This window comes from Gopherus evgoodei, chromosome 4 (assembly GCF_007399415.2).
Source record: "Gopherus evgoodei ecotype Sinaloan lineage chromosome 4, rGopEvg1_v1.p, whole genome shotgun sequence".
NCBI lineage: Eukaryota > Metazoa > Chordata > Testudines > Testudinidae > Gopherus > Gopherus evgoodei.
Genome location: NC_044325.1, coordinates 122978576 through 123050664, shown reverse-complemented (window position 1 = coordinate 123050664; position 72089 = coordinate 122978576). Strand labels below are relative to the sequence as shown.

Here is a 72089-nt window from a genome sequence, read left to right as displayed (position 1 = left end):
AAGTTGGAGAAAAGGGAAGAGATGTGTACTTGATAACTAGAATTGAGCAATTAAGAGCATAGATCATGAACCAGGCAGCAACTCAAACCTACGCCCAGGGCAAGTTGCAGGCCTTGAGACAGGACTTCCAGGTAGAAAAGGAAGCCCTGGCTAAGCAAGTACCAGTCCTTCAGGGACTTGTCAAAATTTAACCATTTGTGCTCAGCATACGCCATAACAGCAACGTGCTTGCCACAAGAGGAAATTGAATAGTTAAACGCCAATGGACCATGCATTTTTGCCCAGTGGCAAGCCTCACGAGGGAGAACTCAGTTAGTCTTGTGAGCAAGAATGTTTAAGGGAAGAGACCAGGAAGGGTGGGGGCTAGTTGAGAAGCCCATCCTCCTAGCTAAACTGGTAGTGGAACAAGTTGGTGCCCATGGAAGGGGCGGTTCAGTGAGAAAAGCAGGATCAGGCCCAAGTGGGCAGGCAACAGACAGAGAGATTGGAAAACAGGTTGGAGAATTTTGAGGGCATAGTGGAAGGAAGGAGTAAGTGAGTATAAGCATGGGGATTTCAAATACCCAGGACAATACTTGGAATGGTGATTTGAGTTGATAAAAGTGGCTGTTGGGAGACAAGCAAGTGATTTAAGGAAGAGTGAGAAGTTAACTCTGTAGTTGCTGGAGGGAACAGCAGTTGAACCTTGTAAAAATGCTAAAGAGGAAAGTTCTTGATGTCTTTAAAATGTTTGTAAATAAATTCAGGCAAAGAAATTATTAGATTGCAATTATTTGGCTATGAACAATTTAGTCGAATTAGCTAGAGAATGTATACAGTGCTAGGTAATTGAAATCCTACTAGGCTCTAAGGGGCACTATAAGAAGCACTTTTTCTTTCAGTGTTTGAAAGCAGGAGTTAGTAGTAAAAAGCCATCATAATTCTGGTAAAGTTAATTATGTCCCTTTTAAGGTAAGAATATTTAAGGTGTGAATAGCTTTGGATCCAGAAGCAAGCCAGAAAGCATCTCTATTAATGCAAATTATCTAACTGATAAGGTAGAAGCCACTGAAACCTGGGCTGCCTATGAAACAAATACAAGAAAATATGAGGAAGTGGGTATTCACCCACGAAAGCTCATGCTCCAAAACGTCTGTTAGTCTATAAGGTGCCACAGGATTCTTTGCTGCTTTTACAGATCCAGACTAACACGGCTACCCTCTGATAGATAAGAAAATATGGGGTAATTCTTCTGTTTTACCTGAAATCAACAAGGGTATTTGTATATTTTAAGTGATGATTGACTGCCCAGAAGGGGTAGATCTCTGTTTTTTTTGTCTTTCAGATAATCAGAGAAAACTGATGCCAGCTGAACAGCATTCAACGTACCATGCATTTACTGGCACAATAGGAATTATGTTTTGTGTTCTATGTCCTGTCTTGTGGTGTTTGTCTCGTGGCCAAAATTGTTCTGTTCTATATTTTCATAGGATAGTCTAGTTAAAATCAAACAGAAGGGTTAAATGCAAATACTAGTTTTATTCAACTTTGGAATACGAAGTCTTTGGATAAATCAGGACAATACTAAAGTCTAACATATTTGCTTAAGTAAAAAAAAGAAACTTAATTGGCCAGATTGTTAATTAAAAAAATTGTTGTTAAAATTTGCCTACAAACAGTCTTTGGAAGCAAGGACATGAAAAGTTAACCCACTCCCCGTATTGTACATGGGATCCTTCTGGCTACCTCAGATTTCTAGCCAGAGGGCTGGGGATGGTGGGAAGCTATTGGACACCAGAGGTTGTACTGAGTGAACTCCTCGAAATGGGTGTGCTTGTCCTGGCTTGTTGCTCCAAAGCTCTGTAAAAAGTTATTTTAATGGAAGGGTATATGTGGCATACATTGAATAATAAGACTAATGTACAGTATAATGGCAATGTTTATGTGTTCATGGTTGGGAAAAAGGTGTATGAGTGAAGAGTGGAAGTTTCCTTTGTAGGTTAAAAGAAGCCAAGAAGGAGAGAAGGAAAAATAACAGAATGAGTTAACTGGAAAAAAAATAGCTAGTATGCTCAAGCTAAAGATAAGACACTGACTCCATTCAAGGACACTGTTCACAGCTAAGACTTGGCTGACAGTCAAGAAAAGGGGGGACTTGAATGTGCCCAAGCAGCTATGAGATCTGCAAAACACTGCCAGGCATTAATGAAATGTGTTAGGTTTCTTTTCTCACAGGTAAAGAAGCGCTACCCAAAGACCCTAGCAGCCCTGCCACTCCTTGGAACCAGGAGACTGGATCTATGTAAAGGTCCACCAATGAAAGACTGCTTTGGCTCCATGCTGGAAAGGCCCTTATTAAGTCCTGCTGACTACCAACACCGCTGTGAAGTTGTCATAAACAGATAGTTAAGGGTTAATGTCTCTTTTACCTGTAAAGGGTTAACAAACAGGGAACCAAACACCTGACCAGGGGACCAATCAGCAGACAAAATACTTTCAAATCTCGGTGGAGGGAAGCCTTTGTTTGTGTTTTTTGGGTTTGGCTTTGTTCTCTCTGGGTCCTGGAAGGGACTAGACGTGCAACCAGGTTTCTTGCCAATCTCCCTGCTTACCGTCTCTTATATATTCAGAATAGTGAGTATGTAGTAAGAAAGGCGGTTATAGTCTTTTGATTGTTTTCTGTATTTCTATATGGTGATTTGAGTTGATAAAAGTGGCTGTTGGGAGACAAGCAAGTGATTTAAGGAAGAGTGAGAAGTTAACTCTGTAGTTGCTGGAGGGAACAGCAGTTGAACCTTGTAAAAATGCTAAAGAGGAAAGTTCTTGGTGTCTTTAAAATGTTTGTAAATAAATTCAGGCAAAGAAATTATTAGATTGCAATTATTTGGCTATGAACAATATAGTCGAATTAGCAAATGTGTAGTTTGCTGAAAGTATTTTAAATTGTATTTCTGCTGGAGAAGGCTTTTTCTCCAGTTTCTATAAGCTGACAGACCCTGTAACTTTTACCATCTAAATTACAGAGATAACTTTTACCTTTTTCTTTCTTTTTTTATTAAAAGTTTTGTGTTTAAGACCTGTTTGATTTTTTCCCCTTGTTGAGGCTCAAGGGAATTGAGTCTGTACTTAACAGGAAAGGGGAAGGGAGGAGAGAAGGGGGAATCCCTTTGTTTTCGATTCACGGAGCTTGAATCTGTATTGCCTCTGGGTGAGGGAGAAAGGGGAGGTGGAGGAAGGGACATTCCTCCCTGTTCTAAGATTCAAGGAGTTTGAATAACGGTAATCTTCCAGAGTAACCCAGGGAGGGAAATCCTAGGAGAGGCACGGGTGAGGGAAAGAGTTTACTTTCCTTGTGTTAAGATCCAGGGTGTCTGGGTCCTGGGGGTCCCCAGGGAAGGTTTTGGGGGGACCAGAGTGTATCAGGCACTGGAATTCCTGGTTGGTGGCAGCTTATCAGATCTAAGCAGGTAATTAAGCTTAGAGGAATTCATGCTGGTACCCCAGCTTTTGGAGTCTAAGGTTCAGATTGGGAAAAGATACTATGACATGGTAGGCAGTGGTGGGATAAGAATCCAAAAGCCAGTGAGATAAAAACAAAAGCCAGTAGGATTATTATTTTTCTTTCCCTCTGCTAGCTGTTTGTAGGCAGAGGAGAGGGTTTAAAACTACAGCCAGAAATTTTTTTTTCTTTTCTCCTTTCTGATTTTGCAGAGAGATTGCCTAAGGCAAGGCCATTAAGTTTAACAAGGGTCTTTTGTTAAACAAAAGGGACTCCAACTGTGAGTCAACAGGGACTCCAGCAAAGCACATCTGCAAATGAAAGGGTTTTTATTTCTTTTTACTTACCGAGAAAGGCATTGTTGCTAGGCAACCCTAAGCAGGCAACAAATAGGCAGCAGAGGAACAGCATTTCAGGCAGTAAACAGAAGAGGAGCACCAGCACAAGAAAGCAAAAACAATGAGCACCAGTGCAGCAACAAGCAAACTAAAAATAGCTAAACTAAAAGCAATAAACAAACACAACAAACATAAAAGACGAATGGAACTAATTCAGGCAGAAATGGCCAGGGAAGTGGCTGCCCACAGGAGAGACATGGAGAAGAAACAAAAAGAGATGGAGCTCCAAAGGGAGGCCCACCAGCAGGGCATGGAATTAGCAAAAACTAAACAGAATGACACAGCCAATCCTACCAACCCTTCGCCAGTTATTGTTCCACATCCCAAGAAATTTCCCACCTACAAGGCAGGTGATGACACTGAGGCCTCCTTAGAAAATTTTAAAAGAGCCTGCCTTGGGTACAACATCTCTGAAGACCAGTACATGATAGAGCTGAGGCCACTGCTCAGTGGACCTTTAGCAGAGGTGGCAGCTGAAATACCTAAGGAGAACATGAACGATTATAAACTTTTTCAAACCAAGGCCAGATACAGAATGGGGATAACACCTGAGCATGCCCGTCGGCGGTTCAGAGCCCTAAAATGGAAACCAGATGTGTCATTTCCCCGACACGCCTACCACATTGCAAAGAATTATGAGGCCTGGATATCAGGAACAAAGGTTAACAATATGGATGAGCTGCACCTCCTGATACAAATGGAGCAGTTCTTAGGTGGTGTTCCTAAGGAAATAGAGAGGTACATCCTAGATGGGAAACCCAAAACGGTAACCAAGGCGGGGGAGATTGGAGCCAAATGTATGGAAGTGGCAGACAAGAAAAAAGCTACTGTCAAGGGGAGCGAATACCCCAGGGGGCACACCGACAATAAACCCTATAACCGAGGGCAGCCCAAGACCCCACCTACAACCCAAGGAAAGCCACAGACGCCCTATTCTCCCACCTCACCAGTCTCCAGTAACCCACCTCAGCCCAGTGACCAGTCAACTGGACGATGCTTTAAGTGTAATGAACTGGGACATATAAAGGCCAACTGCCCCAAGAACCCCAACCGAGTGCAGTTTATTACACCACCATCACACCAACGATCCCCAGGCCTAGATGCCTCTCAAATACCCTTGGAGTAAAGGGAAATTTTGAGAGTGGGCAGAAAGAAGGTTACCGCGTGGAGAGACACGAGGGCACAAGTGTCAGCTATCCACCAATCCTTCGTCGACCCCAAATTCATCAACCCAAAGGCCCAAGTGACAATTTACCCCTTCATGTCACAAGCTGTAGACTTGCCTACAGCTAAACTACCTGTCCAGTACAAAGGCTGGTCAGGAATGCGGACTTTTGCAGTCTATGACAATTATCCCATCCCCATGCTGCTGGGGGAAGACTTGGCCAACCAGGTAAAGCATGCCAAGAGGGTGGGAATGGTTACACGCAGCCAAACCAGGCAAGCTTGCAGACCCATTCCTGTTCCTGAGCCGTCCACCGAGGACCCGTCTGTGTTACCAGAGACCCAGACAGAGGTAGTGGACCCGGATCCCGTGCCAATGACTGAAACAGTCACAGTGACTCCAGTTCCAGACCCGGAACTGGAAAAGCAACCAGCACCAGCGCTAGCAATTGCAAACCAATCTTCAACCCCAAAGCCAGAGGGCGCCAGCGAGCCTGAACTGGTAAAAGCAGCAGACAACCATACCCAAGAGGCTCAGCCGGAGCCTGAAATACCACCTAGTGCACCAGCGGAGAGTGGTTCACCAGCAACGAAAACAACCCCATCACCTACATCGCTTCCAGAGGGACCAAGCCCAAGTCCACAGTCTAAGGAAGAACTGGTATCTCCAGCTTCAAGGGAACAGTTCCAGACTGAACAGGAAGCAGATGACAGCCTTCAGAAAGCTTGGGCGGCGGCATGGAGCACCCCACCGCCTCTCAGCTATTCTAATCGATCCCAGTTTGTTGTAAAACAAGGACTTTTATACAAGGAGACTCTTTCTGGTGGACACCAGGAAGACTGGCATCTGCAAAAAGAGTTGGTGGTTCCAACTAAGTACCGGGAAAAGCTCTTAAGCTTAGCCCATGATCATCCCAGTGGCCATGCTGGGTTGAACAGAACCAAAGACCAGTTGGGGAAGTCCTTCCACTGGGAGGGGATGGGCAAGGATGTTGCCAAGTATGTCCAGTCTTGTGAGGTGTGCCAAAGAGTGGGGAAGACCCAAGACCAGGTCAAGGCCCCTCTCCAGCCAATCCCCATAATTGAGGTCCCATTTCAGCGAGTGCCTGTGGATATTCTGGGTCCTTTCCCAAAAAAGACACCCAGAGGAAAGCAGTAAATACTGACTTTCGTGGACTTTGCTACCCGATGGCCGGAAGCAGTAGCTCTAGGCAACACCAGGGCTAAAGCTGTGTGCCAGGCCCTAACTGACATTTTTGCCAGGGTAGGTTGGCTCTCCGACATCCTTACAGATTCAGGATCTAATTTCCTGGCAGGAACCATGAAAGAACTGTGGGAAACTCATGGGGTGAATCACTTTGTTGCCACCCCTTACCACCATCAAACCAATGGCCTGGTCGAAAAGTTTAATGGAACTTTGGGGGCCATGATACGTAAATTCGTCAATGAACACTCCAATAACTGGGACCTAGTGTTGCAGCAGTTGCTTTTTGCCTACAGGGCTGTACCACATCCCAGTTTAGGGTTTTCACCATTTGAACTTGTGTATGGCCATGAGGTTAAGGGGCCATTACAGTTGGTGAAGCAGCAATGGGAGGGGTTTATGCCTTTCCAGGAACTAACATTCTGGACTTTGTAAGCAACCTACAAAACACCCTCCGACACTCTTTAGCCCTTGCTAAAGAAAACCTAAAGGATGCTCAAAAAGAACAAAAGGCCTGGTATGATAAACATACCAGGGACCGTTCCTTCAAGGTAGGAGACCAGGTTATGGTCTTGAAGGCACAACAGGCCCATAAGATGGAAGCATCATGAGAAGGGCCATTCACAGTCCAAGAGCGCCTTGGAGCTGTTAACTACCTCATAGCATTTCCCAATTCCTCCCTAAAGCCCAGAGTGTACCATGTTAATTCTCTCAAGCCCTTTTATTCCAGAGACTTACAGGTTTGTCAGTTTACAGCCCAGGAAGGAGATGACGCTGAGTGGCCTGAAGGTGTCTACTATGAAGGAAAAAGTGATAGTGGAGTGGAAGCGGTGAACCTCTCCACCACCCTGGAACGTCTGCAGCAGCAAGAAATCAAGGAGCTGTGCACTAGCTTTGCCCCATTGTTCTCAGCCACCCCAGGATGGACTGAACAGGCATACCACCACATTGACACAGGTAATGCTCACCCAATTAGAACCCCACCCTACCAAGTGTCTCCTCATGCCCAAGCTGCTATAGAACGGGAGATCCAGAACATGCTACAGATGGGTATAATATGCTCATCTACCAGTGCATGGGCATCTCCAGTGGTTCTGGTACCCAAACCAGATGGGGAAATATGCTTTTGCGTGGACTACCATAAACTAAATTTGGTAACTCGTCCAGACAACTATCCAATGCCACACACATTTTCAGGAGCTTCTAACAAAGTAGCTGATGCACTCTCTCGTCAAAGTTTCCCAGAATCCACTGGTTAAAATTGGTCCTTCAAATGTAGAAAGTCTTGTAGTTTACATACTTAGTAGTGTATGTAAAGGTGCATGTGTTGTATTAATCTGTTTATTCTAAAGTTCTAGAAAGAAATCACCGCCAGTGAGGTTCCTCACTGTCTGCGATTTGGGGGGCATGTCATAAACAGATAGTTAAGGGTTAATGTCTCTTTTACCTGTAAAGGGTTAACAAACAGGGAACCAAACACCTGACCAGGAGACCAATCAGAAGACAAAATACTTTCAAATCTCAGTGGAGGGAAGCCTTTGTTTGTGTTTTTTGGATTTGGCTTTGTTCTCTCTGGGTCCTGGAAGGGACTAGACGTGCAACCAGGTCTCTTGCCAATCTCCCTGCTACAGTCTCTTATATATTCAGAATAGTGAGTATTTAGTAAGAAAAGCAGTTATAGTCTTTTGATTGTTTTCTGTATTTGCAAATGTGTAGTTTGCTGGAAGTATTTTAAATTGTATTTCTGCTGGAGAAGGCTTTTTCTCCAGTTTCTGTAAGCTGACAGACCCTGTAACTTTTACCATCTAAATTACAGAGATAACTTTTACCTTTTTCTTTCTTTTTTTATTAAAAGTTTTGTGTTTAAGACTTGCTTGATTTTTTCTCCTTGTTTAGGCTCAAGGGAATTGAATCTGTACTTAACAGGGAAGGAAAAGGGAGGGGAGAAGGGGGAATCCCTTTGTTTTCGATTCACGGAGCTTGAATCTGTATTGCCTCTGGGTGAGGGAGAAAGGGGAGGTGGGGGAAGGGACATTCCTCCCTGTTTTAAGTTTCAAGGAGTTTGAATCACGGTAATCTTCCAGGGTAACCCAGGGAGGGAAATCCTAGGAGAGGCACAGGTAAGGGAAAGAGTTTACTTTCCTTGTGTTAAGATCCAGGGGGTCTGGGTCTTGGGGGTCCCTAGGGAAGGTTTTGGGGGGACCAGAGTGTATTAGGTACTGGAATTCCTGATTGGTGACAGCTTATCAGATCTAAGCAGGTAATTAAGCTTAGAGGAATTCATGCTGGTACCCCAACTTTTGGAGTCTAAGGTTCAGATTGGGAAAAGATACTATGACAGAAGTGCCAAAGACTGACTGCCTGGATCCATGATTCTCACTGCAAAAAGACCTCTCCACCTCGGGAGAATTCTCCTACTGATGATTAGCCTATTTCTCCTTCTGTGCCTTCTGGACAGCAGGGAAAAAGGACAAGGTGAAGTGCTAGTAACCTCTCCCTTGTCCACTGACAGACCTACTGTGCCTTTGGATTTTTTTAGAAGAATCAAAACCATTACAGGGTGATGTGCTGGTAACCTCTCCCCTGTAGGATGCTGAACCACGACTGTTTCGGGAAAGAAGGAACACTCATTCCACTGAAATTGCCAAAGTCCAGGAATTCCTGACTAGAAGGGACATTAAGAACTGATCCTGGTGAGGAAACAAAGAATTATACACTGGCAGGAAGACATTTGTGGGACCCTGCTTGGGAATGTGGTATTGATTGGATTTTGGGGTTTATTCAACAAGCTGTCCCCTGTGTTTTGGATAAATACTTCAGCATGTATTGCTCTCTCTAATTGGATTTTAAATGACAAGTACCAAAGGCACTTTGTTGCCACTGCCTCTGCCATCTCCTCCATTACACTATTACCCCTGTAATACATCCAAATACAGACAATGTCATATATTTGATAAAACCAATGGCCAAGGCCTTCACACTTTAGTGATTTATTTAAAGATTGTTTGGGAAAAAAAATGTTTAAAGTTCAGGATATCCCATATAAGTGAACAATTGAGTGAAGAATAAATGGATCAGTGGAAATAGAAATCTACGATATCACTACAAATAAACCCCAGAATCTGTAATTGAAATTGATGGGATCCATAGTGAAGTAGATACGAAGGCTATTCCTGGAATTTGTACTGTGTTACATGAAAGAAGCCCTTATTGTTATTTGGTTACCCAATTAGTGAATAATCAAATGAATGCCCAAAGAGTTTGTTCTGCCACAGGAAATTTTACTTGTATTGAAACCATTCCAGTGACGAATAATGTAACCTGTATGTTATTGCAATACACCCCCTCCTATGCTATTAATGTCAATGCCTCTTGAAAGTACCTGAGATTAGTTAAAGGTATACAACCAACAGATGTAATATAGTACTACACCAAAGAGATATGTATTAGAATATCAATGGACTGTGATTAATACAACACTAGGGGCTGCCATTAGATTAGCATAACAGAGGGCCTGGGTTATTTCCTCTGGAAGAAGAGGGACTTGACCGGATCCCTATGGGATGGATCCAATAGCGCAGCAGCCATTTGGAATATTATTAAAAGCCAAGAACATGATAAGAAATCGGGCCAACTAGAAAAAGCCACTAGCCTTATTTCTGGAGCTCAGCTAACCCAAGTACAGTCTAGAGTTGGTGAGTTACATGTTATTTCCACCCTTAGTTCTATGACCCAGAAGTTACTAACAGAGATGGTATTGAATATCACTGAGGCTGGGAAGGCATTGCAGTGGGATCTAGTATATTTAGAAATTCAGAATTTCCTGAATGACCAGCTGATGGCCATTCGGAGTGATCTTGAGCACCAGACTTCGCCCACTGCCCTTTCAGACACCTAAGGAGTACCATCTGATCTGTGGTCATGGAGACATACTGGAAACTTTCTGGGTGAAAGTGTGGACATTCACAGTGCTCCTTCCAAGCATTTGGACTGGTTGGGGGGTGTGGGTTCCCACATACCGAACCCTGATGGGTCCATGGGGAGGATGCATATGGGACTGGATTATTCACCGAGACATCTGGGAAATTAGACCACCTGGTATACCTAACTGATTTATAGTCAGTGCCTCTAAAATAACATCTGATATTTTGAATAGGAATAGGGAGTCAATGGACATTTGGCTGTTAAAACCCCTACAGCTTCAGTGCATCCATAAACTGAAGCCAGCGGAAGTTGTCATTGTTCATGATAACGTTTGCTGGGAAGGTAGAGGACAAGAAACTATCCTGACAGGACACCTACTTTTTCAAGCTAATGATCTCTGTGTGTATGTTAAAACTACCACATTGCAAGATATACATTTTAATCTCATTACCACTGCAGACAAACATATTGTTTATTGGCCTGCAGATAGAATTTTGCAAGTAGCCCTTAGTTTCCAGATACCCTTTAATTGGACCAGCTTAGTACCTGATCAATTTCAAAATTTGCTTTCATTGTTACCAGAGGTTCAAAGAGTCTCTGAATTGGAAGGGCAAATTCACATGCTTCAGAATATATATCAAGCTGAAAAGAATGCCTTTCATACAGCTTGTGGAGTGTCTACTTTGTGTACTAAGTATGATATATTATGCTTTGTAACCAAAACTGTACAACAACCTCATCATATTATTGCTATGGGGATATTGTTGCTTGCATTGTTGTTAGTTAGTTTAGGATTATGTTATTGCTGTTGTAAAAGACATAATAATAGTAATACATTTCATGTCCATGCTAATCATGTATTGTCATTACATCCAGTGAAAATCCCTAAGGTTGAAACATCTGATGTAGAATTAGAAATCCATGGCTTAATGCAAATAGAGATTTGAGAATATCTGTTGTACTAGAAGTACAAAAGGGGGGAGTGTGGAACAAGGGAAAGAATTGACAAGGATTTGTAGGGGATCTTAATGCATGTCAGTCTGTTAGCAAGAGTTAGGCCAGCTGTAACCCTAATGACGTGAGATTTGTAGAAGCGAGGATAGTGTGAGGCGAGTAGGGAAGAACTGTGTGAGAAGTTATCACGACCTTGCACTGATAATTAAATACGTAGACTGGCGCCCAGAAGTGAGGAAAATAAGATCGCAGGATAGCCTATGTATAAGCAAAATGCAGCTGTTGCTCATTATTGTCTGTATTATTGCTTGTTATTGTCTGTAACAAAGGTATAAATGCTTGCTGTAATTGTTTACCTGTTGAGAGACCTGTCCGAGACTGGGGCGACCCAGTGTCCTAAGGCATTCCCTCCCTCTATTACAATTGCTGGAGAAATAATAAAGTATTTGATTTGCTGCACCCAAGCAAAAAGTGAGAACTGAGTTTTTCTCCGACAATGGTATCCCTCCCTAATCTCCCTCAACTTGCACTCCGCTCCCCAAGGGCCTTTCAGGGTCTTCTATGGACTTCAGGTTTCATTTGATATCCAAGGTTTATGGTCCCATTAATTAGCCATCTCCTAATGCAGGGATCCTACATGTCAGACCAAAGATCGATTTCCCAAAAGAGCTAAGAGACTGAACTAAAGCTGAGCACTAAGTGTTACATCTACATAAGCGTCCAGAATCTGACTGTGCCCTGGCAAGTTCAATGCTGCCGAAAGAAATCAGATAATAAGGAGCCCGTCAGGTCCCCCTGCTAGCACCCAAATCTGGTGTCTAGTCCATCTGCTGGGAAATAAGGAAAAGGAAATGAATAAAGAAGTCAGTAAATAACAAGGAAATGAAGAGGTTTGTCAAACAAGTTCTGTCCGATTTACCATCTTCCCAGCTACTAGTCAATGTTAAAGACCTAAAGTCAACCTATAGGCATAAGTACAGATTGTTAGATGGAAATTAAAAGGAGCTGCTGTCACGAGTGTTAAAAAAAAAGGGGAGGGAATAGAGAATATGACTGGGAATATATTATTGCCCTTATATAAACCAATGGTACACTCACATCTCAAACACTGCGGACAGTTGGCATGAACTGGCAGTGCACTGAATGGTGCCAATGGAGCTACACTGGTTTACAGATGCTGAGGATCTGGCCCTAATACTTCAGCAAAATGATGGACATCATGCCTGTAGGTCCTTTCAGGATGTTATTACAGACTGTTTGGGAAAATATAAGACAGGTGTAGTTCACATCAGCCCACAGACACCATGTAAATTACATTAGAAGCAGCAAGTCAGATCCGCAGATGCAGTGAAGCAGTGGGGAGGAACATAAGTAAATTTCTATCACCTTTCTGCATTGTGCAATCCTGGAGGCAGGATTTCACTACTCCAGAATCACCACAGCACAAATACACTCTATCCACATCCCTTCCTTGGCTGGTCCAGGATTGAGTGGTGTGCAGTTGACTATGCTACCTTTATTCCACCTGGAGATTCCCCATCACCCTCATGAATGCACACACCCACAGAATGCAAAAGCTGGAGACACACTGACATGAAATAAATGAAGGACTTAATGTTTGCTGAATGACATCACTATAGAGCAGAGTACAGGTTGTTTGGGTGTTGTAAATGAGCATAAGAACGATTATACTGGATCAGACCAAGGTCCATCCAGCCCTGAATCCTGTCCGCCGACAGTGGCCAATGCCAAGTGCCCCAGAGAGAGTGCATTTCTTACCTTAATGTGTTTGGTTTCCTTTTAAGTATAACCTTAACTCTGAATTCCCTGGATTTGTAATGCTTGGTTTGGGGATAATTACAACATCTCTGTAGTGTTTTTTGTCCTTATGTTACTGATCTATATGCTCAAACTTAACTCCACCTTAATCTAGTTTTTGTCAAAGAATACTATTATACTTGTGGGCAGTCTATTTTCTTTGACATAGAGCTAAATAGAACAGGCTGGTGTAAATCAGGAACATCTCCAGAAAGTCAGTGGAGTTACACCAAGACAAATCACCCCAATGTGTATAAAATCAATGCAGCATTGCAGTGGCTGCTTCAGGGGGATATTGAATTAATTCAGGATAAGCCATATGCCATTGCTTTCCTAAACAAGAAACTACTTACCACAAAAAACAGAGTCCATTGTTTGTCTTTTTGACCCAAGTGGTGCCCAACCTTGTTACCATTGAAGTTACATGGAATTTTGCCATAAACACCAATGAGAGCAGGAGTGGGCTCGTGTTGGGAGCCAAAGACATATTTGGGCCTGATAGAAGCCTGCTGTGAATTTTAAACATCTGTTCTGATCACATTTAACAGTGTAAGCATAAGTAGAACCACACGTGTAAGAAACTGCAGAGTAATCATGTTTGTAAAGAAAAGAAAAGATCAGTTTGAACCAACACCAAACCTACACTGATGGGAGGAGAGTTAATGCGGAAATGAGAGCGTTAATGTGGAAAAAGGCTACTGTAGTAGGAAAAAGGCTACTGTAGTGCCCATCTTTAAAAAAGGGAAGAAGGAGGATCCGGGGAACTACAGGCCAGTCAGCCTCACCTCAGTTCCTGGAAAAATCATGGAGCAGGTCCTCAAGTAATCAATTCTGAAGCACTTAGAGGAGAGGAAAGTGATCAGGAACAGACAGCATGGATTCACCAAGGGCAAGTCATGCCTGACTAACTTAATTGCCTTCTATGCGGAGATAACTGAGTATGTGCATGAAGGGAAAGCAGTAGGTGTGTTATTTCCTTGACTTTAGCAAAATTTTTGATATAGTCTCCCACAGTATTCTTGCCAGCAAGTTAAAGAAGTATGGGCTGGATGATTGGACTATAAGGTGGATAGAAAGCTGGCTAGATAGTCGGGCTCAACGGATAGTGATCAATGGCTCCATGTCTAGTTGGCAGCCGGTATCAAGTGGAGTGCCCCAAGGGTTGGTCCTGGAGCCAGTTTTGTTCAATATCTTCATTAATGATCCGGAGGATGGCGTGGACTTCACTCTCAGCAAGTTTGCAGATGACACTGAACTTGGAGGAGAGGCAGATATGCTGGAGGGTAGGGATAGGATACAGAGGGACCTAGACAAATTAGAGGACTGGGCCAAAAGAAACCTGATGAGATTCAACAAGGACAAGTGCAGAGTCCTGCATTTAGGACGGAAGAATCCCATTCACTGTTACAGACTAGGGACCGAATGGCTAGGAAGCAGTTCTGAAGAAAAGGACCTAGGGCTTACAGTGGATGAGAAGCTGGATGAGTCAACAGTGAGCCCTTGTTGCCAAGAAGGCTAACCGCATTTTGGGCTGTATAAGTAGGGGCATTGCCAGCAGATTGAAGGATGTGATCATTCCCCTCTATTCGACATTGGTGAGGCCTCATCTGGAGTACTGTGTCCAGTTTTGGGCCCCACACTACAAGAAGGATGTGGAAAAATTGGAAAGAGTCCAGTGGAGGGCAACAAAAATGATTAGGGGGCTGGAGCACATGACTTATGAGGAGAGGCTGAGGGAACTGGGATTGTTTAGTCTGCAGAAGAGAAGAATGAGGGGGGATTTGATAGCTGCTTTCAACTACCTGAAAGATGGTTCCAAAGAGGATGGATCTAGACTGTTCTCAGTGGTACCTGATGACAGAACAAGGAGTAATGGTTTCAAGTTGCAGTGGGGGAGGTTTAGGTTGGATATTAGGAAAAACTTTTTCACTCAGAGAGTGGTGAAGCACTGGAATGGGTTCCCTAGGGAGGTGGTGGAATCTCCTTCCTTAGAGGTTTTTAAGGTCAGGCTTGACAAAACCCTGGCTGGGATGATTTAGTTGGGAATTGGTCCTGCTTTGAGCAGGGGGGGTGGACTAGATGACCTCCTGAGGTCCCTTCCAACCCTGATATTCTATGATTCTATGATTCTACATGTACATACATATAAGAAAAGATAACAAAAAGTTACAAATAAGTTTGTGTGACAAAGGGAAGTTGAAGCTTTATTGTCCAGTGCTGGAGGTGATTGTGGTGAGATGGTCCTGATGAATGTCCCACTTATAAGTAACTGATCACCACTTGCTGAGTGTTTTGCCTTAATAAAGATTTGTTAGGTCCATCTGCTTAGTAAGTGAATCTCAGTCCAACAGTTCATAAAGAGTAGATGCATCTGACAATGGACCTGCTGCAGTTTTCCTCCAGGAGTGTTGACTGCTGTTGGACACATCAAAATTATCCATGCCAAGCAAGGATTATTATGCCTAGATAGAAAAGGGGGGAGGGATAGCTCAGTGGTTTGAGCATTGGCCTGCTTAAACCCAAGGTTGTGAATTCAATGCTTGAGGGCACCATTTGGGGATTGATCCTGCTTTGAGCAGGGGGTTGGACTAGATGATCTCCTTAGGTCCCTTCCAACCCTAATAATCTATGATTCTGTGAAAATGAACTAAAGCCAACTGTATTTGGCTGCAGGCACTTTTATCAGTATTGTTATGCTACACTTGAATGAGACTATAAACCACTTGAATCAATTATTGAGAAACCATTCTTCGCATCACCATTCAGATTACAGAGCTTGATTCTCTACTTGCAGAAATACAAAATACACATTCTTTAGTGCCAGGAAGAGAGATCCTAGAGCATGATGCTTAGGCAAGAATTGCATTGGCTGGTAGCAGTTGTAGGGAATGGCATGCGGGTACATGTAATTCTGAAATATACCTACAAGCAGACTGAAAATGACCAGTATTAAAGAGGCAACTGAACAAAGTGGCACAAGTAAGTCTGAGTGGCTTGTTACACACTAGGAGCATAGCAGAGTATTGGAACCATACTCATTCTTGGATGGCATCAGGGCTGTGAGGGGTTTGAGATCACCTAGGGCATCAAATTTCATGTGTTGTTACTCCTACACAGCAATACAGCAGCAGCAGGGCTAGGAGCCACCACTGCCACACAGCTCCTGCATAGTCACCACGCCTGCCAGGACAGCTTTCAAAGAGGATGAGTGTGATCATTTAAGTGTGTCTACCCAACCCAGCAGAAGTGGAAGGCAGCTGTTTTGCCAATGTAACTTTGGCCTAACTGTTCTTCCAGCCGCCAAATTTGGGAAAAGCCTTGGTGGCAGCTGGGAGTCCGTCCAGGACTGTAAGCCATCCCATTTATGTGGCTTTGGCCTGGCCACTACCCACCAAGTTAAACAACTTTTGGGGGAAGGGTCTGCTTTTTTAAGGACTTCCCTCCCTCCACCAGCAACTGGGTCCAGACTAATGGGGCTCTGTCCTAGCTGCAGCCTTTCACCATCCAGGACAGTTTTCCAGGGTGAGAGGGGCTGCCTAAACTGTGAGAAAATCTAGCACTGGCCCTGGGAGGCACAATCAGTCAAGTTATTCCACATGCACTTAGGGCAGTTATGCCACCACAAACATACACTAGGCAAAGCAGCATGGGAAATACAACCAAAGAGCACAAGGTACAGGTCTTGCCAGTTTTGCCTGTGCCAGGAAACTGATCAGCTTGTCTCAGAGTGTCCAGTTTATCCTGAAAGGGGAAGATTGGGCATATTGGCAGAGCTGTGCAGAGGACATACAGGTGGACTAGCAAGAGGGGACAGGATTAATATTCATCGGCAGAGCTATGGAGGCATGGGACCCAGGATTGGAATAATCACAGGGGCTGCAGGACAGGATTGAGCAATGCTGGCAGAGCAATGCAGACACCCAAGGATGGTATATGAAGGGGCTGCATTGGCAGTCAGTGAGTTACTTTGAAATAGTTGTTTGGGGGGCAGAAACAAAAGAGAGGATTCATAGATTCCAAGGACAGAAGGGATAATTATGATCATCTAGTCTAACCAACCACCTACGTAACACATGCTATAGAACTTTCCCCAAAGCAATTTTTTTGAACTACAGCATATCATTAAGAAAATACAGTCTTGATTTTAAAATTGTCAATGACAGAGAATCCCCACAATCCTGGTAAATTGTTCCAATGGTTAATTACCCTCACTGTTGAAAATATACACCGTATTTCCAATCTCAGTATGTCTAGCTTCAACTTTCAGTCACTGAATTTTGTTATACCTATGTCTGCTAAAATGAAAAGCCTATTACAAAATATTTGTTCCCCATGTAGGTTCTTACAGACTGGAAACAAGCCACTCCTTGACCTCCTCTTTGTACCTTGAAATCCTTGAGTCATGCTGCTGCAGTTCAGGGTTGAGATGTATGGTAGCTCTATGGGGAAGTGGAGTGGAATATCTGCGATGTAACAGGTGCACTTGGAGCCGTGTGAAGGGCCTGGGTTTAAAATGACTTGAATGTTGCAGATCAGGCTTAAGGTGAATTGACAAATCTGGGGTAAGAGGGGATTTATAAGAGTGCCATGATATGCCTGCAGCAGGTGAACCATGAGATGTATTGGCAGAGCCATGCAGGTCAGGAGAAGAAGGGGGTGCCATGGGTCAGGATTGGATTGCCCTGGAAAGTTGTTATAAATGTCCCTCCACACCTGAAGGAAGGTAGTGTCACTGCTGTGCCATTCTTTTTGCCTTTCAGCTGCAAAGCCTTGGCAACTAAGAATGGGGATCGTTTTATTATGAAGTGCCCTGGGGGCTAAAGAAGCAGGGAATTCTCCTACCCGCTAATGATATTGACACCAAGCACTGCCCCAAGCAAAGAACTGCCCTAAAAAGAGATGAACCGCCTGGGCTGTGGAAGAAACCGCAGTGCATGATAGCGATCTTGGCCATAATTCAGTATGATCAAAGGGACCAAATCATGCTAATTTCGGTCACAGTCTAAATGTCTCCTTCCTAAAACCGGCACTAATTACCAATGAGATGACAGCCCTGAACCAGCTTTCTAAAACCCAAGCCAAAATACAAATGCAAACAAAAATTACACCTCCCCCCCCATCCCTTTGCGAGGTACCCTCTTTCTGCTGCCTCTCTTGAGGGAGCTGGCCCCATCCCAGTGGGATACAATGGCAAGGCTTCTTCAGGTTTATGCTGGAATTCAGCCCGCTTTCCCCTTTGCAAGATCAACCCCAGCCAATGGCTGGCTCCGGCTCTGCTGGGAGGCGAGCTGGGATTGGTGCAGGAGCTCTGCTGATCACTGTGGAACACGAGCCCCCCCAACACCCCCCCCAGTGATGAATGGAGGGGGATGCTGCTGGGGGGGGGGCTACCTGAGGTTCCCATAGAGCAGGGTTATTAGCGGAGAGGAGGAAGCCTATCAGTGCAGAGAAGTGTAGCCTAGGGGGCACTTCAAAGCAGGCAACGGGGCGGGGTGACTGTAAAGGGGCTGGCAGCGGAGAGGGAAGGGAAGACAAAGAGAAGCCAAGAGCGAACATGAGAGGCGGGAAGAGGGGAGAACAGGGGATCAGCTGAATTCATCCCGGGGGAAACGCTCTTTCCTTCCAGCCGCTCCAGGAGGCGCAGGCAGGCCGGGGGGCAGCGGGCTGTTCGGGCCGGGGGAGCGCGGAGCCAGGGGCGCCCATGGGGAAAGGCGGGGAGAAAGGCGAGGAGGTAGGGGAGCGCGAGGCGCAGAGCCGGCTCTACAGCTGGGAGGAGATCCGGCGGCACAACCTGCGGACCGACAAGTGGCTGGTGATCGAGCGCAAGGTTTACAACATCACCAAGTGGGCAGCCAGGCACCCGGGCGGCTCCCGGGTGATCAGCCACTACGCCGGCGAAGATGCTACGGTAAGGCACAGCCGCCTCCCGGGGGCTCTGACAGCTGCCCGCGGCTCGGGGGGAAGGGGCGCTAGCGCCGGGCTGGCTGCAGGGTAGCGCCGCTGAAGTCAGCCGGGCGCACGGGCTGAGGAGCGGGTTGGTGGGGAATCGCGAGGCGTCTCCCCCCAGTGTTTGCCTTTGGTCTGGTGCAGCCTCGGCCCTTTGAGTCCGGGATCAAGCGATCCCCAGTTCTCTCCTTACCTGGCAGGTGGCGCTCGCGTGGGGAGCCCCGCTAGCCAGCCCCCAAAACAGGGGTAAGCGGGGGGCAGCGCAGGCTCCGAAGGGGCTGAGCGGGGGGGTTGAGAGGGCAGATCAGGGAGCCGCTTTGCTCTCTCCCCCAGGAGGCAGGGGGCTCTGCCGCCGCTGTGTAAGGAAAGAATCGGATCCGTTTGCCACAGCTGCTGCTGCACTGAGCTTTGCCTCCCGTTTCCATGGCTTCCACCCCCAAGAGAGCGGAGGGAGCAGCTGCAGGATTGGCCCATGGCTCGCTGGCGGCGGTTCCCAAACCACCTGGCCCAGGAGCGCAGCCACCGAGTCTGTGCTCCCATCAGCCCGCCGCTCGCTGCCTTGTGGCTCTCCACACTATGTGTGCCCCAGAGACGTCAGGGGGCCGGAGAGAACAAGCAGCTGGATGAACTAACCACTTGTGTACTGGGGCTCCTCACCAGACGGGAGAGGTGGGTCTGACATCGTGCACTGCAGCTGGCTTTCTCCAGGTGTGCGTTTGCTGCAGATCACTGGCGGTGAGGTTATTTCCAGTCACTCTCCTTAAAGTACAATGATTTCCTTTGCTTACTCTGTGCCCTTGGAGCAAAGCCTCTGAATGAATGGGCTTTGCAAATGGGCCATATTCTCCTTTCAGCTGCATTAGCACAAACCCATTGAAACCAAAAGGGTTGCAGCAGCAGTACAAATGAGAGACCGCTTTGGCTCAGATGTCTCCAGTTTGTCACTCAAAGGGTGTTTGGTCTTGCTCTCGGATTCAGCTTGTCTTTGCGAGGATTGTCCCACAGGTTTGTGGTTCTATCAGTGTTGTGTAGCTTCCCCAACCATATCCCACTCCACAGTCTTCAGTGCAGCCCTGTCCAGTAGGAGGCAGAATGATCTCAATGTAGGTTCAGATTCAAGCACCCGCTGCCAAGCTCTGTCAGTGAAAGGGACTCGATCTGCATCAGGCTCACAACTTTTCTGTATATCTACAATCATCAGCCACAAAATGCCCCTCTCATGCAGCTGTAAAAGGATATCAAGACTAAACTGACATAGTTAACTGAGGGCTTCAGGAAATTAGGAACTGGGAGTGCTCAGGGGAAGGTAGTAATGACAAAAACACAACTCTGCAATGTAATTCACATTCTTGAGTCTTATAAGGTCCCCAGCCTTAAGGATGCTCACATCATCAGCGCCTGACCATCCATCCCAGCCTGCCCAATGGGAACGTACACCGACAGTGCCTGTACCTCCATCATGGGTTACACCTAAGGATCCACACCAGTTTGTTCGGTTGTCATGAACCAACTCTCAAGGGCATTGACACCAGCAGCTCCTGTTCGTGTCACAAACACCACCCACTAAGGCAGCGCATATCATTCTTCTTGTCCACCTTTGAACACCCACGTCGATGGGGTATGATTGCATGTGTTGACTCACCACAGGATGTCCCTAAAGCTGCTGATATTGATGGTTCCCATGACAACCCATTCATTCATCATGAGCCTACCTCTAAAGATCTTTGTACCAAGAGTGCCCGTGCCAGCCTGGTTATCTGTCACAGGTTGCCCATGCTCAGAGTTCGTCCTACACAGGCCACACCCCACTGTGTTCTCACAGTTGGCACCTGTGGCATTCTGTTTATGCCTCATCTCATGGACAGCTGTCATACTGCCTTAGACCTTGAGAAAATGGACTAGATTTGCAGTGTCTTCCATGGTGCCTTTTAAACTGTTGACTGTCCCAAGGGCTTCACAAAGCAAGAGCCTGGATACTATAATGCTGTGATTGGGATGGCAAATAGGGCACCAATTTTGGTGCTCAGCTACAACTCACGCATCTCTAGAGGTCAAAAACTGTTTTACAGGGAGAAGCCAGGACAGCTCCTCTCACTGACATGTTAGCAACACCAAGGAACCTTCAACTCATCTGGACAATGTCCAGTGGGGGACAGGCAGAAGAGATCTGAATGTAACATATCCGATTATTTCATAGCACATCTCCCACTGGAGCACTGAGGGTTATCCCAAATCCCTATTTGGGACTTGAACCCATGACTTGCTGGCCTGGGAGAAATTGGAAATACAATGCAAGAGATGTATCTGATGACACAAGAACTTGTCTGTCATTGTCGCTCTCTTTTTTCTGGTGATGAGAGATGAACTCAGTATTAAATATTCAGGAGCTAGTGTTCTCTAGGCTGCTGTGGGAGTATGTTGAAACATTCCCCTCTCTGCATAAGTCTGTGACAGACTTAATGAATCTCAGCCATGCTCAGATGGAGGATTCCATCTATGACCGCACTGCCCCCGGGATCTCCCTTGAGAATGGGAGTAAGGTGTGAGAGCAACAGGGGACTCAAGGGCAACCCTGGCATTTTGTATGTTGCAGGTTTCCGTCTTTTCCCATAGAGAAGTGAATGTGACGGTGCACCCCATAAGGCTTTATGGAAATATGCTTATAAATGTATATATGACATAACTGGAATATGTTTTATGCTACATATGTCATGTAACATATCTCTGTAAAGGTTATGATTTACTGAATACATTCCTCTTGTTTGTATGAATGTATCATTTTTGTACTTGAAGTTAGGAATATTGGCTGTATACTTGCTTGATTTCAGCTCCCAGCGCTGCAAGCTACACCCGTAGAGGATGTGGAGTACGTGCAGCGCTGGGAGAGCTCTCTCCCAGCGCTGGCGCTGCGACCACACTCGAAACTTCAAAGAGCTGCCGCGGCATAAGAAGTCTACTTGAGGACCTTCAAGGTGGCATGTGAACCATGGCTGCTACATGTAAGTTGTGAGTCATGCATGGACTTGTGACTTGCCCATGTGACTCCAAAACTCCATCTTGGAGCTGGAATTCTACACAGGCAGTGGGAGGGGTATCCACCCACAAATGGAAGTCTATTTAAGCCCCTGGGAGACCCCTCCATTTGGTCTTCAGCTGGCTCAACAGATAGCCTCTCCACCCCCAAGGATACCTGAGAGAAACTGGAACAAAGGACAGTCACTACAGGGGGCGTGAGTGATTGCTGGACCCACACTAGAAGGAGACTAGCCTGTAAAAGGAAGGTTACTGGAACAGTTCTGAGGGTGAGGTTTTATCTGTGTTCAGTTTTCTTACTGTATTAGGCTCAGACTTGTGTGTTTTATTTTATTTTACTTGGTAATTCACTTTGTTCTTTCTGTTACTACTTGGAACCACTTAAATTCTATTTTCTGTATTTAATAAAATGACTTTTACTTATTAATTAACCCAGAGTATATGTTAGTACCTGTGGGGCGGGGAGGGCAAATAGCTGTGCATCTCTCTCTCTCTGTGTTATAGAGGGCGAACAATTTATGAGTATTAAACTTATAAATTTATAAACTTTATACAGGGTAAAACAGATTTATTTGGGGTTTGAACCCCATTGGGAGTTGAGCATCTGAGTGTTAAAACAGGAACACTTCTTAAGCTGCTTTCAATTAAGCCTACAGCTGTTAGGGGACGTGGTTCAGACCTGAGTCTGGGTTTGCAGCAGGCTAGCTAGTCTGGCTCAAGCCAGGCAGTGCACTGAAGTCCCAAGCTGCCAGGGCAAGAAAGCAGGGGCAGAAGTAGTCTTGGCAAATCAGGTGGCAGCCCCCAGGGGTTTCTGTGATGCAACCCATCACAGTGAGACTTTTAAGGCCCCTCAAAATAAATGGATTGAAGAAAGGATCCAGGGCAGGCTCTCTCCCTGGAAGCATTATGAAATTCATGTCGTGTATTTGGGGAATACATTATGAGGAAAAGTGGGAGGGGATATTGGTAGGGTAACCCTGGAGGTGGGGTGGGAGGACAGCTGAGTAGCAAGCAGAAGATACTTCTTTGAGCTGCTCTCCACTAACACCACATGAATCAGAAAGAGATCATGATGAGAGTGAGCCAGCTCCTAGAACAGTGGTTCCCAAACTTTAACAACCCCTTTCACTAAAATGTCGTCTCATGAACCCCCTCCTAAAAATGAATATTTCCAGGGATTTTCTCACTTATTGCAGCATAAATTATAAAAGCAGTGATATTGGAAATATAAAATGTGTTTTATTACATGTTTATTACACACTATTTATTAATTATTATTTATCATTACAGTATGTTAATTATATTATGAAAATGGAAACATTCTTCCAAGATCTCCCTTTTGTAGCTTACATCAGTTTTGATTAAGCCTGTTATAAGACAAGGCTCCTATCAGAGGCGCCAGTAGAAAAAATGAGTGTGGAGGCAAAGCCTGCTGCACCTGGGGTCTGGGGGGCACACCGGAAAAGTGGTGGGGGCCAGCCGCGGCCAGAAAAAAAGGGGAGGGATCCGCGGGGTGGTTCATGCCGATGCGGGGGCAGCACTTGACCCTCATCACCCCCCGTACTGGTGCCTCTGGCTCCTATGTTTCATCAAGGAGTATCAGATATGAAAGAGCATGAAGGTATTTAAGAAGCCAACTCAAAGAGTTCCTCCTACGCAAGCATTCAGGTCTTGAGCAGTCCAGGCAAACAGTGCACGTTACAACAAAGCTTGAACTTTTCTTCACAATAATTTAAAAACAACACTAGCAGCCTATTTAATTTTAAAAAAAAGCAAAAAATATCCACCTCCCTTTCTATTTTGTATAAGGAGTCTTGAAGTTTAAATCTCCTCAGTGTGATAGATATGCTTGCTTTGATCTGCTTAGCTCTTGGAAGTCCCCAAGGCCCCGTGCTGCCTGGAATCCCTATGGACAGGTCTGTCCACCATTAGGGAATTTTTTCCCAAGAACCCCCTATAATATTTCGTGAACTCCCCAGGGGTTCACGAACCCCAGTTTGGGAACCGCTGCCCTAGAAGATTCATTTTTTCAATGAACTAAATAATGCTAATCAGATATTCTCTATAATTTCCTTTGTGATTCAAGTGCTCCTTCTTTTTTCTCAGAACCTTTGCTCTGAGTGGCTGATTCTCCATGACCTGGCAGCAAGAGTCCTTGGATATTCACCCCCAAACATTAATTCTGGTTACCATCATCCTCCCTTACTTCCCTTTTGGGTCATCTTCTGGAGATGATGTCAGTCCCACAACAGGAGTGAGGAGGAAGGAGTCTAGTGACTTGCATTAACATTTTGAGGGAATACCCATGGAGGCTTGTTGTCAGATCAGGGGAAGGATGGACCAGTGGTTAGGGCATTAGCTCAGGGCTGGAAGAGCTGGTTTTAAGTCCCTGTTCTGCCACAGACTTCCTGTGTGACCTTGGGCAGGTCACTTGGCTCCCTGTATCTCAAGCTCCCATATGTAAAATAGAAATAATAGCATTTCCCTACTTCACAGGGATGTTGTGAGTATAAATACAGCAGAGATTGTGAGGTGCTCAGATACTACAGCAATGGAGGCTATATACATATACAGACGCTCCCCGACTTATACAAGCATTCCATTCCGGAATGCTTTGCTTAACTCGAATTTTGGATAATTCAGAAACGTATACCCAACACTTACGCAAAAAAACCCCAATTCCTCCCCCCCATTTCTAGCTTTGGAACTTTTTCCATAAGTGTGGATTTGTGTAAGTCATGTTTGCGTAACCTAGGGGGCGTCTGTATGGGGTACATAGATAGAACTAATGACTCAGGACAAAGTTTGCTTGGACTAGGTCAGAGGACTAAACAGAAAGAGTTCCAAACTGTACCCAGTGGAAGCTTGTGCTGAAAGCCTTGTTGACACTGGGGATTTATCCCAGTTTCAGCTATTGGTGTAGCTGTATCGGTGCTAACCCTTAGTGTCCACAAGGCAAACAACGATGATGGGAACCAATGGGTCTCACCCCTGCTTGAAATGTGCCTGTGCAAATCATGGCTTTCTTTGCCCATACTGGGGGTTTGCACTGGTGCAGCCAGTGACTGAAATCAGGGCCAATCTTTCAATATAGTAAAGGCACAAACTGAATCTGACTGCAGATCATCCCTTATGGTAACAGGCTTTCACTTTGATCCTCTCTTGCTTATAAAGAGGGATTGTTTAGACACTTTGATACACACTAACCCAATAAGAGAAAGGTTTCTCTCTCCCTGGTTGAGGTGGAAAGGGATCAAATTGCTCCCAGAACTAATGGGAAAGTCCTGACTCCCTGAAAAATGGACATTATGTAAATCAGATGTTTTTTGGTTTTTTTTCACTTACTTTATTCGTGTTATTAGGCAACATATTCTGCCTCTTCCACCCTGCTGAGACTCTGCTATTTTACAGCTTTCCTAATCACTTCATTATTCCCATGGACTTTCTTTTTCTTTCTCTCCCTCCCCCTGCTGGTTCTCCACCTTCTCCCTGCTCCAGCCCTTGCTTCTCATACAGTGATGCTAATAGCCTCCTCTCTGTGTTTCTTTAGCCCCAACTTAAATGACTCAGATTGACATTCCCTCTTCTTCCTCCTTGCTTTTCCACTTCCTCCAGCAAAATTGAGGTGGACAGAGCAGTTTTAGGGCCTGATCCAAAGCCTTTTGGGGTAAACTGAAAGACTCTCTGACTCCAACGGGCTTTGGATCAAGCTCTTAGCCCAGTATTTTCAGAAGGGTTCAGCTCCCACAATTTAGGACAGATTTTGAAAAGAGGTCATCTCGTTGTGACATTACACCCCATGAGGTTTTATGAAAATATGCGTATGAATGTATATATGACATAACTGGAATATGTTTTATGCTACATATGTCATGTAACAACATATTTTTGTAAAGGTTATCACCTACTGAATACATTCCTCCTAATTGTATACATGTATCATTTTTGTACTTGAAGTTAGGAATATTGGCTGTATACTTGCTTGATTTCTAAGTAGCCTTAGGATATGGCTACACTCGAAACTTCAAAGCGCTGCCGCGGGAGCACTGCCACGGCAGTGCTTTGAAGTTTGAGTGTAGTCGCAGTGCCAGCGCTGGGAGAGAGCTCTCCCAGCGCTGCACGTAAACCACATCCTCATGGGGTTTAGCTTGCAGCGCTGGGAGCCACGTTCCCAGCGCTGTTGCACTGTTTACACTGACGCTTTACAGCGCTGTATCTTGCAGTGCTCGGGGGTGTTTTTTTCACACCCCGAGCGAGAAAGTTGCAGAGCTGTAAAGCACCAGTGTAGCCATCGCGTTAGTTAAACATTTGGTCAGCTTATTGAGAAAGGAATATGCAAGTTAAGTGTCCAGTCAAGAAGCACTTAACGGACAATGGATCTTGGAAGGCTGCAATCCACATAAGAAATCTACTTGAAGACCTTCCAGGTGGCATGTGAACCATGGCCGCTACCTGTAAGTTCTGAGTCATGCATGGACATGTGACTTGCCCATGTGACTCCAAAACTCCATCTTGGAGCTGAGATTCTACACAGGGGGTGGGAGAGGTGTCCATCCACAAGAGAAAGTCTATTTAAGCCCCTGGGAGACCCTTCCATTTGGTCTTCAGCTAGCTCAAGAGAGAGCCTCTCCACCCCGCAAGGGTACCTGAGAGAAACTGGAACGAAGGACAGTCACTACAGGGGGTGTGAGTGATCTCTGGACCCACACTAGAAGGAGACTAGTCTGTTAAAGGAAGGCTACTGGAACAGTTCTGAGGGTGAGGTTTTATCTGTATTCAGTTTTCTTACTGTGTTAGGCTCAGACTTGTGTGTTTTATTTTATTTTACTTGGTAATTCACTTTGTTCTGTCTGTTACTACTTGGAACCACTTAAATCCTACTTTCTTTATTTAATAAAATCTCTTTTTACTTATTAATAAACCCAGAGTATGTATTAATACCGGAGGGGAGGGGTGGCGGCAAACAGCTGTGCATCTCTCTCTATCAGTGTTATAGAGGGTGAACAATTTATGAGTTTACCCTGTATAAGTTTTATACAGGGTAAAACAGATTTATTTGGGGTTTGGATCCCATTGGGGAGTTGCGCATCTGAGTGTTAAAGACAGGAACACTTCTTAAGATGCTTTCAGTTAAGCCTACAGCTGTTAGGGGTCATAGTTGAGACCTTAGTCTGGGTTTGCAGCAGCCTAGCACATCTGGCTCAAACCAGGCAGGGCCCTGAAGTCCCAAGCTGTCAGGGCAGGAAAGCAGGGGCAGAAGTAGTCTTGGCACATCAGCTGGCAGTTCCCAAGGGAGTTTCTGTGATCTAACGCATCACGCTCCTATACAGGTCAGTTGTGGATAATGAAGCACTTGAAAATCTGGCCCTTAGTGTTTAGACCAATAGGAACATAGGACTGAAAGGGGCCAGCTCTAAATTACAGACCCCAGTCCCATGCTATCATAGGCAACCCCATCATATAATTCCATTCATTAACATAATAGCTCCAGATTAAAACTAGTTAGGTTGTTGGCCCCCACTACTCCTCTAGGAAGTCTGGTCCCAAACCTCACTCTGGTGATAAAAAACCTAATTTCCAGCTCTTCTCTGCATTTGTTCCAATTTGAATTCATCTTTCTTGAACACAGCTGTTCATATTTATACACAGCATTCTTACCAGTGCCTTGTACAATGGCATTAATGCTTTCCTGTCTCTACTAGAAATTTTTTATCTGATACATCTTAGGATGGTATTTGCTTTTTTCAGAGCAACATCACATTGGTGGCTTATAACCATCTTGTGATCAACTGATACTTCCAGGTCTTTTCCCTCCTCTGTCATTTCCAATTGATGAGGCCCCAGTCTATAGCAGAAATTCCTTATCAGTCCCTAAGTGCATGACCTTACACTTCTATGCTATTAAATTTCATCCCATTCCTCTTTCTCCAGTCCTCAAGATCATCCATTTCCCTCATATGATATTCCAATCCTCCTCTTCATTGACAATGACTCCCAATTTTGTCTTTTTTATCGAGAACTGAGGCAAAGTATTAATTTACTGGGGATATAGCTAGATAATCTTTAATTTCTATCCCATTCTCACTGCACAGCAGCCCCACTTATTTTCTTGTCCTCTTTTTAGTTATAATGAACCTTTTAGTGTTTGTTTTAATTTCTTTGACAAGGTCCAACTCAGCTTGACTTTTGACAATTCTTGCCTTCTCCTCACACTTTCTGACCTCCACGATGCAGCTTTTTTAGATGATTAATCGCTTCTTCTATTCCTTGTAGGTTCTTTGTTTACTCATCTCCTTTATGAGGTGATTGTTCATCCAGCTAAATCTGGAGCACTTCCCTACAAGTTTTTTCCCCTTGCTTGGGATGCAAATTCCAGACAGTTTTTGCACTGTTGAATTAAAGAAATTCCAAGCCCTCTCCACATTCAAGTCCCTGAGCTGTTTGGTCCATCTGACTTCACTAATTAGTTCCCTTAATTTCTCAAAGACTGCCCTTTTGAAGTAAAAAAAACATAGCAGCCAACCTGTTTGGATTATCCTTCCATTGAATTTAAACCGAGTCAACTTGTGATCACTCGATCCAAGGTTTTTTCCTATGACCAGCTCTTCTATAATGTCCCCACTACTTACCAAAACCAAGTCTAAAATAGCATCAACTCTTGTGGGCTCAGTGACCGTTTGGTGAAATCTTGTCAGCTACCACATCCAGGAGTAACTGGGCCTTACCATTATTGGTAGCATTTTTCTCCAATCTATGTCTGGGAAGTTAAAGTCTCCCAAAATGGCACAATTTCCGGTAGTATCGAAATCCAACCCTGGGGGTCTGTATCTAACCCCTGACAGTACCCCACTAGAACCTCTTTTGCAATCCTTCGTAACAAACTGTGTTATCACTTCTTGTGTCTTTACAGTCCTCTCTTCTTTTCTCTCTCATGTCTTCAAATCCCCATCTGAACTCCACCATCATCTCAAGGTGGAGCTCTAGCACTCGGATCTTTTCTGCCATGAGCTCTATCAGGTGGCATGTCATATGTAAATAGCTTTCATCAGGTACCCATTCAAAGATATTATACAACCCGCAGGTTCTGCATCCAGTCTTTGTCTCCACTTCTCCTCAGGACACCTCTAGGGCCGCTTCCATAGCCATCATTGTCTTTTCTTTCAAGTCTCTTACCTTAAAGAAGAAAGAATGAAAATCCCCTGAACTCCCTCCTACAGACTCCCAAGTTTTCTGTGCTCTGTTTGCTAGGCCCTTCTCAATAGATGGACTTAACACTCCTGCATTCTATTCCAGGCTCAGAGACCTTGGCCAATACCTTGTCTCCTTTGAAAATCTTACCCTTAGTTCCTTGGGTGACACAGTGACCACATAGCCAGTCTCATTGTGTGAATAGTGAAAATCCACATGCTGGCAATGAGCTATATCACTAGGTAATGGACAATGTCAGGCAAAAGAAAACAAAGGCTGAGTCCCCTTGTGATCTGTCAAGCAAAGGGAAATACCATAGACAAGGAATTTGGCAATTTAAACAAATAAGCGGGTTTCTGGTGATGGCTCGTGTGACAGTAGATCTCAGTACCATTCGGCCTGTTGAAATTCACTGGGTGGAAGTTCTGTGAAGATTCTGGAGTGAATCCCAGAATTTTGCCGTATCAGAAATGACTCAGCTAGAGGGAAGGATCCTTGCTTTTGAGAAACTCCCCACCCCACTGCCACTTTCGGCCACATTTCGGCCAGATCCAGTGATTGGAGGGGTGTGTAAAACTAAAGGGTCGGTCAGAATCCCATCAGGAGTATAGTCCCTTTTCCTTGCCAGCACCTGTGGGAGCTGGGTACCTAAACTGAGCAGGAAAGGGTTGGATGGAGGAAGAATCAAGGTTTTGCCTCTAATGGAACTGGCAAAGCACAGAGAGGAACATTTGTTACACACATGCAGTATTCACTGATGGGGGAGCCCCATGCAGAATTCTGGCTAACTCAGCAACTTGGCCTCTGCATCCCATCCAGTGTCTCAAGGTAGCAGAGCCAGAACCTTGCACATTATAAGGAGGGAACTATCCAACACCTTGAAAACACTGAAGAAAACCTCTCTGACAAATGGATTTATCGTTTTCCCCTCCACTGTGTGGGAGCTGGCATGTTCTGGGTGCATAAGTGGGGGTCAATTTTATGAATTTGCTGGGGTTCCAGTCAGATTTTAAAGCTGAAATCTAACCATCAGATTTGCCAGTTGGATAAATATTATAGCCAGTATCTGAACAGAATTTGATATGGATAACCCTTTTTTATTGCATCTAGGAAGCGTTCGCTTACTAATGTTAACACAAGGTTTTTCTCAGGTCAACTTTTACCTTGCACAGTATTTCTGAGACCAGGCTGCTTAAGGCTTGTCTACACAGAGACTTAGGGTATATCTACACTACCCGCTGGATTGGCGGGTAGCGATCGATCCAGCAGGGGTGGATTTATCACATCTAGTCTAGTCTAGTCTAGAAGCCAGAGTGTAAATCTGTAGCACACTAGCTTGCCATGCACTAACTGGCTAGGTGGCCCCTGCTACTGTGCATTAAAAGTTCCATACTGTACTTTGACATACTACTGTTTCAGTACTACGGATGTTTTAGGGTATGTCTACACTGGGAGCGAGTCTCCCAGGCCAGATTCACACACTTGTGTTAGTGGGACTCAAACTAGTGCATTAAAAATAGCTATGTAGACAGTGCTTTGATGTTGCACCTTGGGCTGGATCTCAAGCTTGGGCATTCAAGCTTTCAAGCCTGGAGTTGCAATTCCCCCCTTTTAAGCATTTTCATTGAACATTTTAGAGCTATACACAGGCTTTCAATATTCTTTTTCCTCTGGAATTCTTATCACTTTTAGAATTACAGAAGGCTGTTGGTGTGCAGAGAGCACTGCCTATCACAGTGACCAATATTGTCTCCTTGCTTACTTGTACTCTTCCATTTGTCTATATGCATCTGTTTTCACTTTCTCACACTTTGATTGAAAATTCCTTGGGGCAGGGATTGTTCTTTTGTTCTGGTGTTTATATTGTGCAATGGGGTCCTACTTTATTATTTTTTGTTTTGTTGGTAATGCAAATAATAATACTAACTTAGAAAGAAAACCCAAAAAATCTTTAATCATTCCTCTAAATTTAGTGGACATCATCCATACATTCTCTGATTATATTTAATATCTTTCTTTTCAGATCCTTCATGGCTTACTAGAGACATTATACTGAAAGAATGAGACTGATCATCTGCATATCGAAAGATGTTTTTCTGATACATAAGGCAGACAAATTCACAGCTTCTAATTGGGGTGAAAGATATATTGGACCTCTTTTTGCCTAGGTGCTTAACTCCATTGAAAACAAAGGGAATTAGGCACCTAGGAGCTTATGAAAATTGCTCTAGGTACCTATCCGCATCTTTAGGCACCTAAATACCTTTAAAACTCTGGCCCTTTGTCTACAGACTGTATATTCATTCACCTACTTCTAGCAGCATCTGCTAGAACCAGGAACACTGCGCTGAAAGAGTTGCGTACTGTGGGTACTGACAGTGAACTGACACCAGAATTGGGGAAACTGCTGGGGTAATGTGGGAGAAACTCTGAGGAGAAGTCATTACTGGGAATAAACAGGAAATGACCAGTAAGCAGTGAGCAATCATTTTTATTGAATCCCATCTGTCTGCTTGTGTTTCCAATCCAGGATGCTTTCTGGGCCTTTCACCTCAACCCCAGCTTTGTGCAGAAGTTTCTTAAGCCATTACTGATTGGAGAGCTTGCCCCAGGGAAACCTAGCCAGGACCGAGGCAAAAACGTGAGTAGCTGCAAACTCCTCTCTGAAGGCTCTGTTTCTGGAGAAGAGTCTACAGTCTGATTATGCCGCAGTTTATCTACAAAGCTGCCCTCCAAGTCCTGTGTGCAAAGCCACTATATATAATTCACAAGCCTTCTTCACTATAGAAAACTCTAGCAAGTACAGAAAACTGTAGGGAAAGACACTCACAGTCAGACAGCTCTGTGAGGCCATGTGGATGTCCCAGTATTGACTGGTGCAGGGACAGGCAACACTTAGGTCAACTTCTCCTGACCTGCAGCACCCCCTGCTATTCCCCTCCTGCAGGCTGCCTGAGCCGTTCAGGCCTGATCTGTGACAACTAAAGAAGAGCCCAGTTCAAACTCGCCGATTTGAACACTTGCAAACTTTGGATAAATATGGATCAAGATCTGGATCCAGTCTTTGTGGCTGGAGTTCATCTCTAGTCAACAACCCTGTTGCTCAAATTTTCATGACCTGGGTCTGTCCATCGTTCCATATTGCATGTCAGTTTTGTGCTATGGACAAAAGTCCACGAGGCCATCAAAATGAGACTGCTTGTCATCTAAAGCAGATTTGAACTCTCTTCCATCCTCTGCTCCATACCATTGACCATGTAGCCCACTACTCTGGACTTCATATGGGATTATCCTGATTAGCTCTCAACAATGGAGAAATCTGTGAAAGTGGCCATGTTTGTGGAGTAAGTGGCAATAACACCAGTGGGTGAGATGAAACAAACTGCTCGCTCTAAGCACTGTGCTTATGAAGCTGTAACACAGCAGAGCCCTTTATCCACCCCACGTCAATGTGTCCAGCTCTATGCAAGTCCCAAATGTTCCATTCATTCATTATTCAGAGCCTGTGCACTGCACAACTGACTCCTAAAGTGAAACCCTTTCTCTTCCTTATTGTTCTTTAGCCTGCTGAGTTGATGACATGCCTGTGTCACTGCTATTGTGCATGAATACATTAACCTGCATTACCTCTTGACCTGCTTGGCTGCACACTAACTGAACACATCCCAAAGAGAACGGAGCTATCTTGGCACTATACTCTCTCATCTGCAGAGCTTCAGGGTTATGCATAAGAGAAGAGACTGAATTCTCTCTTCCCCAAGGAGAGGGGAGATGTCCCTTTATAACGTAAATGGAATGAATTACGGAGCACTGAGACTGGATAAATGGAGAGGTGTTGAACCAGCTGGTGTAAATTGCCATAGATATATTGACTTCAGTGGGTCTCGGGTGACTTACACCAGCTGAGGATCTGGATTTTAATTGTAATTCAGAAGGTGGGGTAAGACCCATCAGGGTAGGGACTAGGATCAGGTGCCTGCCAGGGGCAGTGTAGAAATTCTGAAGACTGCATGAGTACAAAGATTAATTCTTCTCCCATTCTGGGGAAGCTGATGGCTCCAAAACAGGCAGGGGTTAGTGGTGTGAAAGCCCAAGCTTGAATGGACACATTCACACACGTAAAGAAGATGCACCTTAAATTTTGCATTTCCATTTTGCAGCCCCAGCTGGTGGATGATTTCCGGGCCCTGAGAAAGACAGCAGAGGATATGAATTTGTTCAAAGCAGATCCCTTATTTTTCTCCCTTTACCTGGCTCACATCATCATGATGGAAGCTTTGGCTTGGTTACTAGTTTCATACTATGGCACCAGCTGGATCACAACCTTTATCCTTTCCTGCATCCTTGCAACCTCCCAGGTGAGAAATAGCACAGAGTAATGGGGGGGCAGGTGCTTCCATTACAGGTGACGTGTAAGTGCATCCAGTCGTTCAGAGCACCTCATGCCAGGACTATCACAACACTCACTTTGGAAGAACATTCATGAACCTCATGCACCCCTCAGCCCCCTCACTGCCTTGTTCTTGCTCATAGTGAGCCTAGTCACTGCCTCACACCCAGATGCATTGAGTCCACTGCCTGTCTCAGGTCTCCCTTCCATAGATCCAATACCAATGAAATTAATACAAAACTCTCCCCCTTCCACACTTTTTCCTTGCATAGGACTGTGCAAATTTCATACAGACACACAATACTTGCCTTCCACTCTGGGTGTCTTTTCTTACTTACCTTCGATTTCAAGCAGCCCTGTCACCCCTGGTCCTTTTTCCTCTGCAGGCCCAGGCTGGGTGGCTACAGCATGACTTTGGACATCTCTCTGTCTTTAAGAAGTCTAAATGGAACCATATCGTCCACAAGTTTGTCATCGGGCACCTGAAGGTAAAGGTCATTTGCTGGATGCCAGCACACACTGCAGAAAGGAAATGATTGCAGCGAAGGAGACTGGAGATCCACTCCATCCCATTTCACAGACTCTAGGTGTAAAAGCTATAAACCTCAGCCTGCCAGTCGGATCTCACCCTTTCAGAGGAGCAGCAGCAGAGAGGAAGAATTAGTGACAGATTCCAGGTGGAGTTCTTGGAGGCTCAGATCGGGGAGCCAGATCCTCAGCTGGTGTAAATCATCATAGCTCCAGTAACACCAATGGAACTATGCTGATTTCTGCCAGCTGGGGATCTGGCCCATAAGATTGTTAAAATGAAGCATTATACAATCTCCTTTATTCCCCATTCCCCCCACTTTCCCTACATAAAGCCTGAGTAACGTGTTTATTGATTAAAATGACCATCCTACCATCTCTCACCCATTCGCGACATTTTAGAACTTCAGTCGCGGATAGAGTCCAACACAAGAGTCCTATACAATATAGCTGGCAAAAGGATCCACCTACAGTGGGGAATCTTGTAGGAAGGGATGGAATGGTAGGCATTATTAGATGCACATTTAGTTTGGCCTTGGTCATTTTAACCTCCGGCATGGAATGACCCCACTAGCAATAAAAAGTATTAAAAGGCAGCAGTGAGACAACACTGTGTCTAGACCCAAAGTGGGGCATCATCTATTGAAAACCACAGCAACAAGTAACCTCCTTGGCCACAGTTCTGTTCTCACCTTGTGGATGGTGTCCCTCTACTCCTTTTGAGGCCCAGCTTGGGTGGTACTGACCAGACATTTCCCAATTTGGAAGCAGCACAAATAATGCTCAATTGCTACCCAACTGGCTTTAATGCAAGGAGAGGAAATAGGCAGTCCTAGCAGAAGCAGCCCATTCTTCCTGGTATATACAAAGGGATTAAATATGGAGAGTCTTGTTTGCATAGACAAGGTTAAGCAAATTGATTTAGGATCTAGATGAATTTTCTTCTTCGGGGCATATTTGACAGTATAGAAAAAAACATGGCAGGAGGCAGGCAAAATATCAGAGCAGAGAGATGATATCTCAGAGAGAGAGAAATCAGAAGGGATCTGGGGTGAAGAGGCAGGATTTCCCTTCCTCTAGAGTACTGAACAGGGGATAATCTTTTAGGATTAGATGAGCATAGCCTACATGATACAGCTCCTTTCCTTCTGAAGGGGAGGAGAGGAGGGGCACTCTTGGACCTTTGCCCATCTCACAGTTCTCTGTGTTCCTTCTTCTTCACTTTATAGATGATCACTTGCAGGTCCTGAACAGGGAACACCAGAAACCACAAAGCAATTTATTGCAGCAATCTAAAAATGAGGGCTCCCACGTTGGGGTTGGCTAGTCCCTCACTGCCAACTTCCCAACAATGCCCCGTTATTCATAGCAACCAGAGCTCTCAGATTGCCCAGTCCTCGGACAACCGGTTTCCAACATATGTAAGCAGGGGCAAGTAACCTCCGAATGCTCATTAACGTGACTGAACTAAAGGCCGCTTTGTGAGATGGAGGCTCTCTGAATTCTTGGAAGCAGCCAGCTGCCCACAAAACTTATCACCAGTCACAAGGCAAGTGCTTTGCTGGCCTTCTGCCTGAGCATCCTTGGCAGTGGTATAGCTTGGCACTGTGTTTCACAAGTGACAGAGGAAAATGAGGATATAGGACCCTTACAGAACACTGTTCAGTCCTCTTTTTTTTAATACTCTCCATTAAAACCTTCTTAGATACTGAAATAATATTTATTTCCTAGCCAGTTTTGTCTTTTTTCCATTGGGCAAAGAGGGATTCTTTTCACATTCTTTCTTCCATTGCATAAGCCAACATGGCTTTGCCTGCTTACGTCATTTTTGACATCATCAGTGAAATGGGTGATGACACCGATGACAACAGAGCTCTGGGTAAAGGATTCTGTTTATCTTGTGTTTCCCCTGCTGGTGGGATGTTTGTCTGCCTGACTTTGCAGCATATAAATATTAAGAGTTACGTGTAAGCAAGGCTAACTTCTTTTTTCTCAAAGTGAGTGGCATTTTTTAAAAACGATTTACTAATCCAGACAGATCCAGATCCTCAGCTGGTACCAATCAGCCTATCAGAGCAGAGGATTTAGCCCCTTCACTCTTACAACAATTTCAAAGATAGCTAAGAGTTTTGACATAAACTATATGTCATGGGCGATTTAGATTATACAAGCGAATGAATATCACAGTGGGGGGGATTAGTCAGAACCATGCCTCCCCATTTGCTAAGCATTTCCTCCCTCTTCCCAGGGTGCCTCAGCAAACTGGTGGAATCATCGTCACTTCCAACATCATGCCAAGCCCAACATCTTCAAGAAGGACCCAGATGTGAACATGCTGCATATTTTTGTCCTGGGAGATTCTCAGCCCGTTGAGGTAAGACAAGGAAGTAGTGTCTGCTGGTGAGCTTTAGAGAACTTTTTCTGTGAGGTCAGAGGTTAATCAGTGTCTGGAGGACCAGACCTCGGCTGTTAAGACTTCATCTTTGAGGAAATGTTCCCTGCATCTATATTTTCTGGTAGGAGTTTGGGTCAAAATTTGAGAAGATGTGACGGCCAGAAAGTTCGGTGGCTGATATAATTTCTCATGTCTGTTTTCAGCCCAAAGGTGATCATATTTTTAGGTGGCTTGAGAGCTAGAGAATGAGAATGAAGAGAATGCAGAAATAGGGAAATTTTCATCCCATTGTTCTGAGATATCCAAGTGTGGAAAAAATGGTGCAGAATACTCCTTTGCTGACTTAACCCAAACAGGGTTTCCTTCTGTAATTTCCAACTTGTCATTGGTTTATTTCTTCTGTGAGGACAGGTACCTCTTGTGAGTAGTCAAAGCAAATTCCTTTAAAAAGTTGATCTAATATTGAAATAAATGCCTTACGATATTTGTGTACAAACAGGAGTCCTCACTTCATTGGAGCCTTGGCAAATTCTGTTTAGAGCAGATTGCATGGTAACATCAGAATAATGGTTTCCTCTTGTGTCTTCTGCTTGGGGAAAAACACGAGGAAACTCTATGGGTCGGTGGGGGGGAGAGACCTACATTAACGCAATTGTAGTGCTGATGTGTCAAACACCAAAGGCTTGGTTGTACTTCATGCCCTTATAGGGGCATAGGGGAGAGGAATCCCCCATGTGTGCCCTGTATGGGCAGTCCTGGCTTTGGATCTGGTCATGAAGGGGTAAAAGGTGCTGCATGCTTGCTTACTTACTTCCCCACTGGAGCAAGTGGGGGTGGGGCAGGGAATAAGTGAAGCTTTGGCTGCATTTCCCAATCCACCACCCAGCAGAGCTGAGCCAGCATAGCAGGGTGAATGGTAATTTACTGCTGGTATATTATACCCCTGAAGCAAGCGGCGAACACGGAGGGAATTGCAGCTCCCTGAGATGTAATTCCTTCCTGGGGCAATTCAAGCATGGGTGGTGTCCTTGGGCCAGATACTGGACTATGTAAATCGATGAAGTCAATGGGGCTATATTGATTTACAACAGCTCAGGTTCAGAGCCATGGTTCCCAAGGCAACTATGAGTCAGTGACACTGCACACAGTAACTGTATCAAGGTAATGCAATTAAATCCAATTCTCTGGGGCCATAATATTTATTGTCTGTATTGTACAAAGGGTATTATAAAGATAGATAGTGGTATATGATGTATCAGCATAAAGACATGCAGCAAAAAAAGCTTAGAAAGCCAACGCATGGATCTGAAACACCACGGCAACGGCATTTGTAACAAATGGAATATAGGAAGACATAAAAGAAAATACTGGTGCACACTCATGCCACCGCAACCCACTTTTAGGCCACAAAGAAGCTAATTCCAGATACATGATAGAGAGGCTGCCTAAAAGATGAGTTATCTGCACAGGTACTGAGAGTGTTCTATGAAGACAGAAAGGTCTAACCATATGTCACTGAAATGAGTGGATCATAACAAACCACTAACCAACCATTACACTATGGTAGCTAGATATCAGGAGTCAGATCTTCAATTGGTGTAAATTAGTGCCACTCCATTGATGTCAATGGAGTTTGCCGATTTACACCGTTTGAAGAGCTGGCCCCTGATAGTTAGGTTTTGAGGATCATGGGCCCATCGCTGCACAAATAGCTGAGCAGAATGTGGGTGCTTATAGCAATGAAGGAATTGGTTCTGTCTTCCAAGATGAATATATGAAGTACGAGCGCTATATCAGTGCTTGGATGTGCTTGCACTCTTGTATATTGAAACCTTACCCTAATGCAGCCTTGCAGAACTTGGACCACACTTAATTCCCTTCTCATAAATCTGTAATTCCTGAAATCACCAGTGCTCCACAGGCCATGTGAATGTATTACCAGTGAAAAGTGTTAGCCTGTTTGAACTCGGATGAAGACATGGAACAGGTCCCTGGAAGATGCCCCTCAATCAGAGGGAAGGAGACAAAATAGAAGAGGGGTCAGTCAAGATGGAAGTGAACAAGGGAGTGGGGAGAAATAGCAAGATAAACAAGTAAGAGAAGAACACAAGTGTGGGAACACTGTCCAGGCCACCCTAGACAACCAGTGACAGGGACTATTTCCAAGTCTGGGGTGGTGAGTGGAGACCACCAGGAACTAAAGGAACACCCCCTCAGATGAAGGAGAGGCCAGAAGTCCCAAGTAATCAGTTGACAACAAAAGAAGGAAACGGGAATGAACATGCAGATCAAAGGTTTAAAGCAAGGGAACCCCGGATGGTGACATTGAGCTGAGAACCCCAGACAACTGGCAATGAGTGTTGGATTGATAGCACAGGAAACTCTCCCCTATCCACAGAAAAGTCAGCAGCAGTCCAAGTTTCCCAACACTGCCCCATCCTTGTGTGAAGAAGTATTTCTTTGCACAATGCACAGTCAACCTGTGGAACTCATTGCCAGGGGAATTTGTGAAGGTCAGAACTATAACTGGGTTCAAAGAAGAATTAGATAAGTTCATAGAGTATAGGTCCATCAATGGCGATTAGCTAAGGTGGTCAGGAACACAATCCCATGCTGTGGATATCCCTAAGCCTCTGACTGCCAGATGCTGGAAGTGGATGACAGGGGATGGATCACTCAGTGATTGCCCTGTTCTGTTCATTCCCTCTGAAGAGTATGTCATCGGCCACTATCGGAAGACAGGATACTAGGCTAGATGGACCATGGGTCTGACCCAGTTTGGCAATTCTTATGCCTTAACCCAGATGGGAGGAATCGCTCAGAGGGGAGAGGGCTTTTCAGACTATATAGCCTAGTCAATCTTTGGCCTCTCTGCTGCCACTGCCACCTACCATCACTAACAATTGGTGACAGTACTTTGTGACAGGGTCACCTGTCCTCTGGAAACTAGAAAAACCCTAGATTTAGTTTACATACTGGAGACTACCAAACAGCCACTGATCTGATTCCTCACTCACTTGTGCATGCCCACTCTTTTTATGACTATTATTGTAATTGATCTTGACTACCATAACTACTGATGTTGCTAAGAAACTTTATCCTCTGATTGCTGCAGACCTGTAGCGTGATACATTATAAGTACTAAAAGCCTTATCAGCCAGTACTGCGAACAATATTAAAAGCTGTTACTTCTGCACAGTTTGGCTGAGTTACAGATGCTGTGGGGAGACTAATTATGAATTTCTGATTGTCGGTATACTTAAATCTCAAACTTAACATTGCAGAGGTGCAGTTTTAATGGATTGAATTGTATCTTAGAGAACATTGATACAGCAACAACAAAAAATAATACTCTTGCAGCAGCGAGTCTCAGAGCTTGCATTAACTACTCAGCCACATAGGGCTCACATTGTAGGGCTAAGAATAGCAGGGTAGATGTTCAAGCTCAGCTAGAGCCTTGGACTCAGGCTGGAGCCCAGGCTCTGAGACCTGGTGTGACAGGTTGGATCACAGAAAACCCCTTGGGGCTGCCAACTGATTTGCCAAGACTGCTTCTGCCCCTGCTTTCCCACCTTGGCAGCTTGAGACTTCAGGGCCCTGCCTGGTCTGAGTCAGACCCGCTAGCCTGCTACAAACACAGACCCGGGTCTGAACCCACGTCCCCTAACAGCTGTAGGCTTAATTGAAAGCAGCTTAAGAAGTGTACCTGTCTTTAACACTCAGATGCCCAACTCCCAATGGGTTCCAAACTCCAAATAAATCCATTTTATGCTATTAAAACTTATACAGGGTAAACTTATAAATTGTTCGCCCTCTATAACACTGATAGAGAGAGATGCATAGCTGTTTGCCCCCCCCACACCCGCCCACAGGTATTAATACATACCCTGGGTTAATTAATAAGTAAAAAGTGATTTTATTAAATACAGAAAGTAGGATTTAAGTGGTTCCAAGTAATAGCAGACAGAACAAAATAAATTACCAAACAAAATAAAACATGCAAACCTATGCCTAATACAGTAAGAAAACTGAATACGGATAAAACCTCACCCTCAGAGCTGTTCCAGAACCTTCCTTTTACAAACTAGTCTCCTTCTAGTCTGGGTCCAGCAATCACTTACACCCCCTGTAGTTACAGTCCTTTCTTCCAGTTTCTTTCAGGTATCCTTGGGGGGTGGAGAGGCTATCCCTTGAGCCAGCTGAAGTCCAAATGGCAGGGTCTCTCAGGGGGTTTAAATAGACTTTCTCTTGTGGGTGGAGACTCCCTCCTCACTCTGTGTAGAATTCCGGCTACAAGATGGAGTTTTGGAGTCACATGGGCAAGTCACATGTCCATGCATGACTCAGAACTTACAAGTAGCAGCCATGGTTCACGTGCTACCTTGAATGTCATCAAGTAGACTTCTTATGTGGATTGGAGCATTCCAAGATCCATTGTTCGTTAAGTGTTTTTTGATTGGGAACTTAATTTGCACATTCCTTTCTCAAGAAGCTGACCAAAATCTTTACTATGGCTACTTAAAAATCCAGCAAGTATACAGCCAACATTCATAACTTCGAATAGAAAAATGATACATGCACACAAATAGGAGGAATAGATTCAGTTGATCATAACCTTTGCAGAGATTTGTTACATGGCATATGTAGCATAAAACGTATTCCAGTTATGTCATATATACATTCATAAGCATATTTCGATAAAGCCTTAGGGGGCACACCATCACACCTGAGTCTTGGCTTCAGCCGAAGTCCAGAGATTTACACTGCTATATTTAGCCCCAAAGCACAAGCTGCTCAAGTCCAAGTCAGTTAACTGAGCTCTGGGCCTCTCTGCCGCTGGATTTTTTTGCTGTGTAGGTGTACGATAAAGTACTTTAGTTGCAAATTACTGCACCCTGGCCTCTCATTGATATAATACCAGGGCCTAGAGGCAGAGACTGAAATCAGCCCCCCCATTGTGCTAGGCCAGTGGCTCTCAAACTTTTTTACTGGTGACCCCTTTCACATAGCAAGTCTCTGAGTGTGACCCCCCCCTTATAAATTAAAAACACTTTTTAATATATTTAACACTATTATAAATGCTGGAGGCAAAGCAGGGTTTGGGGTGGAGCTTGACAGCTCGTGACCCCTCATGTAATAACCTCACGACCCCCTGAGGGGTCCCAACCCCTAGTTTGAGAACCCCTGTGCTAGGCCCTGTCCCTACCCTGAGGTGTATACAACCCAAATAGATAAGACAGACAAAGGGGATGAGGGGGAGAAAGGAAGAATTATCATCTCTGTTTTTCAGATGAGGAACTGAATCAGATAAGGAAATTAAATGACTGGATCAAATCACCCAGGAAAGCTGTGTAGAGCTGAGAATTAGCCTCAGATCTTCTGAGTCCCTCTCCAGTGCCTTACCCATTAGATCTGCCCTCCTCTTGCCTGAAGGACGGTTATGACACTCATGCATGTTTATTTTAGCTGGTTGATATTTTTTCCTCAAAATATTTAATTTGATGAAACGTGGCCTTTAACTAAAAATGTCACAGTACCTTTTCAATGTGGCCACAATTGTCCATTTCTTTCATGAAAACTTGAAGCCAGAACCCATCCATTTTTAGACAACTTGCTTTTCAATGAGACTCAGGCTCCTAAGTGCCTATGTCACTTTTGAAAACAAAATGTAGGCTCCTAAGTCAGTTAGGCATTGAAAAATTGAGGCCTAAAGGGAAAAGTCGATCTAAGCTATGCAATTTGAGTTATGTGAATAGCGTAATTCAAATTGACATAGCTTAGATCTGCTTACCGTGGGGTCCACACTAGGCTGTGTCAATGGGAGACACTCTACCGTTGACTCCTCTTCCTCTTCTCAATCTGGTGGAGTACTGGAGTCAACATCCAAGCTATCAGCAGTCAATTTAGCGGGTCTTCACTAGATCCGCTAAATTGACCCCCGGTGGATTGATCACCACAGCATCGATCCTGGCTATTGTGTAGACAAGCCCCGAGTGGAGCAACACCTTTAAAACTCTGGGCCTCAGTCTCTCGCCCTCAGTTCCCCCTCTGTAACAGCAGGATAACAGCATTTCCCTACCTCATGGTACATGAAAGATTGAGAGGTGCTCAGGTACTTTGGTAATAGTGGCCAAAAAAGTACTCAAGATAGATGATTTTAAATGGGAGCTTGCAGTTAGTGTAGATAGGGAAGTCATGATTAAACATGTATTAGCAGGGCAAGATCAACCCTGACAACAATCAGTTAACGCGTCTCAACACATGACCTATTTTCCTACTCTAGACATAGCCTTGGAGAAGGAAGTACTGTATGCTGAGACAGCTTTCTAAGGGCTTGCGCCTGCTCCATGTAAAGCAATGGCAAAACCCTCATTGCCTTCATTAGGGTAGGATTAGGCCATAAATCTTCAGCTCTGACTAAAGAGAGTTAACCAAATGTAAAGAGGTGTCATTGAGAGTGTCCGCCCGTGGAGAGTTTTCTCATATCCATGGGTGTAATGAGCTAAGACAGTTTTCTGTCATTTGTCTCCCCCTCCAGTATGGTAAGAAGAAGCTGAAATACCTACCTTACCACCATCAGCATGAGTACTTCTTCCTAGGTGAGTATGCCCTTGCCCCCTTCACTTCCTTATATGGAGAGATAGAGGAGATGCATCTTTACCTTGCAGCTCCCTTTTTCCTCAGCAGAGCTATTCTTCACTTCCTAACTAATCCCTCCCTATCCAGGGCCTGCTATCCCTTTCACAGCTTAATTGCAATAGACACAGGCACCTCAGTTCCTCCATGACATCATCATTGAGATCCATGGATCCTTACCAACACCATAGAAGCTAAATAAAGTGAGACAAGTGACTAAGTCTAGGAGGCAGCCCCTAGTAGATGAACATGTCAGCAGAAGTCCTGGGCTTGCTCATTGTTGGTCTAGAATCTTCCATACCACAAGGTGAGCAGGACATGGAGGAAATGCCTCCTCTCTTTGCTGAGAAATAGTAGCAGAGATCTGGTTTCCCCTTCACAAGCTCTTGCCTCAACTCTTCTTTCAGGCCCCCAGCATGTTTGTTCACCACATGTTACACACCTGTCTCCCTCATCTGCTGTCTTTTGTTTGCCTTTCAGTTTTCCCACCTTTCCTCATCCCCGTGTACTTCCAAATACAAATCATCATGACCATGATCAGACGCAGGTTCTGGGCGGTGAGTGCAAAGTTGTCTCTGCTCTGTGTGTCAAACCGTGTCCCACGTGGATGGTGGAGAGAACCTTATCTGGGGAATGAGAGAAGAGGCTTCTGTCCACTCTGTAAAGAGAGCTGGCTTAAGGAGGGGTATTGGTGAGGGTGAGGGGAGGGTACGTTGTCTGTAATGAATTATCTCTTCTTTCTTTCCCTAGGACCTGGCCTGGGCCTTCAGTTATTACATGCGCTATTTCATTATGTACATCCCTTTCTATGGAGTTCTGGGATCTCTGTTTCTCCTCACCTTTGTCAGGTAGGAGACACTGTTCTTCCCTCCCTCCAGACATGGGCCCCACCCATCCCACGTGAAGAGCGATGTCAAGCTAACTCATCTATGCCATGCCGTTCTCCGCATTAATCAAGATTCTCTCCCCTCATCTGCTCCAATCTGTGCTACATCACACTGCCTTGACTAGCTTCTCTTGCCTCAATCTCTGCCAGAAGATTTGATTTTGGTATTTAGTCTCTCTCATCATCAGGAAATCCCTAGTGGAGGTGACGGCAGGTGCAGATGGGAATCTGCATTCCCTCCTTCCTTCCTCACTCATCCCCACCCATGTAGAGCTCCCACAGTGGGTCTAAGTCACCTGAGGAATTTTGGATGTGGTTCCTTCCAGAGCCACTCCCAAGTGAGCTAGAAAGTAACTCAGGAAGGAAGGGAAAGCTCCCTTCTCTAGGGACTGAATGTGCTGCCTCCACATTATGCCCTGCTCCTGCCCGCTCAGGGAGCAAGAAGTCAAATGCTGTCCCCCACTTGGATCCCCTGCATGTAGCATGCTTTGCTGGATGGTCCCTGGCCCAGGCACTCACAGAGCCTTCGTTTTACACTCTAGTACAGAGATAGTGCTATGACTGACTGGGCTGATGTTCCAGACTACAGGATTGTATTGACAACTCCATTCTGGAAGCAGTGACTGTGACTGCTAGCTCATGCCCCAAGGCTGGCCTGAATTTAGTTCCATTGTTAGGGTCCTCAGAAAAATAATGTTTTAAAAGAATTTTTGCAAAACTGTGTAAAAATCTTTAAATTGTAGAATCGGAATTTTACCGCCTATGTTATTTTAATGGCTCTGATCATTAGTTAGGAAAAATTCCCATTGATATCAATGGGCTTTGGATCAGGCCTTTATAGAAGCTTGAACTTCAGAAGGTTTCATTAAGTCATGATAAGCATCCATATGTTTAAAGTTTAGCCAGCCCCTTTTGTGTCAAATCCAGTTGAAAATCTCACAGTGGCAGACGCTGTAGCTAAATTTCCAGTACTACTTTGTTTCAGTTGGATCACAAATGCAACAGTACCAGCTTTTCTCCCAGTAATGTGGTTAATGAAGCATCACCAAGCTTCCTTAAAATTGCTTATTTAAATTTAAGACAATCAGGAAGGAGCTCAAGGAGTTTTATAGAGCAGACCAGCATTCTAATCAGTTATGAAATCTCTCCCTAGCTGCTCTCTCATTGGTCAGAGAAGCCAGAATTCTTATACTGAGTTACCACTTCTACTTAAGTTGCAGTTGCAAGCTCAGATAAAAGCATTTACTTTTGATGTGAGCCCAGGCACTTCTAATCAGCAGGAAGACAGCAAGTTCAGATTGTTCTGATTAAGCTATTTGGCCCATATTATCCTTCAGTTTGAAACAAATATGGTGTATAAAAATTCCTCTAGGCCAACATCAAGACCTTAGAAAAATTCTCAGATCCTTCTTCATGTGCACCACTCTCTTTAATTTTTGTGTGAAAATTATTGTTGGTGAAAGGTGCTGGCTAGGCTGGACGAGTCTGGAGACTGAAGTCCTCTGTTTCTTCAAAGAAGTAGTTCAAAGTTCAGAACAAGGACAGTCCTGCCAAAGTCCCTCTCAACCTTGGCCTAGAGAATAGGCATAAAAAGAGAGTTCAGTTTCCATGGTCTATTCCAGCGGTCTGCAACCTTTTTACACACAAGATCACTTTTTGAATTTAAGTGCAATCCAGGATCTACCCTGCCCCTATCCTGAAGCCCCAGCCCGCTCACTGCATCCCACCTCTCTCCGTTGCTCGCTCTCCCCTACCTTCACTCACTTTCACCGGGCTGGGGCAGGTGGCTGGGGAGCAGGAGGGGGTGTGGGGTGGGTGTTCTGGGAGGGATTTTGGATGCAGGAGGGGGCACTGAGCTGGGGCAGAGTGTTGGGGTGCAGGACAGGGTACAGGATGCTGGCTCTGGGAGGGGGTTCAGGGCTGGAGCAGGGGGTTGGAGTGCAGGAAAAGGTTTGAGGGTGCAAGAGGGGTTATGGGGTGCTGGGTCCAGGAGGGAGTCGAGGGGAGGGCACCCACCAGGCAGCACTTACCTCAGATGGCTCTGGGCAGCAGTGCAGCCAGGCTAAGGCAGGCTCCTTGCCTGCCCCAGCCCCATACTGCTCCCGGAAGCAGCCAGCGTGCCCCAGCAGCCCCAGGTGGGGCACATGGCTCCACACACTGCCCCTTCCTGCAAGCACCACCCCTGCAGCTCCCATTGGCATCAGTTCCCTGTTCCCGGCCAGTGGGAGCTCCTGGGGCAGTGCTTGCACAGAGGAGCAGCGTGTGGAAACCCCTGCTCACCCACACCTCCAGGGGCCACAGGCCAGGAGTGTGCTGGCCACTTCTGGGAGTGGTGCAGGGTCAGGGCAGGCAGGGAGCCTGCCTTAGCCCTGCTGTACCGCTGGACTTTTAGCAACTGGAGATCACGATAGACTGGCAGAGGCTCCAGGATCAACCAGTCGATTGCAATCGAGTGGTTTAGGACTTGAGATGGAAGAATCCCATGCACTGCTACAGGCTAGGGACTGACTGGCTAAGCAGCAGTTCTGTGGAAAAGGACCTGGGGATTTCAGTGGATGAGAAGCTGGATATAAGTCAGTAGCATGCCCTTGTTGCCAAGAAGGCTAATGGCATATTGGGCAGCATTAGTAGGAGCATTGCCAACAGATCGAGGGAAGTGATTATTCCTCTCTATTCGGCACTGGTGAGGCCACATCTGGAGTATTATGTCCAGTTTTGGACCCCCCACCACAGAAAGGATGTGGACAAATTGGAGAGAGTCCAGTGGAGGGCAACGAAAATGATCAGGGGGCTGGGGCACATGACTTACGAGTAGAGGCTGAGGGAACTGGACTTGTTTAGTCTGCAGAAGAGAAGAGTGAGGCGGGATTTGATAGCAGCCTTCAATTCCCTGAATGGGGGTTCCAAGGAGGATGGAACTTGGCTGTTCTCAGTGATGGCAGATAACAGAACAAGGAGCAATAGTCTCAGGTTGCATTGGGGTGGTCTAGGTTGAATATTAGGAAACACGATTTCACTAGGAGAGTGCTGAAGCCCTGGAATGAGTTACCTAGGGAGGTGGTGGAATCTCTGTCCTTAGAGGTTTTTAAGGCCCTGGCTGGGATGATTTAGTTTGTGTTGGTCCTGCTTCGAGCAGGGAGTTGGACTAGATGACCTCCTGAGGTCTCTTCCAACCCTAATCTTCTGTGATTCTATGATTCTATGGTTGGTGACCACTGGTCTATTCTATTCTTGATCCCTTTGCTAAAACTGTCAGCCAGAACCTAACAATGGTTGGGGAGGAGGGTGTTGTGAGGAGAACACGAGTCCACTAGGAAATTGAACAGATCAGAAAAGTTAATTCTGAGTGAGTGTTTCTTGGTCAGTTCTTATTTTATCCATACTGTTGGTCCATCCCTGTGTATCACAAACTAAGGGTTTCAGAGTGGCAGCTGTGTTAGTCTGTATCAGCAAAAAGAATGAGGAGTACTTGTGGCAACTTAGAGACCTACAAATTTATTTAGGCATAAGCTTTCGTGGGCTAAACCCCACTTCATCAGGTGCATGCAGTGGAAAATACAGTAGGAAGATATATATACTCAGAGAACATGAAAAAATGGGTGTTGCCATACCAGCTTTAACGAGACTAACCAATTAATGCAGAACTGGAATTAATTTGCAAATTAGACTCCATGATATTAGGCTTGAATAAAGACTGGGAGTGGATGGGTCATTACACAAAGTAAAAACTTTCCCCTTGCTAATTTTTCCCCTACTGTTCCTCATACTTTCTTGTCAACTGTTTGAAATGGGCCATCCTGATTATCACTACAAAAGTTTGTTTTCTCCTGCTGATAATAGCCCACTTTAATTGATTAGTCTCCTCAGAGTTAGTATGGCAACACCCATTTTTTCATGTTCTCTGCGTATATATATCTTCCTACTATATTTTCCACTGCATGCATCTGATGATGTGGGTTTTAGCCCATGAAAGCTTATGTCCAAATAAATGTGTTAGTCTCTAAGGTGCTACAAGTACTCCACAAAGTAAGGGATTAATCAAAGCTTGTAAAGGCAAAGTAGTGTGAAAGAGCAATCCCCCAGTGAGAATGAGAGATCAAGAGAGATAGCCACTAAGGTTAATACAGAAAGGTATCCTAATAATCATGTTAACACCTAGACCTAAAATGGACCCCCAATGGAGAAAGAAAAACCTACTGCAGAGCTGATTCCTTCCATTGTCCAGATTCAGAAAGCTTCCTGCTCCCTCATCTTGGGAAATACTCCCCTAGTATCCTATGCCCCCTCTGTGTACAACATGGCTGCTGCCTGTACACCCCTCTCCCCACTCCCTTTGCTATCACTGTTGGCCTTACCTGCACTACCCTGTATCAGGATGGCAAACTGCACAGATTATATCCTGATCTGCACTGTGAATGGTTATGCTTCCTTTTGAAGGTTTCTGGAGAGTCACTGGTTTGTGTGGGTCACACAGATGAACCATATTCCAATGGATATTGACTGTGAGAAGCACAGAGACTGGCTCAGCGCTCAGGTAATGCCTGGGATATTAATGTCCCATAATAGGTTAGAAATTCACTTGCCCTTCAGAGAACAGCTGGATTATCATTGACTACCTGGCCCCAATGTTTAGTTTGAGCCCAGTTTAGCAGTTTTACAACATAATAGCCTGGTGTATCTGTCTAGGACCCTTCCCTCCCACCTACCCATGCTCACACACACACACACTCTGCTATAGGGAGTAAGGCTGACTATGAGGAGGTGGAAATCCAAATCTGTGTGCTGAATCTGACCCCTAAATTGATACATTTTGACAGGCTAATTAAAGCGTTCCTCATTCAGGTCTGGAGAAGTGCAAGGTTCAAGGGGCTTCACAATAACCCTCCTTCATAAGTGTGTTGGCACCTAGGTGTGTAAATCAGAAGTAACTCCATGGAAGTTAATGGGCCAGATCCTCAGGTGTAAATCAGTTTCACTTCTTTGACTTCAGTGGAGATATACAAGACCAGCTGAAGATCTGGCCCAATGTCTAACTTTTACTGTTCAGGAATAGCGAATTCTGAACACATCATGTGAAAAGCAGTTGTAGCAGCTGCAATGTCTCAAAATGCCTTCCACAGACTCACCAAACATATACAACCGGAGGAGGAGATACCATGTCTCTTACCTGCAGTGTTCTAAGACTAATTCAGCTCTCACTTGGGCTGCGTTTCCTCTCCATTATACTGGTGTAAATCAGAAATAGTTCCAATAACATCAGTAGAAAGCAGGTGTAGCTGAGTTGAGTAGGAGGTGGATTCTCCTACATCAAGTTATAGTATCTACTATCTACTGAGGCCCTCAAGGGATAGCTTTCAAAGTCTGGCAGTCACCATCTCTCTCAGGTCCAGATCCAGTAAACACTTAAGTATTTGCTTAACTTTAAGCATGTAAATAGTCCCACTGTAGTCCACTACTCATGTGTATGAAGTGAAGCACATGCTTACCTGTTTTGTTGGATTTGGAGAAAGAGCAAATCTGACACTGATGTGGTTTTAAGCTGAGTTCTTTGGAAACACCTGTTGCTCATGCAGTCACCATGCAGAATTCACTGCACCAGCTTAGCAAGGAAAAGAATGTAAGAGAATTTTAAGAAAGACTATGTAATTGTATGCTCCTGAATCCCAATGGTAGCTATGCCAGCTAAGCAATGTCCCAGCCTGTTAAAACCTCATGCTTCAAGGTTCAGCTGATGACCAGTGTGCAACTGGGAAGGTAATCTTCCTGTTCCTTCCCTTCCATCCCCCACCTTACACAAAGTCATAGTATTACACAGCTGACTGGATGTACAATGGCCTCTTGTTTTGCCTGGATCTGATGCACTGGGTATAGGCTGTGTTGAAGGCAGGATACCAACTAGATAAAGGTGATGCAGTATGGCAACTCCTATGCTGCCTCACACATGCAGTTCTCTTTCTGAAACTTGAGAGAATCCCTGATCAAGCCTCGCTGGTGACAGATACTTGGGTTTGATGCCTTCCAGTCTTCTCTCCTTCCTAGGCTAGTGGAGCCACGCAAGAGGATGTGGTTATTCCTTAAGGAGTAGGGGAGTTGGTCACTCTTCTTTTGGTGCCTCCAGCCCTCTCTGTCAATCTCCCTCTGGCTCAGAAGGGATGGACGTCTCAGGAGCAACTTGCTATTGGAGATAGGGAGGTACTATTATGAAGAATAGAGAGGGATATAAACGAGTGGAAATACCCTGATATCAGCCCTGTTATCATGAAAGATCACAGGACAACCTGTAATGTGATGTGCTGCACACCTTGGAGCTAGGAGCCATTTCCAAGATAGGCTGAGACTATGAACACCCTAGTAGTTTAATTGGCCTGGCACCATTAGCCTCTTTGCCAGTTACCAAAGTGGTCTTCCTGGTCTCAAGCCCTAGAGTGCATCAGAGGAATATACAGTAGGTCAGCAGCAGCCATATGGGATTGGTCTAGAGGAGTATAGGGAATACAGCCTGTGCAGGAGAAGCTGCATGAGAGAATATTTCATCCAACAGCTTGGTAGTGCAGTAAGATGCACATGCCTGTCTGGTTTGAAGTACCTCCTCTGACTTCTGCAGCATGCAAGAAGAAGAGCCTGCACCAATTGGTTCTAAGCCCAGGCTTCATTAAAATTCACTTTGGCATCTTGTCTTTGCAGCTGGCAGCTACCTGTAATATTGAGCAGTCCTTTTTCAATGACTGGTTCACCGGGCACCTGAACTTCCAAATCGAGCACCAGTGAGTATGGGCCCAAGGGGATGGTAAGAAATCTTATGGACACAACCAAGTCACCACCCTGGCCAGCCAAGGCAGGGCTTGAGGAAGGGGTGCAAGCATTATGGGGCAGCAGTAAGCAGTGAAGGAAAAGGGACCTCAGGAACATCATGCATGAAATTAGAAGAAACAACTGCAGTCATCCTCTCATTTCACCACTAAACACAAATATCTTTCACCTGTTGCCACCAGCAAATTCCCCTTTCACCCTCACAATCTTAATTTAGAGTCTAATTCAGGACTCATTGATTAAAATGACCATTAAATCAGGTCCTTGAGTTCATTTGGTTTGGAGTGTGTCTACTTACTTCAGTAATTCCCTCTGCCTCTTCCCAGCATCTGATTTATGTAGCTTTAGCGCAACTGCATGGGACTATTTGCAGTTCTAGGTACCCTAGTTCAGGAAAGATGTCAAAAGATAAGATCAATTATGCAAAATGCTGTCCATGACAATACAAAAATTAGAGGAGAGATCATATGGAGTAAGACTGAAGGACCCGGACATTGACTTAGGGAATGAAAGAGAACCCAACAGAGCAGCAGAGGATAATGAGACCACAGATTCTTTATCTGTTTGTCTAGTCTATGAACTTCCAGACAATTTAGCTTGTCAATAGACAATTAGTTGTTTTCCAAAGGGAATGCAACTCAAGTTGCAGTAGGGGAGGTCTAGGTTGAATGTTAGGAAACATGATTTTACTAGGAGGATGGTGAAGCACTGGAATGGGTTCCTTAGGGAGATGGTGGAATCTCCATACTTAGAGGTTTTTAAGGTCCGGCTTGACAAAGCCCTGGCTGGGATAATTTAGTTGGGGATTGGTCCTGCTTTGAGCAGGGGGTTGGACTAGATGACCTCCTGAGATCACGTCCAACCCTAATATTCTATGACAGCAATCTCAGTAGATCAAGTGAGGTTTCCTCACTCCTTATTTTTCTAGCACTCCCTGTTTTCTAACCTGATCTTTCATTCTTTCTAAGTACTTTTTTGTTTTGGGGCATGACAGCAGGAATGGGAATCAGTACATTCAATTTTCAAGAGCATTTCTTTAAAGGGAGTACTTCAAAGCTTGGATTTCTCCCTCTTGCACTGTTCTGTCTGCCTGTTTTGCTTGGAGAAAAGGAGGCAGTAAATAGCCCTAAGAGGAAGCAGAAAGAAGTGTCTGTTCCCAGGGGTCTGTTAGGTTTTTCTCAGGCTCTCTCTACTTCTTTATTCAAGCCTGTTTCCCATGATGCCACGACACAATTACTGGAAGATTGCCCCACTGGTGAAGTCATTGTGCACCAAGTATGGCGTCCACTACGAAGAGAAATCTCTCGGCAAGGCATTCAGAGACATTGTTGGGTAAGAGGCCTTCAGTACTACTCATGGGTGTATGAAGCCTGTAGTGCCAATGCCAGCCTTCCAGTAATCTCTTGTCTATTTTAATATATAAAGCTCTGTTTCATAGGTACCTGTGCCTAGAGCAGTGGCATCAGAGCTGTAAAATGTTTGGTGTAGGAGTGATAATGTTTTTGCACCAAACTAAAAAGCATCTGGATTTTTACTGTGGAAATGACATGATTGACTTCAGCGGAGTAACAGCCATTTCTGAGCCAGATCCCCAGTTGACGTAATGTCAGAGAGAAGAAAAGGACAAAGCTATCTCAAAAACAGCAAGTTCCAGCTCTCTAACCCACGGACTCCTTCTATCCTGGCCCTCAAACAAGGAGAAATCAGGAGTGTCTTGCTCGGTGATTACCAAGTCACCGCTGAATTCCCCCAAGAGATGTTCACCCCTTTTTAGCATCTTTCGTACCATGCTATTCAGGTGGCTGGCCCTTTAAATCAAGTAGCTACAGGCCTAAAGTAGCCATTTTTCACCTGACTATTGCAGACAGCACCTTCCTATTGCTCAGCTGATATTCCCAAAGAAATGGCACATCCTCAGAATGGGGGAAATAGGTGGACATTAAGACAAAAGGCCCAGATCTTGAGCCACACTGAGTCCTGTTTGTGCCCCTCCAGCAGCAGAGAGGGCACTTCAAAGCACACATATGCTCACGATTTATGTGCTAAAGAAGCAGTTGAGGATTTCTCCACCATTTCAGAAACCTCAGCTGGCAAAGAGTTAGCATCACTGGTTCTGTACCACCTACTCCAATGGGAGCCTGTTGGGGGCGGGAGGGGATGTGGAAACAGCATGCTGCCATAACAGCCTCTAAAGAACCAATCTAAGCTGTCACAGGTTAGTGCAATCTTTAAAAGGATGGAAAAGTGGCAGTAAACCACCTTTGCTCTTCCTCCCTCCCCGCCCCCCTTGCCCTCAGATGCATCAAGTACTGCTCTGATGCACAGGGGGATTCTGCCAGATGTTTCTCAGGTCAGTGGCCACATGGCTATAACATACAAATTCTCTGAAACCATGAAACATGGGTGTTGTCTGAATTGTAACTAGAAGGAGTTCCTGCTGTAGAACATATTGAGCTACTTTCTGACACTTTGTATTGTCAAAGTTAGACTCAGGACTCACAGTTTGTCAGACCACTCTGTTTTATTAGCACAGTGCTCTGCTAATAACACTCAGCTAATGTGAGCACCATGCAAGACACAAACTATCTTATTTATACAGATAAAAGGGCGAATACTTAAGATAACAAAGGAAGCAGAATCTGATAAGTTTACCTGGGCTAGGCATGCATATCTTATTTCCTTACTAACTATTACCCATCCTCTGTTAATGTTTTGCCATTAACACTCTTGTTTATGCCTAATGTTTCTTTTCCTGGCATCTGTATTTTAACATTTCTTATTTCTGCTTAAAGGTACATACACATTTTTTTAATCCATTCTTATTTTTACAATATAATTCATTCTACTTTCACAGTATGAAGTCCTCCTACTACAGAGGGCAGGGTACATAACACTCTGTGGAAACCTCTGCACGCTCAGAGAGAGACAGATTCAGGTAGCTTCACTCCCTGCTGAAGTCAGTGCGCCCACCTGTGGAGTGAGGGACTGCGATTCAGTGTCAGTAAGAGTATCACAATCTGGCCCATAGTGTCAGCCCAGCCAAATGCGGCAGCAGCAACCTCCTGTATACAGTGAGAAAGTGTGTGTGGCCCTTGTTTGGGAGAGTAAGAACCAACAGTCCTCTCTGTGGAATTCCCCCACATTCACACAGCATCACTTCCAGGCCATACATGGCATCTCGAGCCACCTCATCTCATTGAGAGGAATATTTGATCCATAATAGCCCAAATCTGTTACTTTATCCATGTCTGATTGTCTTCAGAGAGCTGCTGTGGAAGGGAATTCTGTATGGGGGTGATGCAGAGGAAAGAGGGGAATTCTTGCGTGTATGCAGCTTGTTCTGCAAGGTTAGGCAGGGATAGTTCCAATGTGTGGAGTTACAATTTGTTTTCTTTTGGGTCAGCTGCTCAATGGGTGTAAATCAGTGTAATGCCCGTGAAGTCTGTGGAGTTAATCTGATGGACGCTACCTGAGGATTGTGCCCATTGTGTTTTAAGTCAAGTTGTGTATGGAGCAAGATAGGCACTTCGTCTCACTTTATAGACCCAACGTTTGGGAAGGACTATTGACCTCCTGAGGAATGATGGTTGTATTCAGAGGCAGGCAGCTCCTTGCAGAATCTCTGTTCAGGTAGGCCTGTGAATCCTGCTTCACTAATGCCTCTCTTCTCTTTCCACAGGTCCCTAAAGAAATCTGGAGCTCTCTGGTTGGATGCCTACCTCCATAAATGAAACTGCATCATAGTAGGGAGGTTCAAGTGATAGGGGAAGGACTGTGTGTTTTTGGGTTTTTTTGTTTTTTATTGTCAGATTTTCAGCCTATATCTGTGTGCACAGTTGGAGGGGAGTTTCCTGTCTTGTGAAATGCTATGGGGGGGTAGGGTGGGGGGAGGTTTAAGACACCTTTTTAAACCAGAGGGATTTTAAATGTGTTTGGAAGTCTTCAGAAAATGAGGTAAAAGATCCATTTCATACCACCCGACTGGAAATTGACCAAGCTGAGTGGGGTTTTCTGTTTTGGAGGTGGAGGCTGAGAGAGTGGGGTGGATAACCAGAAGAGCAATTTCTTCCCTCCCCTCCCTCTTCCTGAGCCATTCACTCCAGCCTTAGCCTCAACCCCCCACCCACACAGGCACTTGATTCATAAACATGATCAGGCCAGCATCAGAGAGCTTCTGCATCTGTTCCAATATTTTACAATCCCAGAAACCCCAATCAGCTTACACCCTTTCCCCCTTTCTGATGCTGGTGCAGAGAAGCAACAGCCCAGGATTGGATTGTGGTTAAAAACAAAAACCCCAAAAGCCTGTTTGATCACCCACAGAATGGTGAAGTCTCTTGGCTGCGCTGCCTGCTGCATCCTCCCTGGAGAACTGGGAGGCACAGCTGTGAGCAGCAGGTGCTGCATTATTAGTCTGTCTGCCTCACTCAGAGCCCTGCTGTGGCTTTGTCTCTCTGTGAGCACAGTGCTGTTTTAGTAAAGGCCACGGCACCAGTCCTAAGCTGAACTCCCGCATTAGCTTCCTTGGGACTCTATACAGGCGAAAGTATCCAACTGCATGGGCCTCAGGGCTGGATCAGGCTCCGTGTGTGTTTTTACTGCTCACCTCTGTTTTCAGGGGTCTGCAACTCAGCCATGGGCTGAAACAGCGAGAGGGATTTCACAATCACTTAGTCAGGTTTTCTTTCCATGTGGCCCATTAACACTGCTGAGATGTCTGCTAACTAATGATAATATGGATGCGCATAACAAATTGACCTGCCCATTGTAGATGCTTTATTGTGCTCCTCTATAGTTCATAAACTGCCTTGGGTGGGAAGGGTTGCAGCTACTTAACACAAATACAGCAGAGAACCAAGCTACCCTGGTTTTACACTTGGTGTGAAACTTTCCATAGAGCACTGAGAAATGTCTTAAATTGTCTAGACCTATTTTCTGTCTGATACACAGTTACTCAAGAACCATTAATGGCTCTAATGGAGGGTAGTACGACGCAGGGCCCCATCCAAAGCCAACTGGTAGCAATAGAAAGTCTTCCATAGACCACAGTTGGCTTTACATTAGGCCCGGAGACTTTAATTTAATACAGTTGAAAGCAAGACAGATGTGACATTCCAGTAACATTAAGGACCAAGGTTTCTGAAAAAGGCCTCTAAACTTCTGCCCATCCCTCATTGCTTGTTGAAATCCACATTTCCTTGTGCAAAATAGGTATTTTGTCATGTAGTTACCTAACATCAAGTTTACAAGCACATCATTAGGTCCCAATCCCACAACTGAATCTTCGCAAGCAGATCCTATCACCCAGATGATGCTCCACTAAAATCAACAGAGCTCTGCCTGCCTGGAGGCAGCTTCAGGACTGGGGCTTGACACTTGAGAAAGTTTAACCCACTTTAGAAACTATCTCCCTGAAGATCAGATTTTACTGCACTAAAGCCATGAAATTCATAGCAGACATTGTAATTTAACCAATCCACTGATGCCTGAAGTTGTAGGGGACTCTAAATATTTGGGTGATTTTATACACCCTGTTGATTGAAATACTTAAATATCACCACAGGTGGTTAAAATGAAGCTTTGTTGTCCTGGTGGTGTTTCAGTTTCAACCAGACCTTGAACACCTTTTATATTGCAGTCCCTAGGGTTCCAATCTCCAACTGCATAATTAATAGTATCCTTCTGTATTTTGTAATCTTTTTGAACAAGTTAGTAATGAGTTAGCATGGGATTGTGGAAAACACCATTGAAACTGCCTTAATCTCAGTCTCTTTTTGATTCAATGAATGTATCTCCCTTTCTCTGCTCCAGGAGAGATGAGCACAAACATACTGCTGCACTTGCTTTGCAGTCTTCTAAACAGGCAGCTCGCTTTTCGAGAAGGTTCAGGTTCTTTGCTCCTCCAGTTCTTGTTTCCGAAACAAACTCTGAGTTTGGCTACTGCTTCTTCTGGGCTCTGGCCCTTTGCTCTTAGCTGTCTGTCTTGTTGGAATGTTGTCCATTTGCATGGTAAACGTCCAGAGGAATCTCAGGAGAGTGGTGACCCAACAGACCCATCCCAAACCAGTAGCCTTATTCTAATCACATGCTTTTGTAGTTGTCATTGATCAGCTTACTGGAGGGACTTGTTTTTTATAAAAATAATAATGCAATTCCAGTAGGACACTCTGTATTGCCAATGCCTGGGAGATGGCAGCTATCACTGCTGACAGCTGTAGAACCTCAGAACATTCTAGAAGAGCAGTGGGGCTGGGCACCATGCAGAAGGAAGGGCCAGTCCTTAAACAGAACAATTGTTTCATTGGTACTGAGCAACAACAAACAAAATCCTAAAGGGAAAAAGGAGGGACAGGCAAGTGCCTGATATTGGCTCTTCCCTCTCACCCAGGCGAGCTGGGTGCTTTAGATCAAACTACAGAAACATTCTTGTTCATGGAAAACTGAGTCCCTAAGACCTGCAAGATAAAAATGATGCCATTTTATAGTTGGGAGAGATCTGAGTGTCGTATTGTTATGTCTACTGGAAGAGGAAAGTCCTCTCTGTACAGAGGATCAAGTCACTGACTCCACCATAACTTGCAAGTGTGTTTATCTTACATTATGTACTAATATAACCTATGCCTGCTGAGTGTGGTGCTCTGTCCCCCTCTAGTGGCAGCTAGACCACCTAGAGATTAATGAGTCTGCTACAGCATTGGCTAAGAGGCATGTGGCTTTTAGCTCATGCAATAGAGGTTCATGCATTTCATTCCAGAGGTCCCAAGTTCAGTGCTGACCACTGGGGTCTGTTAGTGTCACACTACCATGCAAACCAAATTCTCTTATGAAAACTGTACGTGTTGGGAACAATGTCAGCTATATCTGTCAATTTTGCCTCTGGGGCCAGCCCCACTTAATCACCTTCCCAAATGAGCAGTGTTCTCAAAACGTCCCTCTTTCGCTGGAACTGAGGCCTCTTTTCTCTCCCACCCTCTAACTCCAGACAGTCTTTTATTTAGACAAAGGTGTGTCCAGATGCAACAACTCTACAGAGTTACAAGGTCTCCATGCATATATGGGAGTGAGTCAGGCTGAGCCCTGGTGTAAAGGGATGAAGCATGCTCACTGTATTCAGAGAAGTGAAAAACTTTCATGATGAAATTTAAAATTCTAGTCAACTAGCCTAAAAGGTGCAGAGCAGTTTGCAACCCGGGGCAGCAGAGAGAGATCCTGGCTTTATTGAAGGCTTTGGAATGAAAGCCAAGAACCACTGAAGTGGCCTTTCATGGCTTTGGTCCCAAACCAGCCTAAACTCAACAATTGTAGCTGAATTTGACTTTGTGTTTGTAGGTCTGAACTTGACACTCAAAGTGAAATTCAGGGGTGCAAACATGGAAACTTAAAACCTAGTTTGCCTAAATCCCCAGAGAACAGCAATCAACAAGTTCCTCTCCCAGAGCGAGCAGGGGAAAATCTATAATGTTTTCTCTCTTTTGATTATTGCTTTTGAATGAGATACAAGCACACAACAAACTCTAGGACATGCAGGGAGCCTGTTGGGGCTTTCAGGAAACAAGCCTGAGCCATGCCATGGGTGACTTGGCCTTTGGCAGCATGCAGGCCATTTCTAGAGGCTGTGGGTTGGACATAAGCAGCTTGTTTCAGACAGGACAATTGAATGGGTAGACCTGGAGCAACAATCTTTGCTTCCCTCCAGTTAGCAAGGAGCAGGGTGGAAGGTTCCTTGGCAGTTGGAGAGAGAAGGAGTTACCTGCTGAAAGTGGGGCAGGAGCCCTGGGTAGGGAGATGGGGAGTACAGGTGGGAAGGGGGAGGTCATAGGGAGATGGGGGATGTGTGAGGGGAACAGAGTCAGGGATGTGAGCATGAGGCAGAAAAGAAATCAGCAGGGGAAAGAGGACGAGGAGAGAAAGGAAACCCAGATACTGTCCCACATTCTCTCTCATGTAATTGTTACCTGACCAGATAATGACTTCAAGGCTGGATTGTGGCTAGCCTTGCATGGGTGCATGAGAAGGGAGGACACCAGCTCAAGGAGCGCTTCCTTTCACAAGGAAGGCGAAGGCTCACTCTCAATCCTTGATCTCCCTGAGTAAAGACTGGGTGCACCTAATGCAAGCAGCAATACTAGACCACTCAAAGAGTTGGGTTTTGGACCCATCCTACTCCCACCTAGATAGTAGAACAGGGCCACTGTGGGGGAGGGGGAAGAAAACACACACTGCACCCTTTAAAGGGGTATTTCAGTTCTCTCTGAAGTGTGCACTTCCCTAGTACTCTGGGAGACATGCTGGGTGAGCCAGCTAGGAAATCTCCTAAAAGCTGTGGGGTAGATACTCAGCAGGCGTAAATCTGTGCCACTCCATTGCTGTCAATAGATCTGTGCCAGTTTCCACCAGCTGAGGATCTGGCCCTTCAAGTAAATCCTAACAGTATTTAGTCAGTTGTAGTGAGGGGTAAAAAAGGATCAGAGAACCTACTGCTGAAGATTCATGTACCATGGATAACACTGTCCACACAGATCAATAGAGGTCTGTGTCAAAATGCCTCCTTTCTGTAACAAGCTGCTATACATCAGCCATGGCCTCTTCCAACAGCTACTTTTCTAAAAGCCACCCTAACAGAGCCCTAAAATATAGTGTGTGTCTAGAGGTAGTTAAAAAAAAAAAAAGCATCAATTCAAAAATCATCATAGAAAAGCTCCTGATTGTATCATTCTCCGATAAATATTTCAGTAAATCAAAGGAACTATTTTTTCTAGTGTATCTACTTCTCAATAAATTCATAACTGTTGACTATAAAACCGTTTAACGTGGTTTATTCAAAGTCATTACTGTCCATAGTGAAACCTGTTGATGTATATGCTTCTCGGGCAGCTGCAGATGTACAAAAACACTGAAGGCATGCAACAAGGAAGAGCCATCTAACCTAATTAGGGCATTTTTAGGAAACCCATTGTTGTATTACCTGAACACCAGGGCAGCACACCATTCCTTATGTCTGGAGTTGTGTCAAGGATGTGTGTTTAAATCCAGTACTAGCTGGGTTTGAGGTGGGATTTAAGGCTTGTTCACCCGGGGGGTAATGCGCACTATGGGATGTGATTTCTAAAGCACTGTGTTGCATTTTAATTGATCTGTATATACCCTGCTGGTGCACATTAAAGTTTCCCCGTGCACTTTGACATAATGCTCTTTCAGTATGACTTGTGTAAACTTATGTGATTTAAGGCTGAATCTGGTACATGGTTCAGGAACCGTTTTGTTAGTGCTGTTCTTTTTGACTGCTTCCAATTCCAAATCAGAGATGAAGCAGCTTTTTCCTGTTTTGAATCCCCAAACCAGACCCCCAAGCCATAAGAACAGCTGAGGTCCAGACCTGCCTGGGCCTCAGAGGGATTAGGATTTAAAGTTCCAGTTGTGGCTGCCTGCTTATTACAAATTACCACTTTCTAACTAGCCATATTTAGCAGACATGACTTCTGTGAATGTCTCTGGGGAACCCTCTGTGTTCTATGATAGCCCCAGCCTCTCGCTTTGTGGGGATGAGTTGGTGCGGTGATTATCTGAGCCATTGAAAATAGACATCTCAGCATGCCTTTGTATTAGAGGGTATAAACCTTGAAGATCAGGAGGGTTCCTTAATCTGTGAATGAACTTGGAGCCACAAAATAGTCTTATGTTTCTAATACAGAAGAAACTATGACAGTCCCTGTTGACAGCTGTGACGAAGTGAGGGATTTTCTTGGGGTTTTCTGTGTTTTCCAGTGGTTTGCATGCACAGGGGGTAGGACTCAGTGTCCCCAGGTGTTATTGGTTTAACGAGGTGAGGGGAGAGGGAGTTTGTTGTTACAGAGGACCGGAGAGGGAACTCAGGACCCCAGCCAATGGCCTGGAGGGTGGAGACACTGGTGACCTGGTGACCCGGAGACCCGGCTCAGGAGACACAGCCGGTTCTGGCCAGTGGGAGGACAATGGGCTGTGAAGAGAGGACCCCGGTGACCTGACCATCCAGTTCCAGCCAGAGGGGCCAGAGGAGGGCTGAGAGGAGAGGAGACCCCAGGCCACCCTGTTTACGACCCTGTTTACCTGGAGAGAAGACAATGAACAGAGGTGGGGCTTGGGTCCCGGGATATCGGAGGCCCAGCTGGGAAGCAGAGGGGGCTCTGGGCTGGAGAGGGGGAGCAGGCAGAGCCCACCTGGCTGCAGAGGGACTGGGGTATGCTGTGCTGAGGGAGGCTAGCCCTGAGGCCCTGAGAGTTTCCTGTGCTGTGTTCAACTCTCAATAAACCCTCCTGTTTTAGGCTGGCTGAGAGTCACTCCGGTCTAGAGAACAGGGTTGCATCAACCCCCTCGGGGGTGAGGAGGCCTGGGGGATCCAGAGCGTGTGGACTCCCTGAGGGAGCCCATGGCGAGAGACAGATATGCTAAGGCTCAGAGAGGTGCAGCTCCAGGAGGTGGATGGGCCTGACCCCGAGAGAAGGTGGACCCACAAGAAAGGCAGTCTCACTGAAAGGGGCAGCCCCCACGGACCGCATGGGGCCACGAGTGGGCATGATCTGTGAGTCCATGACAACAGCCACTCCAGCCTTGTAACGGTCCCTTCTTCTTGTGACTTGGCCCTTCTTTCAGGGCCAGGACTCAAATATCTCTTCCCTGAACTCCTCCTATAAATCTCATACCAAAAGTATAAACTTAAACCAATGTCTGCCCTCCTCAGGCTTGACCTTTCATATCTCTGTTCCTCTTGCTCTGTTCCTCCACTGAGCATGTTGCAAGGCTTTCCTCCAGGAAGCCCGGCCCCTGCCCTTTTATCAACACCAGACCCTGTTCAATCCCAAGTGGCTGTTCCATGTCTCTTCTGGCCTCCTGTTAGATTTTGCTACAAAGGAGAGGATCCCAGGGTCAACTCTCCCACTAGGAAAAAAATTCTGTCTGTGTCAAAAGCTTGATCCTGCACTACTTAAGTCAATGGGACTTTTGCCACTCACTTCAATCAGGGCAGGATCAAGCTTGTAGACAGCAGCATGATGTGGTGATTGAGGCCTTGGCTACACTGGAGAGTTGCAGCGCTGTAAAACCACCACCAGAGCTGCAACTTCCTCACCGTCCACACTTGCAAGGCACGTACAGCGCTGCATCTCCCTGATTGCAGCGCTGGCTGTACTCCTGCTCTGCCTCAGGTATAAGGATTGCAGCGCTGGTGATGCAGCACTGCTCTGCCAGTGTGGCCACCAAAAGTGCTGTAATTGGCCTCCGAGGTATTCGGAGGTATCCCATAATGCCTGTTCAGCCACTCTGCTCATCAGTTCGCACTCTACTGCCCTGGCCTCAGGTGACCCGCCCTTTAAATGCCCCGGGAATTTTAAAAATCCCCTTCCTGTTTGCTCAGCCAGGTGTGGAGTGCAATCAGTCAGTGAATCTTTCCAGGTGACCATGCCTCCACACGCCAAACGAGTCCCAGCATGGAGCAATGGTGAGTTGATGGACCTCATCAGTGTTTGGGGGGAGGAAGCTGTGCAGTCACAGCTGCGCTCCAGCCATAGGAATTACGATACCTATGGGTAGATCTCAAGGGCCATGCTGGAAAGGGGCCATGACCGGGACGCGGTGCAGTGCAGGGTTAAAGTAAAGGAGCTGCGGAGTGCCTATTGCAAAGCCCGCGAGGGAAACTGCCACCCAGGTGCTGCCCCCATGACCTGCCATTTTTACACGCAGCTGGACGCGATACTTGGGGATGACCCCACTGCCAATCCGAGGACAACGATGGACACTTCAGGGGGGGGGAGGGGGGGTTAGAGGAGGAAGAAGGGGAGGAGGGGGGGAGGAAACTGAGAATGAGGGTACTGGGGTGGGGAAAGACACCCCGGAGTCCCAGGAGGCATGCAGCCAGGAGCTCTTCTCAAGCCAGGAGGAAGGTAGCCAGCCGCAGCAGCTGGAACTAGTTGGTGAAGGACAAGCGGAGGAGCAGGTTCCCGGTAAGCAGCTTTTATTTTCAGGATGCAAATGTTTCGGGAGAGGAGGGGGGGTTTGGGCTGCATGCATGCATGCCTAGATGTGGAATAGCCCATTGATATGGTCTATCACGTTGCGGTAATCAGCCTCGGTAATCTCTTCAAAAGTTTCTTCCAGAACGTGGGCAATGCGCTTGCCTAAGTTTATAGGGAGAGCCACTGTGGTCCTTGCCCCAGTCAGGCTAACACGTCCGCGCCACTGTGCCGCAAGGGGTGAGGGGACCATTGCTGCACACAGGCAAGCTGCATAGGGGCCAGGGCGGAATCTGCATTGCTGTAGAAGGCCCTCATGCTCTTCCCAGGTGACCCGCAGCAGCGAGATATCTTCCAGGATTAACTCCTGTGGAAAATGTTGGGAGAGTGTTCAGTGTAGGTGCCCCCTGCAGCATTTTGCTTTCCCCAACACACAGAAATCCTGCACATCCCTGAAGCAATCATTCCCCCTTCCCAGGTGACCCGCAGCAGCGAAATAGCTTCCAGGATTAACTCCTGTGGAAAATGTTGGGAGAGTGTTCAGTGTAGGTGCCCCCTGCAGCATTTTGCTTTCCCCAACACACAGAAAACCCTGCACATCCCTGAAGCAATCATTCCCCCTTACTCATCATTTCCTGCCTCCTGTGGGTTAGGTGCGCTCTGTTTGGTATGGGAAAAGTATGCTAAAGTGAAGACTATAAACTCCTTCAATGTGTGGCAATAACTGTCTGGGTGAGATTATAAACAATGCAGCCTGTATCCTGTTTTAACTGTTGCCATTTTTGTCTTTCAAACAGTGTCCTTGACTACTGGACTACCTGTATCATCCACTGGGCAGAGGCTACAAAACCTCAGGAAGAAGCTGCGAAAAAGCAAAGAAGACATGCTTAAAGCAGTTTTGGATCACTCTGCCAGAGAGAGTAAAAAACTGCAGGACTGGAGACAAAGGGAAAGCAAGCTCCGCCAGAGAAACGCAGCAGCTAAGAAGAAAAGCACAAAGCAGCTGATAAGCATCCTGGCACGCCAAACGGACTGTATCCAGTCACTCGTAGCCATGCAGGCAGAGCACTACCGTGCCGGCCCCGCTCCCCGTCCCAAAGCTCTTTCCCTTGTGCCTCCAAACCCCTTTCCCCAGCATCCAGGTTCTTACCACCACCAGCTGCCCCCAACACCTGTATGTTCACCAACCAGCCCTGAGAACTACGACCCTTACCTTCTGCACTCAACCCCCATCACCATGCAGTTTTTTCATTCTGAAGTGCAGCAGTCATTGCACAGCACTCCAGACAGGACATATTCAAACCTGTGACTGTACAGTTCACCACCCCACCCCCCTGCCCTTTTAGGTTCCCAAAATGTTGTGTATCTGTCAAGGAAGTTATTTTCTTATCAACAAATGAATTCTTGTCTTTGAAAACAGTCTTTATTATCGCAGAAAGTGAAAGATACCATAGCCCAGGAAAGAGACATGCACTGCAAATCATTTTAGGAAAAACAGATTCCTACTATTGTAACCACTGCACTTCACTCCCGTGCAAGGCACCAAACATTACTATTGGTTTTCAGCTTCAAATTCCTCGCTCAAGGCATCCCTAATCCTTGTAGCTCTGTGCTGGGCCTCTCTAGTAGCCCTGCTCTCTGGCTGTGCAAATTCAGCCTCCAGACGTTGAACCTTGGAGGTCCATTCCTGACCAAATGTTTCACCCTTCCCTTCACAAATATTATGGAGGGTACAGCACGCGGATATAACCGCAGGGATGCTGCTTTCCCCCAAATCTAGCTTCCCATACAGAGATCTCCAGTGCCCTTTTAAACGGCCAAAAGCACACTCCACAGTCATTCAGCCTGTAGTTGAAGCGGTCCTTGCTCCTGTCAAGCTTCCCTGTATACAGTTTCATGAGCCAAGGCATTAATGGGTAAGCGGGGTCTCCAAGGATCACAATGGGCATTTCGACATCCCCTACTGTGATCTTCCATCTGGGAAAAAAGTCCCAGCCTGCATCTTCCTGAACAGGCCACTGTTCTGAAAGATGCATGCATCATGCACCTTTCCAGGCCATCCTGTGTTAACGTCAATGAAACGCTCACTGTGATCCACAAGCACCTGGAGAACCATAGAGAAATACCTCTTCCGATTAATGTACTCGGATGCCAGGTGGGGTGGTGCCAGAATAGGCATATGCGTCCCATCTATCGCGCCTCCACAGTTAGGGAAACCCATTTGTGCAAAGCCATCCACAATGTCCTGCACGTTCCCCAGAGTCACGGTTCTTCTTAGCAGGATGCGATTAATGGCCCTGCAAACTTGCATCAACACGATTCCAATGGTCGACTTTCCCTCTCCAAACTGGTTTGCGACCGATCAGTAGCTGTCTGGAATTGCCAGCTTCCAGATTGCAATAGCCACCCGCTTCTCCACCAGCAGGTCAGCTCTCAATCTCATGTCCTGGCGCCACCAGGTGGGGCAAGCTCCTCACACAGTCCCATGAAAGCAGCTTTTCTCATCCGAAAGTTCTGCAGCCACTGCTCGTCATCCCAGACTTCCATGACGATGTGATCCCACCACTCAGTGCTTGTTTCCCGAGCCCAAAAGCGGCGTTCCACGGTGCTGAGCATTTCCGTGAATGCCACAAGCAATTTAGTGTCACACGCGTCAGGTGACTCGATATCATCATCAGACTCCTCACTGTCACTTTGGAGCTGAAGGAATAGCTCAACTGCCAAACGTGATGTGCTGGTGACACTCATCAGCAAAGTCCTCAGCAGCTCGGGCTCCATTTCCCACAGAAATCGCACTGCACAGAAACCGTTGGGAGACTCACAATGGCGCCAAACATGGACGGAAAAACTGTGACTGCTGGGATGTGAAGCGATGCACCACGGGGTGTTGCGACAGGAAGCGGAATGACCCGCACCCTTTCATCCCCTTCCCACAACCCACGGTGCCAAAATGGGACGAGGTGCTCTGTGGGATAGCTGCCCACAATGCACCACTCCCAACAGCACTGCAAATGCTGCAAATGTGGCCACACTGCAGCGCTGGTAGCTGTCAGTGTGGCCACACTGCAGCGCTCTCCCTACACAGCTGTATGAAGACAGCTGTAACTCCCAGAGCTGTACAGCTGTAAGCGTAGCCATGGCCTCAGAGCTCTCACCATGGAACCTCAGGAAGTCTTCCTGCAGTCTCGTTTTGGAAAGCAGCTCCACTATGTTTGCGCTTCTTTTGGGTGGGGGGAGGTGGTCCCTACATGTAAACTTCCTGAAGGCAGCCCAATCTGAGGCTAAACGCAGGGTTATGAGCTCAATCCTTGAGAGGGCCATTTAGGGAACTGGGGGGAAAAAAATCTATCTGGGGATTAGTCTGGCTTTGAGCAGGCAGTTGGACTAGATGACCTCCTGAGGTCACTTCTAACCCTGATATTCTATGATAACCTTTCCAGCCATATCTCACATGAGCCATCTTGCATAGAGTACATCTCAGTTATGTCATAATATAAGCATATTTTCATATGGAATGTCACAGTAACCAGATCACTGCACTCTTGTCAGGACTTCATGATTCCTGTCCTCCTTTCATGACTGTCCCACATAAAGCAGTGATCATCCCATATGAAGCATGCCATGCGCATTATCATTTATTAGCCTATGATTTTCTGTCTTTATCACAGCCATAGGCACAAAGCAATTACACCTATGTTCATGGTTCTAGTTGCAAAGGGTGCTATCTAGCTTTTGAGCCTAACCCAAAGCCCAGTGAAATTAGTGGGAATCTTTTCTTTGATTTCAGTGGGTATTGGAACAGGCCCTTTGTCTCGACACAGATCATGTAGTTGCCTTTCCATCAGGACTCAGGCTAGAGGCTTCAGTAATCCTGTCACCCTGCTGTATCAAACAGTGTCCACACACCAAATAAATATATTTATCTCCAGTGGAAGAACTCATCCATGACTTCACTATCTGCGAATAATCAAGGATGCAAGCTTATAATCAGCAAGTATTTGCTCATCCATTTGTAATCACAAATGAACAGGAACTGCAGTCAATTTATTTTTAAACTTGAGAAAATTCTTGGGTTGGTTTGTGTTTTTTTAACTGAATTCACCTAATTCTTCCCAGTCCAGTCCTGTTATAGACACATTAAGGAGGATTTATTTTTTTAAATGGAGAGGATTCAGAAGAGCTACAAGAATAATTGAAAGTCTGGAAAATATGACCTACAATGAGAGAATCACTCTTTTTAGGTTATCACAGAGAAGGTTAAGAGGAGACTTGACCATGGTCTATACTTATGCACACAGCGAGAAAATATATGAGAGCAGATGTCTCTTTATTCTAGCAGGCAAAGACATAATGAGATGCAGTGACTGCAAGCTGACTCTAGAAAAATTCCAACAAGAAATAAAATGCACGTTTTGAAAAGTGAGAGCAATCAACCATTGCCAAGGGATGTCTTTAAATCAAGAATAGATGTCTTTAAAGGATATGACAACATAGTTCAACCACAAATTACTGGGCTTGCTGCATGAATTACTGTGTGAGTATCTATGGCCTCGGTTATGCAAGAGGCCAGGCTGGATTATCCTAACATTCCTTTTTGGCCTTAAAATCTATGAACCTGTGAACATACCTGTTACCCGGTCCACCAAACCAAACCAGAAATGGTAACTGGGGCATGATAGCATCACTCGAGATGCATGTTCAGACATAATCAAAGATATACATGAATTTTCAATTGGTCATAAATGGGTACTGAAATTGATTGAGGCAGACATGTAGGCAAAGGCATTTTAAAAATGGAACTCTAAAGTTAATTCTAAAATACATGATCTGATTTTCCAAAGTGCTGAGCACCCAGACACTCCCATTGATCTCAATGCCTGCGCTTCTCTCTCTTGATCTCTGCTGAAGCAATTCACTTGACATCTGACGACAGACTCCCTGAATTTGGAAGGTGAAAGTTCAAATTCTGTAGGCACCAATGAACTTTCAATCCAGTAGAGAGCATCCACATGGGAAAAAAACCTGAGAATTTAGCCCATGCCTCTTCCTTGATTCATTCTTTGATGCAGTCTCTCATCAAGGTTTGCAACACTGAGACCACATCCATGGGGAGCTCAGAAAAAGTTCATGTGTCTGGTGAAACTACAAAACAGGCAGAAGTACACTAGATGACATTTGTGTATCAGCAGGAGTATTCTCCTCAATAACCACCTCCTTCCCCCTCCTGCTTGACTCATTCAGAAATTTCGCAGTCAGAGCCGTGCAAAATTCAGCATTCAAGTCTTAACCCTTCGCAGAGTAGTGACCACCAGGTCCATGTACATATTCCCAGATGAAGGTTCACGCGTTCCCACATCTTTGGAGGTTTATCGGAACAGGTTGGACAAACATCTGGCAGGAATGGTTCATTCTTGGTCCAGCCTCAAATGACTTCTCAAGATCCCTCCCAGCCCTACTTCTCAATGATTCTATGGATCTGAATGTTTGCTATCAGGTTAGACCAGCACCCCCAAACAAAGCTAGTCTGACACAAGTAGATGCTTTGTAGACATCCTTGCACTCCAATCCCTTGCTCTCATTCATATCTCTCAGTCCTGTTGAAGCTTATAGGCAACCCTCAGTTTTCCAACACAAATAAATATCTAATTCAGTGTGAATGGGGAAAAACACTCTCCTGTATATATTATGATGGGACTATGATGCAACCATTCAATGTTATGTTGCAGTAGAGCCACAGAATAGTCTTGATACAACATTGTTTAGTTTGTGGCGCAGTGTCCCAACCTCATGATTTTCTTTCTCCCCACCCTTCCCCCCACCCATATGGCCTGAAGAGAGTAGAACTATGGTCTTGTAGGTAAGGCACTGGTCTGGGGCCATAGGAGATGTGGAGTCAATTCCTGGCTGTGCTACAGCCTCCCCCAGTGACCTTGAGCAAGTCACTTAATCTCTGTGTGCCTTTATTCCCAATCTTCTGCTTCTATGCTGTATCCTTTCCTTCCACTTTACCTTGTTTATTTAGACTGTAAGCTCTTTGTGGGAGAGTCTGACTCAGTCTATGTGTAGGGTGCCTAGCGCAATGAGGCCCCAGTTTCAGTTGGCACCCCAACACTAAGGCAATAGAAATAAAGAATAACAAGCCCAGACTCTTTCCTGTTGTTCTTTGTTTGCCGGGGAGGAAGACATGGTGTCAGAACAATATTTTGAAATTTTGAGTTTGGTTAACATGTCTGTTTGCACTGGGGAGTATTCACAAAGCAAAAGCAGGGAATGTTGCATAGTTCTCCTGGTGACATCTGTGAGTGAATCGCATAGGGAGAAGGAGGATGTTTATTAAGGACAAAGCTCCTCAAGGTGGTTTTGTCCACAGGGGTCTTGGTAACCAGCTATCGTAGGAAGTGAATAGACAAAAACATCAGGACAATTTTGTGGGGTTTGAGACAAATATTTTGTAAATGTCACCTGACTGTGGCAAGGACTAAATTCCTTTGTCCAAACTGGGTATGCAAAATATGTTGCTGTGACTATGTGAGGCCAATTCCATTCTCAGTCAGTTACATGTAGGTGGGCAAAATCTCCTGCACATCCAACAGAGTGTAAAGATAAGTGGGGGGATGAGGGGTGAGGATGGTGCCAGCTATTTAAGTGAGGTTGTGGATTTTGAACAGTTAAGGTCAGATTCTTCTCTCAATTTACACCAGTGTCCATCTGGAGTAACCCCATTGACACCAATGAAATGACTCCAGATGTATGCTGGTGTAAATGAAAGTAAAATCTGGCCTTATGGGTGTAACTTTCACTCCAAAATGTCATCAGTGGACTTAGGGTCTAAATTCCTTAAAAACACTTAAGTGCACAAGCCTGTGTGTGTAAAATAAGCCTGTGCAAACAGGAAGCCTAGTGCTAAGTGTTTGCACACTGATGCCCCCAAGCGCACAACTGGCCCGTGTAGAAAATCAGACTGTGACGTTTTTGATATAAACTGGGACCATATAGAACATGGATTGCAACCAAGGTCCTGTAATGGCACCAAATCCTATGTAAAGGGGATCATACAAGGTATCTAAGACCAAGTTATGAGTTACTGGTTATGATTATGCTGTCTGTATGTCTGTATCATTTTGTAGTTGAAGTTATAAGTATTGGCTCTATACTGTCTATATTTCAAACTTGTGCCATGTTACTGGGAAAGATCCCAGATAAGTGGGTGTTAGCTCTGCTTAGCCTGCTTGATGGCAAATTAAGGACCATCAGCTACACAATTAACCCATTGAGAGGAGGCAGATACGCCTTGTGACTCAGCAGGGTGTGCAGAAACTGGCCCATGTGACTGCAAACTCCATTTTGCTGTAATTTTCCACAGTAAGAACAAAGAAGTGTTCTTACACCTGGAAGTGCCTATATAAGGCTGATGCCTCATCTTCATCTTGTCTTCAATCCTGCTTCTTACCTCTGGAGGGACTTTGCTACAAACTGAAGCTCTACACAAAGGATGATGACCCATCCCAGCTGGGGATGTTCTCCAGAGACTTGATTTGAACCTGCAGTGTACTCCATCACTGCTACAAGCCTGAACTAAGAACTTTGCCATTACTGTATATAATTGATTCCATTTAACCAACTCTAGCTCTCATCTCTATCTTTTTCCTTTTATGAATAAACCTTTAGATTTTAGATTCTAAAGGACTGGCAACAGCGTGATTTGTGGGTAAGATCTGATGTGTATATTGACCTGGGTCTGGGGCTTGGTCCTTTGGGATCGAGAGAACCTTTTTCTTTTACTGGGGTGTTGGTTTTCATAACCATTCATCCCCAGGACGGGTGGCACTGGTGGTGAACTGGGAGACTGGAGTGTCTAAGGAAATTGCTTGTGTGACTTGTGGTTAGCCAGTGGGGTGAAACCAAAGTCCTTTTTGTCTGGCTAGTTTGGTTGGCCTTAGAGGTGGAAAAACCCCAGCCTTGTGCTGTGACTGACCTGTTTGAGCAATTGGTCCTGAATTGGCACTCTCAGTTGGGTCCCGCCAGAACCACATCATCACACAGGCCTGGAGAGTTAACAGTATTGCTAACACCAAAATCTCAGAAATCATGTGTAAGACTCCAAGAAAATCACAAGACCGGTCAAAAAATCATGAGATTTTGTTTTATATTATATTGTGTTTCATTGTCTGTCTTCTGAGTTCGGAGCTCCCCTACCCACCTCATGTGTGTGTCTCTCTGTGTGTTTAACAAATCAGTGTTGTCAGCTCCCCCAAATGTATAGAGTGAGGTGACTATGGCCCCCACTGCAGGAGCTCTCACTGACTGCGTGGCAGTGCAAAGCTTCCAGCTTCTGCCTTCTCCCCAATCCCCAACCTCCTAATTCATGTATTCTGTGTCCCTCCCAGCCCCACATCTGACCCTTCCCCAGCCTAGCAATTAATTATCCACCCTTCAGTCCCCACATCAATTCTCTTCCCCCAATCATCACAGCTGCCTGTCCCCTTGCCACCACATCAATTCTGACCTCACATCAGTTCTGCGCCCGTCACCCAGCCTAACCGCTGCTCCTTCTGCAGCCTCAAGGGTTCTTCAGTCTCCTCATCTAGGCCTGGAGTAGGGGGTGCAGCTGCAGCAGGATCTCCTTCTTGCCCCTCCCAGCCCTGGTGTTGCAGAGATGGAGAGGGAAGGGGGAGGACCCAGGGAGCAGAGCTGACTTACCCATTATTCATGGGAAGGGAATCGCCCTGAGCTGCTGGGTTCTTTCAGCTACCTTCTCCTCCCTCTCCTCCTCCAGGCCATCTCACAGCCAGTGAGAACCCCTCCTCTGCTCTCTCTCCCTCTCCCCTACCAAAACCTAATCTTGGCTCCTTATGGGTGGGGAGACAGCTCACCCGGATTGGCTGCTCTTTCCCTGGAGGTGGGGAAGTGAGTAAGGCAGCCCATCAGAGGGGTCTTACTCCAGGCATGTCTTTAGTTTGTAAGAAAGATGGAGCTCCAAAAGTGGGTTAAGACTGGCATAAGTGTCAACTAACATCAAGTTACTCCTCAGGCAATTACGACTGTCGGCAGCTCTGTGGCAATTCAGGATTGTCTAGGTACTTCCCAAGTTTTCATAGAATTTACTACCCAGGAGGATTACAAACATCTATAATTGGCATGAGTTGCACTGGGCAACATCAATCCCCTTTGCTAACCAAGCCAGCTATCAATACATGGGGAATACATAGACCAAAAGACAAGGAAGCTAAGGGGCAAATCAAGTACCATATTCTGCCCTCAAGGTACATACATGTCATTCCCACTGATTTCAATGGAACTGTGAATGTAGATAAGATCTGACCCTCAGGTTACTAATTGTCCCCTCAGTTACT

The 72089-nt window shown here is 45.4% G+C and overlaps 1 protein-coding gene across 2 annotated transcripts; it reads left to right on the top strand.

Moving 5' to 3' along the window:
- Positions 1-18332: 18332 nt before the first annotated feature.
- Positions 18333-59540, top strand: LOC115650617 (acyl-CoA 6-desaturase-like). Of its 2 annotated transcripts, XM_030560831.1 has the most exons (12): positions 18334-18848; positions 31638-31748; positions 33268-33465; positions 33884-33985; positions 36274-36399; positions 42959-43019; positions 43537-43613; positions 43807-43904; positions 48380-48476; positions 50627-50706; positions 51959-52084; positions 54432-59540. In XM_030560831.1, exons 1-12 carry the CDS (start codon positions 18642-18644, stop codon positions 54481-54483), a joined length of 1335 nt encoding a protein of 444 aa, XP_030416691.1. In that variant the 5' UTR covers positions 18334-18641; the 3' UTR covers positions 54484-59540. The 2 variants fall into 2 exon arrangements, with proteins under 2 accessions (XP_030416692.1, XP_030416691.1); XM_030560832.1 differs by lacking the exon at positions 33268-33465 and having other exon boundaries at positions 18333-18848.
- Positions 59541-72089: the final 12549 nt, after the last annotated feature.

Coding starts and splice junctions, on each gene's coding strand:
- LOC115650617 (XM_030560831.1), top strand. CDS start 18,642: ATGGGGAAAGGCGGGGAGAAAGGCGAGGAGGTAGGGGAGCGCGAGGCG. Junction 36,400..42,958: donor GAGATTCTCAGCCCGTTGAG/GTAAGACAAGGA, acceptor CTCCCCCTCCAG/TATGGTAAGAAGAAGCTGAA. Junction 43,020..43,536: donor GCATGAGTACTTCTTCCTAG/GTGAGTATGCCC, acceptor TTTGCCTTTCAG/TTTTCCCACCTTTCCTCATC.